The following is a 65,645-nucleotide window of genomic DNA, read 5'->3' on the forward strand; positions in this document are numbered from 1 at the left end:
CATGAACCATGAATAATAGATAGATCATTAATCATAGGCCATAGAAAGTAGATGTAAAAATGAGGGAAGAAGGCTTCCTTATATAGAGATCTAGGGCGAGAAAATGAAACGTTTTGAAGCCCGATGTCCTGAAACTCTTGGAAATTAAAAATGGACCTAGAGTTAGGGACAAGGTCAACCCTACTCTAGGTCAAGGTTGAGGTTGACCTTGACCTAAAAGGTCTTCCTTGACCTAGAAATTCAAATTCCTCAGTTAGATAGAGAAGGTTGTCAAAAATAGGCTAGAAATAGATAGAGAGAGAGAGAGAGAAGAAAAATAGGGGGACAACTACTAGATCCATGCAAAAACTCATTCAAGGTGCTTGACATGACCCCAAACCACTTACTTGAAGGGCATAACACTCTTAATGTGGAAGTGCTTCCATTTTAAGATGATAAATTAAGCCCCTACTTTAGCAAGAGTATGAACTCAACACAAACTCTTGGTAAAGGAGAAGAAAGAAGAGATCCAAGTGAACACATTACACTTAGTGATCACATTAATCTTTCACCTTGCAACTCAAATAGCTTTTTGTATGTGCAATATTATGATGACCAAGCATAGCCACATCACCACAAATATGTCTTCTTCACATCCTTAACCTCAATTCTCAAAATAACAATTCTGCTAAGAGATATAAAAAGTTTACCATATCATGCCTTTGTACACTCTATCTCAAAATAGACATCACCAAAAATTACATAACTTCTTCCAAACTTAACATATCTTCACCCAATGTTAACTGCATATACTAGATACTCAAAAGTATCTCCCATAACCTCTCTTAATAAAATTACTCAACTATTCATTTGTACCAACTTGATCTTTCTATTTTTCTTCTATCAGATACAACAGAAGACTGCTATGTTCACATCAATGACAAACTCAGTCATGAATGTAACATATCATCATCTAGAATATTCCCCATAGGAATATCATCAGCATTCATGCTTGAAACAATCTCCCCCTTTGGCATTGATGGAAACATAGATGAAAAATATCTAGTTCCAAGAATACCAATAGTTAAAGATTGTTAATCTTTCTTTTCAAATCCTCTTCATCAATTATTCTCCCCCATTGATATACCTCAATCTTCTTTACATCGAACTATCTTTCCATGTTGTACTTCTCCTTACTTGTTTTTCCAACTTTTTTTCATGGTAAACTTCTCCCTAATTGATATCAATTTCAAAGGTTTTAGCAACCATCAAACTCAGCAACAACTGATTCTTACTAGCTCAAGTGTCCAAAGACACTATTCAAAAAAACATTCAACAAGAGTCCTAGATGACTTTGTCCATCACAGATACTCCCGCATACAGGAAGCATTAGCATTCAGTCTAGACAAAAAATAGTGCTATGTTACACTAGACTAATGCACTCTTGCATCTTTTACTCTAATGTAGGAAGGGCCATAACCCCAAGCATACCTTGCAAATACTCAAAAGTCTCTTTGGGAAGAGGCCTAGTGAAAATATCTGCAATCTTCTCTTTAGTTCTCACATACTCCAATCTAATTTCTTTTTCTACAAATTTCTCTCTCAACATGTGATACTTGATAGAAATTCTCTTGTTCTTAGAATGCAACACTAGATTCTTAGACATATTTACTATGCTTGTGTTGTCACAATGTATGACAACAAGTTCACTGAATTCTATCCTTATATCCTTTAGCATCTACGTCATCCAAAAAACTTGATTACAAATGTTTGCTACTGCAACATATTCTTCTTCAAATGTACTTTAAGAGGTACAATCCTACTTCTTGCTTAGCCAAGAAACCAATCTTTCTCGAAGAAAAAAAGGTCCACCATTGGTGTTCTTTTGGTCATCCATACTACCTACCTAATCAACATCAATATAAGCACATAAAGTAAAATCATTAGATCTATCATACCATAATATGAACTTAGGTGTTCCTTTTAGGTATCTAAATATCCTTTTAACTACTGCATAATGTGCTTCTCTAGGACTAGCTTGAAATCTTGCAACAATTCCAACTACATTTGCTATATTCGGCCTTGTGTGAATCAGATATTGCAATCCCTTGATCATAGATCTGTACTTCTTCTGCTCAATAGTAGCTATGTCATCCTCTGTAGATAACTTATGTCTAGTTACCATAGTTGTTCCAACAAGTTTACATGTTTCCAAACCAAACCTTTTTAGTAAATCTTTCAAATACTTAGTCTAAGAAATAAAGATTCCTTCTTTATTTTGTACAATTTGTAATCCTAGAAAATATTTCATTTCTCCTATCATACTCATTTCAAATTATTGTTTTCCATTTCTTCTACAAATTTTTCACTTTCATCATCATTTCCTCCAAATATGATATCATCAACAAATATTTCCAAAATCATTAGTCTATCATACATTTCTTTCCAATAGAGATTACTATCTATCATACCTTCGCTATATCCAAGCTTTGTCAAATGTTTGTCTAACCTTGCATACCAAGTTCTAGGTGCTTGCTTCAAGCCATAAAATGATTTCTTCAATTTGCATACTATATCCTTGTCATATGTTAAAGGACAACCTTTAGTTGTTCAATGTATATCTCTTCTTCAAGTTCTCCATTCAAAAATGCTAACTTGACGTCCATATGATATACTTTGAATTTCTTATATGTTGCATATTCTAAGAATAACCTCACTACTTCTATTCTTTCCACAAGAGCATAGGTCTCATCATAGTCTATTCCTTCTTGCTAAGAGAAACCTTTACATACCAATCTTGTCTTGTTCCTTACAACTTCTCCTTGTTCATTCATCTTGTTCCTAAATAGCCATTTAGTTCCTATTACATTCTTGTTTCTTGGTCTCGGGACCAATACCCATCTCTCATTCTTTACTATCTAATCCAATTCTTCTTTCATATCTTGCTTCCAATAGTCATATTTACATGCTTCATCTACATTCTTAGATTCAACTTGAGATATCAAGCATAGTTCTTCATTGACTCTGCTTCTTGTCAGCACACCTTTATCTCTACTTTTGATGATCTTCTTGAGTAGATGATTCTTTGTCATATTCTTTCCCAAAGTAGGATTTTTTATCTCAAATCTTGGCTCTATTGAAGGTTCCAAACTTTTTTCCTATATTAACTTTCCTTCATTCTACAAATAATTGTTAGTCTCAAAGAATACTTCATCATTCCTTAGTTTAGTAACAACATCATCATTCAAATTATAATCAACTATTCTTTCTTGTATCCTAAATTTCTCATCAACTCTCACATTTTAAATTTTCATAATAGTCACCAAAGTTATCTCTTCTATTACTTCCTCTTCATTAACCAATCTAGGTTCATTATCACAGTCATTCAAGAAACTTTCCATACTTGCTTTAAATTCTTCAACTTGATTAGAAATTAAACTCTTTCTAGCTTTCCTTAATCTTTTAGGACATCTAGATGAAAAATGACCAAACTCTTTACATGTCCAACAAAGAAAAATTTTCATACCTTTTGTAGATGCTCAAAAATGGTTCACATCTATGGTTTCATCACTTCTTCATACTAATTTTTTGTCCCATTTTTTCATTCTACTAACTTTGATCTTTTGGCCAAATTAATCATACTTTATCATTTGTATCCTCTTTCACATCAATTTTGTGTCATTTCAAAATCATTTCATATCAACTCAAAATCACCCCAAATCAACTTGGAATCACATAGAATAAGTCCTAATCAACCCAAAACATATCAAACATCCCAAATCAATCATCATTTATCCGATCCTAGGTATTGTTGTGGCTTTTAGTGCCTTCGAAACCTATCAACCTATCAATCCTATCAATCTGACCTTAGTATTATCATGGCTCTCTGAGCTAGGTCAAAGTATCATTCATGTCATCCAATCTTTGAAATTGTTGAGGCTTTCAATGTCTGATCATGGCATTGTCAACCTTTTTAATAATATTGACAGTGTTCGTCGATGTTATTATGATCAAACCTTTTCAATCAATTTCAATCCTATAGCATTTACAATGTTATTTAAATGTTACATATCAATCAATTCATGTCATGTTTCCTTGGCATGTTATCAATTTCAATCAATAAATCAATTTGACCATAGCTTTGGTCTACCTATCATTATCCTAGTCAATTTCCATTATCATCATCACATTTTTATCAAAGGATACTATCACACTTATTTAATCAATTTTGGCCAATCATCTACTAATTTTCTCTATAGGATTAAATAACTCATAATTTAATAATATTATTATTTCTAATTATTCTTCCTAATTATCATCCTCAATTGATTAATTGATTCATCATCCGCAAACTATGGAAATTCACAATTTCCTAAGTCACATTTTCCATCATAAATTCCATTTTTTACTAATTCTTATTTTGTGGAATAAAAGGATTTTTAATTCAAATATTCCATAGAATATTGACATCATCATGACAATTGGATATGACACCTCATGGATTCTCCTTTGACACTTGGATAAGATATGTTATAATCCAATATTCTTATTCCCTTACACATGTCCATATTTGGCTTATTTGTCATAGCTTCTTGGCTTTAAGTGGGATTGAGGTGTCTTGTGACACATCATAGATTCTCTTCCACATTTAGCCAAGTTTTACTTTCATGTGTCATAGGATCATACATTTGGCATCTTTTGTCATACGTGTCATGGATTCTCAAAGGAATCTCTTGCTACATCACATGTCTAATGGTGACAAATCCAATGTTCTCATCCTCCATTCCCATTATAAAATGAGCATTCTTCCTCTCATTTCTAGTCCTAATTCTTGAGTTGTTGAGTCCCTAGTTCTCTCATTGTCTACTATTGCTCTTACATCCAAATCACACTTCAAGTATTCTCATAGCATTGTCCCTATCATAGACTTTTGGTTCAGTTTTGTGTGCACTATAGGTAAGTTGGAGCTACATTATTTGGAGAAGAAAGAAGGACATGGGAGCTACAAATGAAAGAGGGGGTTTCTATTGCTTTCTTTATTAGTTTGGCTTTCATGGTAGACTAGTGGGTGCTAATGTATGTTTATTCTGTATGTGATTTCTCATAATATGTTATGCATTTGTTATTTTTTGGAATAAAAGGATTTTTAATTCAAATATACCATAGAATATTGACATCATCATGACACTTGGATATGACACCTCGTGGATTATCCTTTGACACTTGGATAAGATATTTCATAATCCAATATTCTTATTCCCTTATGCATGTCCATATTTGGCTTATTTTTCATAGATTCAATTTGCAGTTTCTAGATCTTATTCAGACACCATTTCCCCATAGTTTGCACCTGACCTCCCAACTACATCCTAAAACTACTAACTGCACCCAATTGGGCCCCAACTGCATCATGCACATAGTTAGCACTATTTGGGTGCACTTGGGGGTGTTCTGAGCCATTTTGGCTTTTTGGGGTGCAATCTGATCTGTCATAGCACACTTGGTTCATAGAAAACACACACATCAATCAGAATCTGCATGCAAGGTTTCCATTTGCTTCTAGAACATAGATTAGGTGATTTTGTGTTACTAATGGTCTACTTGCAACATGTGGCAATCATGGGATGAAGACATAATCATAACAGACTACTAATGCTTGCTTTGCAAGACTTTGTCGAGGACATTGTGTGTTTGTCAAAACCATGTGTGTGGATTTCCTAGATTAGATAACACTTTATTTGGTTCTTAAAATGAACTTTTTATTTTCTACCTGGTGTGTCTATAGTGTTTAAATCCCTAGGAGTTACATTGGACCTATCCTCTCCCTTCACCATTCGTGGATCTTGGGTGTAAGAGAAATCCATGTAACTTCTATAGGAGGCCTACCTTGGACTAAGATACTCGATATTGGGTATGTTAGGGGATGACCTCAGAGTGGTAATGGGCCAAAAGCCAAGTCAATGTTCCAGCCACTATATAAAATTTGATTACAATGAAAGTTGTGTCTGCATTATTTATGTGTGATAGCTCTCCTCCAATGGTGCATCAAACCCCTGTTCTTGAGGCTGGGAGACCTTCTGCAAAAGTTTATCATTCACTTGTTGAACGAAATGCCCTTACTAAAAACTATGTTTTAGTGGCCAAAATCCTTTCTATCCACTAGCTCAAGGGATCACCAATGCCCATGAAGACATCCTACATTCTCATAGTCCTTAGTAGAGGCAACAGTCCCTAGGGAAGTCATGCCCCTTGGGAAGTGGATCTTGGTAGCCCTGAGAAGTGAGTGCACTACAAGGGGGAGCCTATGGTGCCAAGATCCTAGGTTGTATGCTCTATATAAGTGTGGCTAAACTTTGGTTCAAGTAGGAATTCAGTGGATATATTCCTAAAAGCCTAGGTTGTGGTGTGTTTGTTCACTTTTAACAATAGTTATTCTTGTCTTAATGTGTCTTGCATATGTGTAAAACATAATCAAGATAATAGCCAACATTCAAATTTACACCTTGGAAACATGCAAACACTTGTAAAAACATTACACATTGTCAAAACATTTGAACCTTTGCCTAAACTTTTCAAACTTTGGTTCAACACATTCAAACCTTAGAAAACATGGTAACTTGTGATCCTAAATGTACGTGGAAAAACATAGATTTTATTCTTGCATAAACTCCACTTGCATTCACCCTAGTCTAAGCCTCATTCTTTCATTATATAGACTTCATATTGCACATTTTAGTACTTATTTTGTATCCATTACCTTTCATATTTCATCCATTTGTGTTTAGTTTACCTCCCTTAGTTTTTGCATTCCAATCCCAAAATTTGCATGTTGCATTGTCCATTTTGCATCTTTGCATACCCAACCTTCATCTTGACCATTTAAACCATCATTATAGGTGTCATAAGTATCATTTTGAACCTTCATAATATTCTTAACATGTTCCCCTATTTTCTACCTCTACGTAACATCAAGCTAGAAAACATAGCTCCCAAAATTGCCTTAGTTTCAACCTAGTTCACCAACTGCATCCTGAAATTACCAACTACATCTAGAAATTACAAACTATTTCATTTATGTATTATACACTATCTAATTGTATTTTTTTGTCCTTAGACCAATTTGGGATTCCATATAACATTTTGGGGCTTCAATTGTGTCTTTAGGTACTTGGTTAGCTCCCCTTGCATTAGCTTGCCCAAATCTACATTCTACATTACCTAGTCTTCATTACCTTCACTTAGGGAATCATTCCATAGTTCATAACCTATATTATACATTTCCCAACCCATCATAACAACAACCTTAGCATCTTAGCTGCCTGGCATATTAACTTGGCAACCATACCCTTCAGAATTAGCAAACATTCTTCCTAGCTTACCAACTACGTCCTGAAACTACCAACTGCACCCAAACTAGTCCCAACTATGTCATGGGTGTATTTGGTATTTTTTGAGTACACTTGGCACTATCAAGGTGCACTTGGGCACTTGCATGACCATTTTGGGCCTCCAAACTGCACTTTAGAACCCTAAAACTGCATCTAGGAGCCCTTGTACCTCCCCATTCTGCACTTGACCTAAAACTGCATCTTGCACCCAAAATCTTATTTTTCATCATAGGACTTGTCCATATCACATATCCAATCAAAATCATCACCATTTTGAGTCTCCTAACCATCATTTTGAACCGCAAAACCTTTGAACTTAGTCAAAAATCTGAACAAAGTATGAGTCTTAGAGTATCTCCTAGTGTTGATGGATAATGGATCTTGACTAGTCCTTTTACCTTTTCTTGTCATTTTCTTTGGTCAAACTCTATCTATTTCTTGATATATTTTACCTTTTCATCTTTTATCAATTCTATCTTTTTGTCTTTTATCACTTTTTGGTCAAGATCCAAAGTCCTTTATCACAAGGTTAAACTCCTAGACAAAATACTTTCTAAAGGTTTTACCTAAGTTCAAAACTTTCCATATACCCTTGTCATTGCATTTTAATATTCTTAGTGTCCCTAAATTTCATTTTTTCTTACCCTAGTGGCATATCCCCTTCATCTTGCATTGTTCAAACCTTAGCATCATTTTCACTACCAAACCCTATCAAAGTGTCCATCAACCAAATTGCCTTCTTGATCATTTACCCTCATTTTGCATATCCCAAATGTTGTTATCAACCCTTGAACACCATCCCTTTCATATCTTACCTTGCATATGTCAACCTTTAGCATCCTTACCAAGTCCACAACATAACCCTAATCTTCATTTTGCATACCATAATCTTCAATTTGCATCCCTTCAAAATGTCACCTTACATTTGCATTTGCATAACATCCCTAGTACATTTTCACTTTGCATGTAAAAACCATAATTCACTTAGCATTTCTTCACATTTCATAACATCCCTAAACACTTTAGAATCCCAAAAACACTCATATCTTGCATACCCACATCTTAGTTATCAAGTGTTGATCTCTTTTACCAACTGCAACCCTGTTTTACCAACTGCACACTTCAAGTGCACAGCTTGTGTTTTCAGGATGCACTTGGTAATTAGGTGTTTCATTCTAGGTTCTAGAACCCTAATTTTAACTTCCACACCTTTCATTTCATCTCAAGACCTTAGGAAACACTCTAAATCACTTGAAACACTCAAAATTTTCATTTTAGGCACGCTAGCATTGATGTTAACCCATTGCATACCTCCTACTTACCAACTGCTTACCTTCAAACCCCCAACTATGTCATGGGCACACTTGGTACTATTTGATTGTAGTTGTTAGTTTAGGTGCACACTTGGGAGGTAGAAAGTCCATTCAAGTTTCCCTCCATTGCATCTACATTCTTAGGTATCATGCCAACACTTACTAGGACACAATCAGCTCAGACACCTGAGGAACTTTATCAACCTTTATTTTTTGAGACACAAGCACAACCAAAACCTCATCCAAGATAGAAGAAGAGAAAGAAAACCCAACAGACATTTGATGAAGACCAAATTAAGGCATCACAACCATTACTAGCAGACCCCTTAAACATGTATCTGCAAGATCACCATAATCAAGCTATGACACAACAAACCTCAAACAATACACCTGCTATGAGGTTTCCATTAAATGCTTCCCCTACACATGGGATGGTTCAATAGAGTCTAAAATTTGAACCTATATTTGTGCCAATACCACCAGGAAGAGGAAGTGTACCAACCACACTCGAAGATGACCAATCACATTCCTTCGAATTCAGCCAACCTAACACAAGTACCTTCAGCCCTAACACATCAAACATACAAGGTACTATACACCTTAGTGATGACTTTGACACTGATTATGGAAGCACTAATGAAGAAATGGCTAGGGCATGTCAAGACAAAAATTTCTACAAGAACTTTAAACTTTTGGCAACCCATGAAATTGTCAAATTCAACCCAAATGTGGAGGGACCTAAGTCCAAACATCAAACCAACACAACAATTGAAAACATAAAACCCATGATCAATTTGGACTTAGACAAGGGAAAACAACCTTTGGAGTTTTCAAACACAATAATGGCACCTATAAGGTCTCATCAAGAACCATCAATCAAAATCCTACAAAGTACATTTGAACACATCAACATTAATCCCTTGTTTGATGAACCACAACTAATGAAGGTAAACAAGACTCTCCCTAAATATCACAAGAGGACATTAAGACTTGATTTTAGTCACATGATGCAACATCAATATGCACCTAAAGGGACTTGTGCTCTATGGATGCTAGACATACCTTCTTTGGAGATAGATCAACAAAGTACACCTTTGCTCCTAACTCTACCAAGTGCTATGACATCAAATGTTATGGAACCTCCCATAGGTACAACATGTGATACATCAACTACAATAGTCCCTATTGACATACAAAGGAAAAGTCTTATTGACATTACACCTATTCCCAAATGGAATGCACCTCATTGTCAAGTCAATATGATGTCCCAAGGAGAAACCTCTAACATACAAAGGTGTCAAAGAAACAATATCAACATGGTGGTCAATTCACAAGGACTTAGTCAACTCCCACAACAACATCAACCTATGGTGGTGCAAGGACTTAACACTTCCAACCCTCAACCAAGTCTACATCCACTTAATGCACATCCCACATATCAACAACAACATGAACCACAACAGAAACAACCTAAGGTGCTACAAGCATCTAATTTCCCTAACACACAACCCAACGTAAATCTACTTGACTTCTATATAATGTATCCACAACAACAAGCCATGTTTTCTAAATAGAAAGAGAAACTCAAACAATAGCTGGAATATCAAAGATGGCTTGAGCAAAAAATTGCATACTAGCAATAATCGCATACATGGTCTCATATACAACCAATAGAGGTATCCCAACAACAACTGGCACACATGACACAAGAACAACACATGGTACAACAATCACAGCCAATCCCACAACAAGTGCCACATCAAATGCCACAACAAGTACCCCAATAGGTATCACAACATAAACCATTTTATCTTTGAGGTACCAACATACCTCCACCACCAAGTGACACATCATTAGACTCATCAAAGACAAAAATGTCAAAACCTAGTAGGCATAGCTCCCACTACAACAAACAGTCTACTCATAGGCACAAAAGACTTGAAGGGAAAACTATCATGCAAAACCCTAATGAAGAACTATTAGAACAATTTAAACAATTTTCCAAACAAGTCGAGGCATTGGGAGTCTAGAAGAAATAGGCTCTATATACAAAAAGGGACCTATGTCCTAATCCATTTGACAAAAGTCTATATATGCCTCCATTCCCAAAACACTTTGAGGCTCCAAGGTTTAAAAAATATTGAGGAAAGGGAAACCCTATTGATCATATCAAAGAATTTTGTGCCTCATGTACCGAACTCAATGATGAGCCCACTTAGCTCATGAGGTTGTTCCCTCATTCTTTAGGTGGGCCCACACTTGAATGGTACTCCAAAATTCTTGGTAATATCAATTCTTGGTCAGAACTCACAGACAAGTTCATCTCCCACTTTGCCTTTAACATTATAAATGAGGTGACAATTTCCAATTTGTACTCAACTAAATAAAAGGCAGGAGAACCATTCATCACATTCTTACTTCATTGGAGAAGCTTAGTTAGTCAATGCTCACTAGACATTCCTAAAGAACAACTTAACTTGTGCATTGAAAACTTAGTCCCAAACTTAATGTATGAACTCAAAATCAAGAGTCCAACCACCATTTCTAAATTGATGAAAAAAGGGGCTAGTATTGAAGATGCTCTCATCTGTAAGGGAATCCTCAAGATAAACAAGGAAAACACAAGCACCAACTCATCTAATGACAAGCCAAAATATTTCTCCAAAAAACAAGAATGTGACTAATGATGGCATTTTGGATACCCACATGATTAGCACAACACAACCTCAATTGACTTTAATAGGCACAAACCCCACAAATTCACAAACTCCTAATCAAACAACACCTCAACAATAGAAAACTGAGACTTCCATGCAAGGAAAACCTCAAAGACATCCTAGAACCAAGGACAAAAAATTCACACCATTAGGGATTCCTCTTGAGACTGCATTACAATAGTTACTGAGTAATAACTTCCTATAGTTGCCCTTGATCAAAGATGAACCATTGACTAAAGCAGATTGGTGGGATGAGAAAAAGTATTGTGATTACCATCGCACTAAAGGACATAAAACCTCATCATTCTTCCAATTGAAACATGCAATACAAGACCTTATTTATCATGATGTAATCACTGTTGATCCATCACTATTAGCATCCAACTCTGATCACACTATTTTCAAATATCCTTTAGGTAATCATGACAAAGAGAAGCCTTCTAGTTCAAACTCAAATTCACAAGGTAATGGGAATTACACTCGCACTAGATATGACTACACTATCAATTGTTTCAATGAGTCTAATTCCCACATATCCACATTCACATTGAAGGTTGAAGACCCTCATTGCACTATCACTACGTGTCATACCAAGATCACCCTACTTGGAGCTCCATCTAGAACTACTGCTTCTACTAGACCTATACACCCTAGTAGACCTAATGCTCCTACTTCATCTTATTATAGCCTCATTGAATAGCTTGGCAAGGCCCCTATGAAAATATCCATTTTAGACTTACTGTGTGCATCTCCCCAACATTAGAAGATCTTGGATCAAGCCCTTAAAGAGTCAGTAGTCCCAGATAACATTGATGTTGCCTAGTTCCAAACCATGGTTGGGAACCTATCCGCATCACAACATATCACCTTTTCCCCTTGAGATATCCCTAAAGACAAACCCAACCATAATGATTCCCTTCACCTTAAAGTCTTTTTCCATAATGTTAAAGTTAGATGTGTCTTAATAGATGGAGGAGAAAGGCTAAATATTTGTACACTTAAAGTAGTCAAAGCTCTAGGTTGTTCTAAAAATGATGTGAATCCCTCTTCAAGGATCACAATCAAAGCCTATGATGATGGTGAACATTTTTCTACAAGGGTCATCATCTTACCTATCAGAGTTGGTCTAGCTACTAAGAACACTTTATTCCAGGTCCTAGATATAGAAATAAACTGTAATATGATACTAGGCCACCCATGGATCCATGCTATGAAAGCAATTCCTTATACATATCACTAGTGCCTAAAGTTCTCCTATAATAATGTAGAGGTAACCATCCCAAGTGATCCAAATCCCTTCCAATTATGTGTTACTCTTACAAGAACCACTGCATACTAGGTCTAAAAAACCATGCAACAAATCCCCTAGAGTCCTCCAAGTATGTTGATCCTTCCACACTCACACCCACATCCAAAGGAAAGCTCAAAATCTAAGACCAAGGTTGCAGTGAGTACTCCATGTCTCATGCCTTTCACATTGGGAAACTTCCTTTATCCTCCAGATCATATGGTAAACCTTAGCTTATACATAACAAGCCTAAGTTCACATTTCAAAAGAAACCTTCTATGGTTTTCAGTAGTGGGGGCAGACTACATGAAGAACATGTCTATGAAGATACCTCTACATGGATTGAAAAGGCTAAAGTAGAACAAGAAATTACTCCTATATCCTCTGACAGGTATGGACCAAGATTCACCATCATGTAAAAAAAGGGATATGACAGATATAGTGGCTTGGGACTCCAAAAGCAAGGCATTGTTCAACCCATCACTACATTAGGACGACCTCGTAACTTGGGACTTGGATTCAAACCATGTGTTTTGGGTCTTCCTAATACTGAGTCATCCTCATCTGAGGAGGTGAATGCTTCAAATGATGATAGGGCATCTGAGAACAACCAACCCGAACCCACCCAATCTATATCTAACATTGACAATCCTGATACCTCCCTTGGTCTTGATCAGATGTTTGCTGACCCCGATAGCCTACCTATCGAAGATAAACATGTCAATCCACCTATTATTCAAACCAATTATTCACCTTGGATCAAAACATTCTAGGATCCAAGCCCTCCTCCTTCTAAACATGATCCCAATAACATCACTAAAGCAGATATCCATATATATATGTGTGTGTGTGTGTGTGTGTGTGTGTGTGTGTGTGTGTGTGTGTGTGTGTGTGTGTGTGTGTGTGTGCCTTTGACCAAAGCTTATTCAACACCAATGATGGCATTTCCTTAGTTTTCCCTAAACTTATTGATTGGGACCAACAAGGACCACTAATGTTTGACCAGTTTAAAAATGATGATTCCATTGCAAAATTCTTTGAGCTCCATGAAGATGTATCAAAAGGTGATCACATGTCTAGATTTTCCATTGATTTCAACATCATGGCATATTTTGGGCAGTCAACTCCAACTTCTAGTCACAAAATTGAGAAAATAACAAAAAAAGATAATAGTAGGTCTCTTGGTGAAAACCAAAAGGCACCATTAGACCATGAAAAAGTAAAAATAAAGGACGTATTTGAGGGTGAAAACCTCTCTGAGGCACCTGAGGATGGAAGATTGGACACATCCCTATTAAAGGAAAGATCAGCATTACTAATGGAAATGATAGAATAAATTAATCTGGGCACTCCTAACAACCCCAAGGTCATGCATTTTGCGGCCTCATTATCACCAAAAGAAAAGGATGAATTTGTTAGGTTCTTTCTAGAGAGGTAGATCAACTTTGCATGGTCTTATGTAGACATGCCTAGATTAGATTCTGAACTAGTTTTTCATCACTTACCCCTCAAACTAGGAATGAAACCAATAAAGAAAGAGTTGAGAAAAATGCATCCTCAAGTTGCTCTCCTTGTCAAAGCTGAATTGAAAAAAAATTTGGATGTTGGCTTCATAAGATTCATTGATTATGAAGAGTGGATATCTAATCTAGTACCAGTAAGATAACACTCTGGGGGCATCTGGATATGCATTGAATTTCATGATCTTTACAAGGCATGTCCCAAGGATGATTTTCCTTTACCAAACATAGATATCATTGTAGACATGTTAGCTGGGTATGAGATGTTATCACTAATGGATGGCTTTTTCAGCTATAATCAAATAAGAATAGCCCCTGAATATCAACACAAGATAGCTTTTACATGCCCTTGGGGAACATACTATTGGAATGTCAAGCCATTTGGTCTTAAAAATGTTGAGGCAACATATCAAAGAGCAATGACTACTATCTTCCATGATTTCATGAACATCCTCATGGAAGACTATGTTGATGACTTACTTTGCAAATCCTATAAATGAAAAGATCATTTGGGCATCCTAGATCAGATATTCACCAAAATGGAAAGCTATAAGGTTTGTCTAAATCTAAAAAAGTGTGTATTTGGAGTTGTCTCTAGAAAGCTCCTAGGCTACATTGTTTCTCAATGAGGCATTGAAGTGGATCCTGAGAAAGTAAAAGAAATACTTGACATGCCTCCAACAAATCTAAAAGCCTTAAGAGGACTATAAGGAAGATTATAATCTATCTGTAGATTCATTACACAATTGGAAAATAAGTGTCACTCCTTTCAGCATCTCTTATGCAAAGGAGTATCCTTTCAATGGAATAAGCAGTGCCAAGAATCTTTACAATAGCTCAAGGATTATCTTCTACATCCATCGATTTTAATGGCTCCCATTCCAGGCAAGCCATTCATCCTATACATATTTGATATAGATATAGCATTAAGATCTCTCTTAGCACAAAATGATGACCAAGGAAGAGAGCGAGCCATATATTACATTAGTAGAACACTTGTAGGCTATGAGCTAAATTATTCACTGATTGAGTGAGCATGCCTTGTTGTTGTCTTTGCAGCCCAAAAGCTCAGACATTACATGCTCCATTAGAAAACAATGCTCATCTCTTAGATAGACCCACCAAATTATCTTCTAAGTAGGGCTTCTCTCACAAGATGAGTAACCAAATGGGTCATGATCCTTAGTGAATTTGACATAGAATATGCAGACAGAAAAGAAATCAAAGGGCAAGTGATAACATATCAATTAGTAGAAGCATGTATGTCAAATGATCATCCCATGCTAATAGAATTTCTAGATGAAGCCATATTTCACATGGATGTAGCTAATGAATTGAAGCTTTATTTTGATGGATCACATACACAAAACGGTTCAGGAGCTTGCATTGTGTTTATCACTCCTCAAGGAGACATAATCCCCAAGTCATACATGATAGAATTTCATTGTACAAACAACATAGTAGAATATGACGCACTGATCACAAGACTCAAGATAACCATCCAATGAAACATTCAACATTTACAAGTCTTTGGGGATTCCTAGTTGGTTATCCACCAAGTCAATGATGACTATGAAACCAAAGATGATAAACTAATGCCCTACAAGTAGATGGAAGACTTCCTTAAGTCTAAATTTGTCACTATCTCTTTTCGTCAACTACCAAGAATACACAAAAAGCAAGTTGATGCTATGCCCACCATTGCTTCTATGAATTGTATGCCTCAAAAGGTGGAACACTATGAATTCCTTGTTGAGAAACTTTTGATTCTAGCATTCTAACTTCCTCAAACTAAGTTTGTGTGCAAACTTGTTGGTCCCAATTCTCCCTGGTATCAAGAAATTTAAAATTACCTACATGCCCAAATATTACCACCCAACTTATCCAATAATGACCATCAATCCTTTATCCATCAAGCTACTAGATATGTCATCATTGGCGAAACCCTTTACAAGAGATCCTTTGACAAAACTCTTCTTAGATGCCTTGACTCGTAAGAAGCTAAAACTACCTTGCATGAGGTTCACGAAGGTATATGTGGAGGCCATTTCAATGGTCTGAGTCTAGCCCAAAAACTTGTCAGAGTTGGGTATTATTGGCCTACCATGGAATAGGATGCCCATGACTTTGCCAAAACATATCATAAGTTTCAGATACATAGCAATCTAATCCATGCACCAGTACAAGAATTGCAGCTAGTCATATCACCATGGCCCTTTTCCCAATGGGCATTTGATCTTATTGGAGCTATTTCTCCTCCATCCTCTGATGGTCATAAGTTCATCATCACAGCAACAGAATATTTTACCAAGTGGGTTGAAGTTGTCCCTTTGACCTTCACCAATGGCAAGCAGATCTCAAGGTTTATTCTAAACTACATCATATGTCGGTATGGAGTCCCCTTGGCTATTATTACTAACCATGGTAGTCCATTTCAAAATAAAGATGTAGACAAGCTCTATGAGAAGTACAACATATACCATGGATATTCTAGTATTTACCATCCATAGGGCAACGGCCAAGTAGAAGCATCTAACAAGGCCATTGTTAAGATTCTTTAAAAGATTGTTGATGATTCAGGTCAAGACTGCCACCTACAACTCAATTTGGCTCTTTGGGCATATCAAACAAGTGTGTGTGCTCCTACTAGAGCAATACCATACTCTCTTGTCTATGGCACTGAGGCCATACTTCCCATTGAAGTTGAAATTCCATCATTGAGAGTATCCCTACAAGATGTTGTTGATGATGAAAACTACCAAATATATAGATTCCATGAGCTGGAAATGTTTGATAAATGGAGATGAGCTACCTTGACACATTTGCAAGCTTACCAAAACCAACTTAAATGGAGCTATAACAAGAAATTTTGAGGTTGTCATTTTGAGGTTGGTGATCTGGTCCTAAAGATGAACTACAAGACTCAGCAGCACAGAGAAAAACAAGGCAAATTTGAACCAAATTGGGAAGGACCTTATGTAGTTACTACATCATTTGGGTCTGGAGTATATCAGCTTGCGATGCCAAAGGGTGAACCATTTCCCATGTCCATCAATAGCATGCATCTTTGCAAGTACTACACTTGATTATGTCTAAAAGTCCTAAAAAAATATCAAAAAAATAAAATGAAAAAATTCCTTTAAAAAAATTGAAAAAAATCATGAAAAATTTGGATGTCTTGATGAAAACCTAGCAAATAGGCATCTTGGCATGAAAATATGAGTCGAGAAAAATCACATCCAAAAGTGAAAACTTGGAAAACAAGCATTTTGGGCAAGTACCATGGTGAAAACTTGGCAAACAAGCACCATGTTTAATCAGTTGTTACTCCTCCATCTATTGAGATTCCATTCGGTTTTTCCCCCTCAATCATTCCTTGATCATATCTTTCATGTTGTAAGACATTCCTAGTCCCTTATCATGGCTCACAAACTGGTTAATGTCCTTTGTTATCTTACCTAAGCATCACCAATCTGCACATACTCTGTCATTGGTCTTTGTACATAATGTGCATCTTGTCTAGGGGCATATCATCTACATAATGCATGAGTTTGAATTTGAACTGGGGGCATATCCCTAGGCACTTTTTATCCATTGGATTTATTGCATAACGGATTGGAGCTACCAGTTGTATATGCTTTTATGATCCTGAAAAAATCCTAAACATTCAAATATAGTCCTAAAAAAAGCACTAAAAAATCATAAATGATCTTGAAAAAATCCCCAAAAATCATAAAATGATCCTGAATAAACCCTAAAAATCGTAAAATGTCTTGAAGAAACCAGTTAACAAAAAAAATCAAGTATCCCCAAAAACCTTAAAAATCACAAAACCCATCAAAAATTTGCAATAAACCTTGTACATATTCACTATGGATAACCACCCCTTTTGTGTACACACTTGCACTTTGCCGACTGAAACTCAAAGCACTACACTTTCAAGACAATCACACTATCTAAGCAATGTGAATCAATGTCAATCCAATCTATAACCAAAACTATCACATTGTCAACATGTCAAACACTATCTAAACACTTCAAAAACTAAAAAGCAAGTAATAATGGACAAGAATAGCTATTGGCTCATGCTATTTAGTGAGTGATTTATTTTTGGCTTTATTTTTCTTTGATCATGTTCCTATGCCACTTGATGATATAAACTGATCTATGAGAGTGGTCGAGATGGTTCATGGTCATCTTTTTCTATTTCTATCTATTAAAATGTACCTTTGAGGGTCTGGGGCATCTACATATGCCTCAGGAAGGACAAGGTCATTCTCTATCTGCATCGTGCTTGTTTATGCAAAAGGTTTGCATTTTCACTCTGGCCCTTTTTTCCATGATGCATTGCATTCCATTTTCCATATCAAAATAAAGCTCTATTTGACATATAGTGCACTTTGCAAAAGCAAAAGTCTTCCCATCATACTAACTGCTCCTTATCTCCTCTTCTCTTTCTTCCATGTCTCCTTCTGCTACCTTGGTCTCGTACTTTGATATACCAAAAGCATTTTCATCCTACATTCCTACATATGTCCAAAGTCCAAAATGATCCAAAGTAATAAACATGGCATTTATATTATATTCACATTTTATTTGTATCCATTTTACATTTCATTTGCATTCATTTCATTTCATTTACATTCATAAAACATGTGGCAAAAATAAAAGATGGCATTTCCTATGCATAACATGTGATAAATCAATGCATGATGTCATAATATAAAAACCAACATAACAAAAGCATAAATGCATCCATATAAAACATATAAAGCATATGCATAACATAACATATAGGCATCATAACATAAGTCATCATCTAGTCCATCTCATATAGTCATCATAACATAAGTACATCTCATAAATGTTGCACAAAAGTATCAAAGTACATGACCATGGTTTACATCAATACTAATTACCCATAGGTGTGAACTATGAAAGAGCATAACCGAAACCCAAGAGCAAAATAGAAAAGCCCTTCTGTACATGAGTATGCCAATGTCATATCATGTTGTCTCTCGCCTTGTAGCCTCTGTCTAGCCTCGAGGAGGATCCCTCCACTCTCTGTGGTGGCCTCATAGGCCCCATCACCCTTGCACTACTCTATGACCTTTGTATCATGAGGGAATGAGATCTTGATGCATGGAAACTCTCTACTTTTTTCCTTGGTGGCACCACTCTTTCATATTGATCTCATCAATATTGTGCCTCCATGTGAGCCCTACTCATCATCATCACCAAATCTTGAAAGTTCACATCTTAGATGCTACTGATAAACTCTTTAGACTCCTACGCTACCATCTCTACCCTGTGCATAGCTGCGTCTCTCTCAACCCTAGCCTGGTCTCTCACAGTCGTCGCCTAATCTCTCTCTACTATAACTACATCCCTCTCTCCTATCATGGCACCCCTCTCTACTAAAACCTGATCCAACTAAATCTATAGCCCTCTTATCACCTCTAAGAGAGGCCCTACCTATACTGGTACTAGTGCCCTATCGGCATAATCCACCAGATCCCCCTCCATATCCATCATAGCTACATCCCTATCCTCCCAATAGTCATCCCTATCCTCACCCCCACTCCCTCCACCCTCCTCATCATCATCTCCCTCATCCTCTCCCTCAGCATCCTCCTCAGCATCACCCTCATCCTCTCCCTCATTATCACTTGCATCATCCTCATCATCCTCATCTCCCCCCTCATCATCCCCCCTCTCATCATCCTCAGTATCATCTCCCTCCTCATCCTTCCCCTCCTCATCATCATCATCATCAAATCCCTCCTCATCCTCTCCCCCATCCTCCTCCTCTTCATCATCCTCCTCATCTTGTGGCTTCCCTCAGGGTACTAGTACTGTTGGATTTGTCAAACATCTTGGCTGATGTTGTACAAACCACCTATCATACGTTACTATCATGCCTGCATCCACTATATCTATTGTTACCCTCCATAGTATCAATTGTAACTTTGCTAACTATGCATATGCTACCTATGTCCTAATGGGTGGTCCCCACTCTTGCACCTCTACTCTAGATCGGGCAAACAATGCTAACCCTGTAAGTACATCCTATATCTCCCCAAACTATCTTTGTACCTACTCTGGTAGGTACATCTCTATAACCAGGTGACTAATCATTGTGTGTCCTATGAGGTAGTGCTCCTACCTGTAGTATGGTAACTGGATGTCATCATCATCCCATCTAGGGCAATCTTTGTATGGTCTCCATATGAACTATGTCATCGTGTCTATCTGATGGCAAAAGTATCTTGCATATCTAATGGAAAAAGTACCTCTGTAGTTGTAACCATATGGCATATCATCCACCAACTCTTTCTCTACCAGAGGCTTAAATATAGCAATGTGCTCATAGGCCCAGATCTATAGCAATGTCCCACCAGTGCTGAAGGATAGTCCATCTCTATATTCTACCTAATGCAGATAATAATATAACATCCCCAACATGCATGGGCCCCAGGAAAACATGGTACCCTCCATGATCATCTGCTCAAGTACTTAACCCCATCCAACCAAGAATCCATGTCCCCATCTATCTAGTATTAACAATCCGCTAATCACCCAAAAAATCACAACTGTCAGCCGCTCATGACATGCCACCAATAGGTCCCATCCAATCTCATAGTCTCGGATCCTTAGTTCTACATCTCTACATCCAAATAGCTAGTGTAGAGCCTCTTGTCCTATAGTTGGGTCATACACTACTAACTCTCTATGGATAGGGATCCTAAGGATGTGCCATACATCCTCTAGTGTCACAGTCACCTCCCTAGTCAATAGGTGGAATATACTAGTCTCTGAATGCCACCTCTCTGTCAAAGTTGTCAGCAAAGCCCTATTCCCCCTCACCTCTAGCATAAAAGTAACATGATATAATCCCAACCCAGCCAATATCCCCCATTCACCTAGTGTCATCCGATGGTGTAATGCAAGGCTTTGTGGCCTATGTCCCCATATCCATAATAGGGGCAGCTCCTCCTACATAATCATATAGCCTATGTTAACCTCCTATTGTTTTACATCCAGTTTACACTACTTTTGACCCAAGTTTGACTTAGTTTGACTTTGGTTTGACTAAGTTTGATTTTTTTGGATCATTTTAAACTAATTTGACTTATGTTTTGCACTCTTCCTAGGATTTTCAACTTGTTTTCCAAGTTTTGAGTCATTTTGAGCGCATTTGCATCATTTTGACCCTATCCCTACCCATCTATTAGTATTTTTCCTCCATCAAAGCTAAGTTTGACCAAGTTTGACTTTTTTCCCACTATACTAATCTTATTTTACCTATTTTTTCAACTCTTAATAGGTTTTTGAATATGTCCTCCAAATTTTGAGTCATTCCAAGTCTGTTTGCACCCTTTCGAGCCCTTTGCACTATTTGCTATCAGCATTTACCCAAGTTTCACCTTCATCTGCCCTAAGTTTGACCAAATTCTAAGAATTTTGACCAAATTTGATTGCATTTTATCACATTTCTAATGTCCCCCTAGGGTTATACTAGCCTCTGCCAAGTTTCAACTCAATTCGGGACCATCTGGACCCCGATCGAAGCCCTAGAGCATCTTAGGGCACAGTTGGGGTTCCCAACTACATCATGGATGCACTTGGTCATGCCAACTACATCTACGATGCACTTGGGAATTCCAACTACATCATGGATGCACTTAGATGCATTTTGGGCATAGTTGGTGTGTTTAGATGCCCTACTTGGCCCTAAGACCCCTGTTTGACCTCGTTTGATCCCCGTTTCCCCCCAACAGACTCCTAGGTACCTAAAAAGTAGTAAAAAAGCATTGAAAATTAGTAACAAGCATTAAAAACTATAAAAGGTATAAACATGGGCTTGATGTACTCATAGGAGGTCCAACATCTACCTGCCATCAGAAGGTTCACATCTGTTCACCATGGTGTTGCTCCCTAGGTAGTCGATCCATTATCCTTGCTCCAAAGCTCTTTTCTTCCAAATGAGAGAGTGAAAATGACCTTCAAAACCCTCTCAAAGCCCTTGTATAACTTTCTTCTACCTAGATGGATGTGCATGAGGTCCTTTATGTGTTGATCGTGATGCCCTTTTTCACTCCAGAACCCATAACTTTCACGTTTTAACTCCAATTTTCAATCCATCAGTTGCTATGACTTTGTTTTCTCATTGTTGATGAAATCAACCTATCATATGCTTATGTTGGTCAATTTTTTGAGGGGGCATAAATATATACCACATTGTTGGGGCATGCTTTTATGGCTTTTTCATTAGCATTCTTTGACACAACGCTCTAAATCACATTGTATCAAAGAGGGGGGAAATGTAGACACTCAAAAATGGTTCACATCTATGGTTTCATCACTTCTTCATACTAATTTTTCCCATTTTTTCATTCTACTAACTTTGATCTTTTGGCCAAATTGATCATACTTTATCATTTGTATCCTCTTTCACATCAATTTCATGTCATTTCAAAATCATTTCATATCAACTCAAAACCATTTCATATCAACTCAAAATCACCCCAAATCAACTCAAAATCACTCAAAATTAGTCCTAATCAACCTAGAACATATCAAACATCTCAAATCAATCATCATTTATCTGATCCTAGGTATTATTGTGGCTTTTAGTGCCTTGGAAACCTATCAACCTATCAATCTTATCAATCTGACCTTAATACTATCGTGACTCTCGGTGCTAGGTCAAACTATCATTCATGTCCTCCAATCTTTGACATTTTTGAGGCTTTCAGTGTCAGATCATGGCATTATCAACCATTATAATAATATTAACAGTGTTCGTCAATGTTATTATGATCAAACATTTTCAATCAATTTCAATCCTGTAGCATTTAGAATGTTGGTTAAATGTTACATATCAATCAATTCATGTCATGTGTCCTTAGCATGTTATCAATTTCAATCAATCAATCAATTTGACCATAGCTGTGGTCTACTTATCATTATCCTATTCAATTTCCATTATCATCATAACATTTTTATCAAAGGATACTATCACACTTATTTAATCAATTTTGGCCAATCATCTACTAATTTTCTCTATAGGATTAAATAACCCATAATTTAATCCTATTATTCTTTCTAATCATTCTTCCTAATTATCATCCTCAATTAATTAATTATATTAATTAATTGATTCATCATCCACAAACCATGGAAATTCACAATTTCCTAAGTCACATTTTCCATCATAAATTCCATTTTTTACTAATTCTTATTTTGTGGAATAAAAGGATTTTTAATTCAAATATTCCATAGAATATTGACATCATCATGACACTTGGATATGACACCTCATGGATTCTCCTTTGACACTTCGATAAGATATGTCATAATCCAATATTCTTATTCCCTTTCACATGTCCATATTTGGCTTATTTGTCATAGATTCTTAGCTTTAAGTGGGATTGAGGTGTCTTATGACGCATCATAGATTCTCTTCCACATTTAACCAAGTTTGAATTTCATGCATCATAGGATCGTACATTTGGCATCTTTTTTCATATGTGTCATCGATTCTTAATGGAATCTCTTGCCACATCGCATATCTAAGGGTGACAAATCCAATGCTCTCATCCTCCATGCCCATTATAAAATGAGCATTCTTCCTCTCATTTCCGATCCTAATTCTTGATTCTTTGAGTCTCTAGTTCTCTCATTTTTTACTATTGCTCTTGCATCCAAATCACACTTCAAGTATTCTCATAGCATTATCCCTATCATAGACTTTTGCTTCAATTTTGTGTGCACTATAGGCAAGTTGGAGCTACATCATTTGGAGAAGAAAGATGGACATGGGAGCTACAAATGAAAGAGGGGGTTTCTATTGCTTTCTTTATTAGTTTGGCTTTCATGGTAGACTAGTGGGTGCTAACGTATGTTGATTGAGTTTATGATTTCTCATTGTATGTTATGCATTTAGCCCATTTTCTAGGTACTACACCTTCTCGCTCTCATTTTGTAAGTAGATCAATACCTTCCTTTATCTTTATGTCTTCTTCAAATCTCAATCTATCTTTGCTTGTGCTTCTATCCTTTTGTATACAATAGAAGGATTCTGGATTAGAAAACTCAATGCTTTTTTTTTTACACAAATATGATAACTCACCAAGAATTTCCACCATCAAGGTGTCAAAATTTCCTCTGCCAAACTTAGGACTATCTTTCCCAAACATGTTTTCCATGGATCACCCAAAGTTGTTAAACTTTATCTTCAAGGACCCAATGCTTTGATACCAATTATTAGAAACAATAGTCCACCAAGCTAACTAGGAGGATGGGGGGTGGTGAATTAGTTGTCCAATAATTAAAACATTCATCAACCTTAAACAATCTTATCCATTCAACCAAAGTAAATAGCAACCATAACAAGATGCACATAGACAATTACACTAGATATGTTAACTAGTGAAACCCTTGATCAGAGGATAAACCCTAGTGGGAATGATGCCCACAAGATTATGTACTAATATAAATATTCCTTGTCAGAGGATGGACCTTGTTAGGAGTCTATTACAACATTTAGTACAAAAAGTCCCTATTAGGAGACTTTGTATCCTTGTTAGAAGATTCCAACCCTATTAGAAGTTGTAGAAGATAGAAGGACCCACTATCCAAACAATTTCTAGGGAAAGACCATTGAAGTCATTGTACAAATGATCTCTCAACTATTCCTTATAAAGTAATTGTGTGTATTGAACTTTATCTTCTTTCTTCTATCCTGTCGATTGGACCAATGATTGTCAGACATTGTAGACCAGGTTATGAACCTCAAATCCAATTATAAAAACCTCAATTCACAAAATAAAGCTTAGAAATGAAGTGTCCTTCACTTCTACTCTTCTTTTCTTATCTTCTTATTCTATTCTTCATGCTTCTTACAATCCCTTCTCATGCTTACTCATGATAAAGAAAAATTTCCTTCCTTTATACTAAATCCATAAAACAATTCCCTAAGTTAGTTGTTACACCTTCTTAATTAATTATTATAGGACCACATTAAGAACATGTTACACTTAGCAATAACATCAATATTTTTCTTTGCAACTTGAATAACTTTTTGTACATGCAATATTATGACAAGCAAGCATAGCCACATCACCACCAATATGTCTTCTTCACATCCTTAACCTTGATTCTTAGAATAACAATTCTACAAAGAGATATAACAAGTTTACTAGATCATGTCTCTATGAACTCCATCTCAAAATAAACATCACCAAAACTTACATAACTTCTTCCAAACTACACATTTCTTCACCCAACGTTAATTGCATATACTAGATACTCAAAAGTATCTCCCATAACCTCGCTTAGTGAAAATACTCAACGAGCCATCTACACCAACTTGATCTTCCACTTTTCTTTTGTCAGATGCCATAGAAAATTTTTATGTTGACATCAATGAAAAACTTAGTCATGAATGTAACATATCATCATCTACAATATTCCCCATAGGAATATCATCAACATTCATGCTTGCAATAGGAAACTAAAATTGAAAGAATTGTTATGTTATCATTGATGTCAAACCTTATTGGTGAGATAGTTGCAACCTAAGTAGAATGCCATATCAAGATGATTGATGAAGAGGATTTGGGAATAAGAGATAACAATAAGACCTAGTGGAATGGTTGATTTGTGTGGAACTACAATGGGCATTCGATTATTTGGACCTTGACAAGATAATGTGTTTTTTAATCATAAGACTAAGTAAAGAAGTTAGATAAGTGGAAGCCTAGAAGAGATGATAAATGGACCAAACACATAGGCTTAACTGAGCTTTAAAGAAGAAGATTAAGGAACTTATAGTTGAATCCAAGCTATGCTAGTGTTCACTAAGTAAAAAAATAGAACCTAAGAAAATATAGTGTGGAACGAGCACCAGTAAAGATATAGTATCAAAAAAGTTGGACTGAGTGAAGATAGTAGAACCCAAACAAGAAAGTTATATTTGATTGAGTTCTCTAGTTATGATTGAGACTAAGGAACACAATATTAACCGAGCATTAGAAATTTTTTTCTGAAGGAATTGAGAATCTCATCCAAATTACTTGAATTCTTGATATATGTAAAGCATGTTGAAGTTAAGGATTGATGAGCTGGATCATTTATTGAAAGAAAAATTATGTTTGATCACTTTTAGCCATGGATTCAAAGAGAAGTTTTGAGAAGTTTCTAGAAGGAGGAGGAGGAACTAAAATGATGGAAGGATTTGATGAATCTAACCTAAACCTAAGATCAATAGTGGTTTTTAAGAGATAAAAGATAAAAGCTACCTATTTAAGAAGGCATAAGGATTAACTGAATAGAGGTTAGCAATTGGTAATTTTGTTGAGTAGAAAGCTTAAGTAGAAGGATGAGAAGAAGGAGAAGAGAAGAGGTAAAGAGTGATTTCTTGAAGAATTTTCCAAGTAGATAAGAAATAGTGACAGAGGCATGAATTAAGTTCAGTTAGTGAGTTAGCAAATGAGCTACATTGTGATCTATATTTGCAAAGTGAATTGTATTTATCAAATCAACCTGAAGTTAGTTTTTAACCATTGTATCAATTAAAATCTTTTAATCAAGGTTGACCTAACAGTCATTTGTAAATCCTTTAATCAAGCTGACATTCTAATAGAATGTTCTTAAGTCCTCTAACAAATTCATTCCCAAGAGGGTGATTAAATCCTTTAATAGGGTCATAGCTAACAATGTGTATTCTAACCTTTAACAGGGTTGGCTCCTAACAGGCTCACTTTAGAAGAGTGAAAAATTGGTGACATGTTACTGGCGGTTTTTCCCAAAATACATTTCCACATTAAATATTTGTGTCTTACTTGTGTGGATGTTATTTGAAATGGTTTATTATTTAATGTTCTATATTCTACAAGTTGATTATTATTAGAATAGTGGACTAAAAGTTTATGCTAATAATACATTGCTATAGAGACCAAGATAATTAATGATTAGATCTAAGTTGTTTGAAGAGATAAAAAGTTTAATTGGTACACCTAGACCTAAGGATAATAGATTCACAACCCCCACCACCCCCCCCCCCCCCCCCCCCCCCAACCCCCAAAGTTATTCTATATCATTCTAACAACTTATTAGTATCTAACAGGTAAGTTAAGGGTCATTCCTCTACCTGAAGAAAACTAAGCAAAGATGTTGCATTGCATCAAATGCTTTAACTAGAATATCATAAACATTGATGTAAGAGGTCACACATTACAAGTTGCCTATATTTTTGAAAAGTAAGTTATTAAACTAGAGTAGATGAAGCCACAATAAGTTACTGTTGAGATGACATTTCTATATCAGTCAAAGTAGTCACATAAAGATGTATGGGTATGGTATGTCATTGTCATTGTTGTCAAAGAGGGAGAGAATGCATGAGTTACCATACAAGTATACATAAAGAGGGAGAGATTAGCATGATTTATTTACCATACAACATTAATCAGTTAAAGAGGTATTAAATTCATGAAAAGAGAATGATTATTTTCAAAAGGGATACATATATTGCTACATATGTTAGCATGAGTTGAGTGTTGCTACAAAGAAACAATATGTACTGAATTGGTAGAGGGAGCATCCTAAGACTACATGGATAAGAATAAGAGTGAAACTAAGAAAGAGAGAGAAAAAAAAATAGAGGGAGATGGAGATATTGAAGTTTTTTGGATTGCATGGTAACTAGTGAAGTATGAGTGGTGTTTCCATCGATGCCAAAGAGGGAGATTGTTGAAAACTACAATTGGAACAATTATTATGTTGTCATTGATGTCAAACCTATTGGTAAGATAGAGTGTCAAACCTACTAGAGGGATATTTTACTAACAGTGTAGAGTGCCATATCATTTTATTGATAAAGAGGATTTGAAAAGAAGAGATCATGAGATGATCTAGTCACAGGTTGAGTTGAGATGTGTTAAGTATCATGGAATTACAATGAGAACTTGATAAGTTATTCCTTGACAAGATAGTGTGTTGTTCAATTAGTACATGAAGTGAAGAAGAATATTGGATGAAGCTAAGAGTTGAAATAATTTAAAAGGATAAGCTTGTATTAATGTTGCACAATCAATGAAGAAGCCCAAGTAGAAGACTAAGGAACTTAAGTAGAAGTTGAACAAAATAGTTCAAGCTGAGTGTTAGTAATTTGTGAGAAAATGTATGAAGAATTGTTAATAGTGACCAAGTGAAGTAATGGCCAAGTGAACTTGATGATGCTGAGTGAGAAAGTATAGTGTGTGCCAAGCAACATAGTGATGACTGAGCATAAGAACACAATGAATTGTGAGTGACAAAAAAAGTTACATTTTGAAAAATATTTAAATTTGAGGCTAGCACAATTAGAATTTAGAATTATTCATAGTACTTGAAAGATAAGGATTGATGATTTGGAATATTTAATGCACAAGGAGATTTTTTTAGTGATCAAAAGAAAGGATTTGATCATAAGTTTCTAGAAGAAGAACAAGAATAAAAATATGGAAGGATTTAATGAATTTGACCTAACCCTAAGATCAATAGTGATATTTAAGAAACAAAAGATTGAAATTACATATTTAAGGAGGTATAAGGAATGAATTTGAAGGTTAGTTTTTTGTTGATTGGAAATCTTAAGGAGGAGCTATGAAGATGAGAACAATAGAGGTGAAGTGTGAAGAGTTTGGTGAAGAGTGATTGCTTAAGGAGATGCCAAGAAGATCAGTGATGAAGATTTCTATGGAGGCTAGTTAATGAGCCAAAAAATGAGCAAATAAAGATCTAAATTTTCAAAGTGATTTGTACTTTACAGCTTAAACATATTGTTACATTCAAATCATTGTATCAGTCAAAACGTTCTAAGCAAGGTTGACCTAATAGTCATTTTGTAAATTCTTTAATCAAGGTCACATTCTAATAGAATGTTCTAAAGTCCTCTAATAAGGCCACCCCTAATAGGGTGATTAATTCCTTTGATAGTGTCACATTTAATAGTGTGTTGTATAACCTTCAATAGGGTTGGTTTTAACTAAGCTTACTTCAAAAGAGTGAAAAATTGGTAGCATGTTACTTGGTGTTTTTTTCCCAAATTGGGTTTTCACATTAAATCCTGGTGTCAAAATGTCATGTGTGGATGTTATTGTTGTAGATTATGGTAAAAGTGAGTTTTTAGGGTACCTACAACCCCTTACAACAATAAAAAGGGTAAAACATTAAAAGTCCCCTACATTTTACAAGGACCTGGATCTTGAAGTGTCAACACAACTACAAAAGATGAGGTTTTACAAGGACCTAGAACCTAATAGTATATCAAAATAAATGAAAGATAGAAAAAGGAAACAAACATATAGATAACCAAGACCGACAACCAATCCAGCAACCAAAACCAACAATTAAGCTTGCTCTTTGATCTCCTTAGCCATCTCATTACCAATCATTAAAGTCCTTTGAAGGATGTCTTCCACCACCAATCTAGGAGCAACTTCATTAACGTTCATTATACTTTGTCTAGTTATCTTACTAGGACCACCAATTAGTTGAGATGCAATAGGGGAAATAATTTCCTCCTATTGATGCTTGCAAAAGAAAATCTTAAACTTGAGGTAACCATATCCATCCATTGACCACTTCCCTTTACTAGTTGACACAACCCCACTTCGTAGGCATCTAGCTTCTGAGGGATATTTCCCACCTGATTCTCCAACTGAATTCTTTTTTCTCTCTCATCATCTAAGATATTCTTAAGCTCACCCATCTTCTTCTTTAGGATAATAATATCATTGTAGAGCCAAGAATGAACCTAGAGAGAAGCATCAACTTTCAGTTTAGCTTTGTGGAGGAAAGTTACCTTCCCATTATTTTTTCATTCTTCATTGGCCTCTTCTTCAACCAAATTCTCAAGATTGAAGGTAGCATCCTAGATATCATCTAGATTATCTAATTTTCCTTGTTTAAACCCCCCTAGCCAACTTCTTCCTCTGGGTTATCCTTATTTAGATTTTGATTATTAATCACAAGGGCATTTTTATTGTTAGACTTTACCTTTTCAGAGTCAACCAAGAGCTTCACCTCTAGAGCCTCCATTTGAGTAGGCCCTCGACCTTGAGTAGTGATATTTTTATCTGTAGAAGGTCTAGAAGGATAAGTATGAGTCTTGATTACCATTTTCAAGAACTCATCATTGCTACTTTCCCCATAATCTTTAGCCAAAGAAGCTCCCCAACTAACAAAATACCCATCAAAGTTGGACCAGAGATCACCAGTCTCTATCTCACCCTCTTCTTCTTTTCTCTTAGCTTCTAGGACATCCTTGTTAACCTTTAGAATATCTTCAAGCTTGGTGTCCTTCTTTTTACCCTTTGCATTAGTTTTCTTTTTAGCTTTCTTCTCAATCTCCTATGAATTTGACATCAACCTAGTGTTGATATTCTCACTATGAACCTCAACAATGTTCACATTATGGATTTTTATTTTTTTGGCACTCATTTTATCCAAAGGCTCTTTCCCAAAATATTTCCTCTTCTTACCCAACACAGGTGAAAGTTTCTCTACATTCTTTCTATAATAATCCTCAATGAAAAATATAAGACCTTCATGTAGTACATGCCTACTACCTTTCTTTCTATGGGCATTGGGGCTATTAAGCAATGAATAATTCAAATAAAAGGGAAAGGATAATCTATCCTTATACCTGAAATGGTTTAGAAAAAAAAAGTGAAAATTATGAACCCTTTTTGACCTTCCATCCAAAATAAAGTACTCACAAACACAACATAAAAACATCTTGCCAAATTTCTTTGATCTTATCCAGCTCATAAAAATCCCCTTCCTTTACTAGTTTCTTTTCCTCCTCATCATTTTTGGGAAACTTCTTGATGGCTACAATAGATATACTAGTTTCCTTTTTGAATTTCATACCCTCCATGGGAAGACTGGTGATTTCAGAAATAAAATCCTCTGTCAAGTCCACAATAACCCCATGAAGAGAAACCCTCTCCCCAAACCAAATCTTTAAAAAAAAATCAGTACTATGTGGTTTAAAACCATGTAGCTTCTCAATATATGCAGTCACCTTACCCTTTTGAAGAATTTCCCACACCATGTGTTTTTCCTTCCATTCTTTACATTTGGATGGCTCTTTCTTCCTTGACTCACCACCCATGATACACCGATCTTTGATAGCTCTGTAACAAATGGTAACAAGCACTAAAGAATAATTTTCTTTAAACTCAAAGAAATTTTTTGCCCATAATATCCCATTAGAAATAATGAAGATGTTAATGAACTAATTGCAATGGTAGCACAAAGGGGAAAAATAAATATAAAAAACTAAATTGTGGTAAAAGAACATGTTCATCAAGATATATTTGGTGTCTAATAATTTTTTGAATTTAATGCAAAATGCTAATTATTGAAGAATTGGTCAATTAGTCATCAATTTTTATATAATTAAAAACTTAAAAGAATATATAGAGAAACTAGAGCTTTGCTTGGAAGAAATTAATTTTTTAACACAACCATATTCCATAATCCATGTAATTTTATCATGGATTGTAATTTATGAAATAAATACTATACAAATTATGTAAATGTCTTCAAGAAAGCATATATTTTAGCTTACTAGATAATTCAACATAGAAAATTAAAAGGATAAGTTTAAGAATACACTTTATAAGTTCTTAAAAACAAACCTTGTAGATTCTTGGGAAAATGCAACTTAGTTGATTTACAAGTGCAACTTTCATCGCTTGATTTTGTCATAATTAGATATTTAAAAGAATGTGCCAAGAAACTAGATCATTTTTAGTATTTGCCGAGAGGCTAAATACTATTGTAATTGTTTCTCTTTAATTCATTAAAAATATTATATCCAATAATTCTATTATCTAAATTTTTCTAACAAGACGAGATTCTAATTTCTACATGTTATTTTTTTAACTTATAAAATTATGAATATTATTTATCTTATCACTAATTGGCTAATGCAATTAAATCTTATAAACTAATTTTTAGGAATAAACCAATATTTTAGAAATCACTACCTAGGTTTATAGAATCTGTTATTCTTATTGCTTTAATAATTAATTAGACCATTCATATTCATTTGATCTAAACATTATAATTTTTTATTTACTTATTATTAACAAAAATTTTTTCATGAATTTAATATAAAAAATAAATGCATGCATCTAAATATTCTAACTTATTCATTCTCAAAAATATCAAAAAAAAAATAGTACCATTAAATACCTTTATTTCTTTTATATATCTTTGTCCTTTCATAACAAAATTATACACTATTTAAAAATTAATAAATATTTTTAATTCTTATTATATTTTTTAAATATATATATATATAGTAAATTTTATAAATACAAATATATATATATATATATATATATATATATATATATATATATATATATATATATATATATATATATATATATATATATATATATATATATATATATATATATATATATATATTCTTTATCTTTTTAGTCTTGTTAATCTATTTTAATTTTATTTGTGTAAAAACAATATGAAGGAAAGAGATTTACACTTGATGTAAAGTTGATGTGAAGTAGTTAAGTTCATAAGTGATTCTTAATGAACATATTTAAATTATTTTAACAATTTATTAAATTTATCATTGAAAAATGTAAAATTATTTAATTATTTTTTTATATTAATTATTATGTTATCTACATTTTTTTTAAATATGTATTTGAGTTTTATATTTATTTTTATTTTTATTATATTTTACATACTATTCTTTTTCATCTTATTTAATATTTAAAATTTTAATTCACTTGATTGAATATTCAAAACTCTAAAAATATTTATTATTATATTATTGTGTAATTTAATATTTTTATTTAAATTTAAATTATTAGTTTTTTTTTTAAAGTTATATCATTTTATATTTTTATTTTATTATAAAATTTATAAATATATTTCTTATATAGTTTATATTAAATTATTTTTCACTTATTTCAATTATATTAAATATGAAAATTACATCTAACTATTAGGCAAATACTACCCACTAGGTGGCACTTGTTCAATATAGTTGTGATTAATAGTGTAAAAAAGGTATATATATGATATTTAAAATTTTTTACAAAATTAATGTGAGATCAAATTTAAGTATTTTAATTTTATTTTACCAAACAATCTTCTTATATAGTTACTTCTATTTTTCAACACTTTTTTTTGAGAATAAAATGAGATAAAATAATTTTAATATCTATTAGATCACATATACTTTATGAAATAATAAATTGATCAAAAAATTTAAAAATAAATAGATTTTGTCAATTAGAAATAGGTTGAAATATGTTTTTAAATATGACTAGATATTTTTTACCAATCTTATTTAAATTTCATCTTTTTTATTGAAAATTACATCTAATATGTGAAAATGTATTATGAATACTCATTATTTTTAAACACATATTATTGAATTATTTTAATTCATGTGTGACATCAATAGAGATCTTAAAGATTTCTTCCTTTTAAATATGTCAAAATTTGCCAATTTTTTGGTGAACCTTAGTAGATGAGTGAAGAGCTTAATGCTAACCTTTTGACTTTCCTGTATTTACGAGCTCTTTGTAGAATTCATAGAGTGTGAGGTGGTCTAAAAGTGTCATTTTACAATGTTCACCCAAAACCCACCACTAAGACCCTCCAATAGCTGTTATAGTACTTTTAGGACAAATGGGCAAACATTGGAGTTTTTTTGGGTGATAATTGGAGGGAAGTTAATGATTAACATGGTTGTGTGTTTCCTCTAAATAGAATAAATAAACTCTTAAATCACTCTCATTGAGAAGTTTAATCCAAATGAAGAGAGCATTATCATCACATTCCTTTGTGACTTATAAATTCTTACTCTACATCTTTAACCCATTTAAAATTAAAATAAAGATATAAATGCTATGAAGGTGGAACTAATAAAGTTTATTCAGACTTGTTTAGAAATCTATTAAATTTATGTGGCAAGTCTTTTGTTAAAATCATATCATTTGTGATCTTTTGACATATATAGGGTTTTTATTCACCGGAGTCTATTCCGCAATCCACAAACACTTACTAGCATAGACCGTTTTGGAGAGAACATGTTGTGATATTGCTATCAAGATTTAACTGTGTGATTTTGAGTCAAACTCATTGACCCATGTTTCATGAGTAGTGATCTAACATGAGTCAATGAGTTTGACTCAAAATCACATAGTTATATCCTAATAGCAATATCACAACTTGACTTATTGTGGAAATTATCTCCTACTTATTAGAGAAAATGTTGCCAAAGTCATTTTGGCTATGAAGACATTAAGTAGAGAGTACCAGTTGTTTAAAATTTACATGTGGATTGACCAAATAGAAATGAATCAGTGTTGGTATGAGACACAACTAGTATGGTAAGTGATAAAATGTTAGCATTATAGAGTGGCATTAGGGGTTCCAAATAGAGTAAAAGAATAAAAAATGTATTGCAACCTAAGCTTGATCTCTCTTGCTAGCAGGAGGTACAACCACTGATGAATCAATGCTAGTATGAGGCACAACCTGTATGGTAAGTGATAAAATGTTAGAATTGTAGAGTAGACATTAGGGATTTCTATCTCTCTCTCTCTCTCTCACACACACACACACACACACAAAATCCAAATTGAGATCACAAGAGGGCTTCAACTAAGACTTTACATACATACCTCTGGCCTAACCTCTATTGTGTTTAACCCCATCTTTGACACTTGGGACCACTAACAAAATGAAATGTGAAAGGATTTGTACAAAGTCTCAAAAAGTGTTGTAATAGGTAAAAGATAAATAATACATATTAATCAGACAAAGTATTGATAATTATTATAAAATTGAAAAAAAAAAACATGTACTCATTTGTACATGCAACTATTTAGTATGTATATAGAACAAATGCATATTATAACCTAAAATTTATGAGAAGTAAAATATGAAATTTTACATCTTCCATTGCCTCAACATCAACAGTCTCAGGTGCATTCATCAACTCTACAAAACTAAATTGTTTCTACATATATTCAACAAACAAATGAACGTGTATTCATCAATATTGAGTACATGTGTATACATCCATTCATAATAAATTTCAAAATATAAACTTGACTTGTATTTAATACCTTTTTTTGTTTTGGTGTTCTTGATGATTTCTTTCCCTTTCCTCCAAGCCTCGAGCTATGTGGAGTACCCTAAAGAAGAAACAAATATAACATAAAGAGGAATCAATAAGACATATCATGAGTTAAACTCAAATCGTAAACTTGATAAGTGTTAGAGCTATGATACCACATAGCTCTCAAGGCCAAAGTTAATGGAAGAAAGTGTGGCATCGTCAATTTGAGAAATTTCAGCCCCTAACGAGCCCAATAAAATAGTAAAGAGTATTGTTATAAATATGAGATAATGTTGTAAATGGCAAGAAGGCACAATAACAACAAGAAGATCATAGAAGGGAAAGAAGACAAAAGTACTTAAAGGATGATATTGGAAAGATAGTATAAGGCCTAAATTCAAAACAAAGAAATCGAGAAGGAAACAAGAGATGAAAATGAACTTTTGGCACCTTGATAAGAAATAAAAGTGGAGATTCATGATCTCCATACTCTTGCAAGACACCATATATGATATGGAGGTTCTTTGATGCAAATGGGTATATGGAGGATGAACTCATGAGGTTCATTAAATGGAGTTCAGGTATGCTAGGAGAGGGATATATGGATGGGACTTGGACGGATTTGATGAATTTGAGAGGGTTTCAATGATGGTAGGAGATGGAAAGGTATTATTGTACTTTTAAGAATACTAATAAAGAAACAACATTTCAAAGCCAATATATTATTGTACTTTTAAGAATATTTTTAAAACTTTACCTCAGGTGTTCTTGCTCCTAGCCTTGCACCTCTAGTAGAAAGACTAATATGTGGTGTTCTCATACTGCTTGTTCCCCTGCATTGTATATTGTTTGAACATATCAACATAAAGTGTTGTATAAAATAAATGAAAAAAAAAATATTTTATGATATTTAGGTGATTAAATAATATCATGTCAAAACTCATGAGGCTCATTAGATGGGTTTTGGGTAATGCTAGGAGCAAAAGATGTGGATGGGAATTGGATGGATTTGATGAATGGGAGGGTTACAATGATGGTAGGAGATGGAAGAGGATCTATAAGTGGGTTGTTAGTGTCATACCAATTAAGAAATAATATTTTTAAGCTAATCTATTATTGTACTTTTAAGAATATTTTAAAAACTTTACCTCAGGTGTTCTTGCTCTAGCCTCACACCTCTAGCAAAACAAGTACTCTGTGGTGTTCTTGTACTGCTTGCTACACCCTACATTGCATATTATTCACATATCAATCTAGAGTGATCTATAAAAAAAAAAAAATTTACTTTTACGATATTTAGGTGATTAAATAATATCATGTCAAAACTCAAACAAACAAACATGTGTCCCCTGTCCACCAAAGACCATCACGATCAAATCACTTGTGAGTGTGAAATCCCCACCTCTGTATGAATAACAAGTATTCCCAAAATCTACACATGGATGAGATGAAACTCCATCTCGAGACACTTCCATATCTATCCCATCACACATGTATTGACAACTAAAACAAAAAAGTTGATTGGGCCTTGAAGACTATAATGATGTACATGATGATGATGCAGTGGCACAAGTGAGGATGAAACTGGTGGTGTAGGTGGCACAAGTGGGTATGACACTAGTGGTGCAAGCGACACAAGCAGAGATGATAGTGGTGGTGTAGGTGATGTTGATGGAGCTATCATAGGCTTTGATGACCGAGGTGCCATAGGTGATGATGATGGAGTTTTCACATGTTGTGATGACCCTAGTGCCATAGGTGATGATGATGGAGCTATCACATGATGTGATGAACCTAAAGGTGCATATGATGATGGTCAAGGTGCCATAGGTGAAGGAAAACCACCTAACTATGAGTCATGTTGAATCATAATAGTTGTCAATGATGTAGCCACACAAAGAGACTGTAAATCAATAGACTACTTTACAATTGATGGGAGCACAACATGAGGCATAGTTTTTCAGGATATACATCTCCTCTCATGTTGTGGTACCACCCTATGAGCCCCAAATCTATCCTACACAAAGCCTCTCCCTCTACCCTGGAACTAACGAATCTCAAAGTAATTTGGCTCCTTGTCAAGGATTAACTCACAATATAGCTTTCTCAAAAAATATAGAGACACCTCATAATTAGTACATGGTGGTAGGTCAAATACCATATATCACCTATCCCAAAAACACAATCTCATCCTAATATAAGTGCACCAATGAATAGGAAAAGTTTTGGTTATATGTAATAGGGAATTGCCAAACATGGGATCAGTGAAAAGAGAACATATAGTACCTTTCTTTATGTCTTTATCTTTCACTTGCTGATATGACAACCCATTGGCATAAAATGCATGGCACCTATCCCTCCATGTACCACAGTTTCTAACCTCCCTAGACACCTCATTTGCATTTTGGGCCATTTTTTCAAGTGTATTCGAGGAGAAAGTGTAGATGACCACAACTTATTTACCATTTGGGTAATGTTAGCACTATTTCATGAGAGGTATTTTATGAGGTCCTCTTTTGTAGTAGTTAAATGATGTAATTGTAAGCACGAAGGGTTTATAGGAGGTGGTGGTTGTTGAATGAGAACATTGAGTGGAGGGTTTTGTGGTTGTGTCACAATGGGTGGAGCATTTTGTGGTTGTGTCATGATGGGTGGAGGGTTTCATTGTGTAGGAGGTGGTCTTTCATCTCTCCCTCATTTTCTTGGATTCCTTGATGCATCTATATTAAAATTAAAATTAAAACAATTACAAAACTTATAAATTAAAAAACTACGTTACAAAATTTGATAGAAAAAGTACATAAATGACTAATAGAATGAAAACCTACCTTGTTTGTTGGGCACCATGGATGCAACAAAAAAAAATTATGATAAACTCGATCAAGTTTTGATGTTCTCCTCTACACTCCACATTGTTGTTGTCATTTGAGGGTATAAATATACCCTCAAACATGGACAGTAGAAAAAATATATAATTTACAAAACCTAATTGAGTTTTGTAAAATCGGATCAGGTTATTAAATAATATAATTCAAAAAACTTGATCGGCTTTTGTGAAAATTGATTAGGTTTTTTCAATTATATTATTTAATAACCCGATTGGGTTTTATAAAGTATAATGGCCAAGCTTGGATACCAAGCCTGGCCGACATTTCACTTTTAAATAACCCAATCGGGTTATTGAAATTTTTGCTTTTTTTTTTGGGTGTCCACTTTATTGTACACCAACTTGGTGCACACAACCTTAATTGACCATGACCTAATTTATCCATCCTAGATCCCTCCCAAATCACAATTTTAGGTTAACCTTTGAAATAGGGTTGTTGTTTATCAAATCTAGATTTTGAAAGTTCCTCTTGAGATCAGAAATGGTGATCTTGATGTTTTCCCAATTTTCTATTTCACATTTTAACAACCTAAAAAAAGAGAGAACATACATTTGTTGAATAAAGAAGTTATCTAATGCAAGCAAATTCTCTGCATGTGGGTGCTTCTTGGATGGCAAATAAATATCTTGATTCATTGAAGCAAAGTAATAGTTGGATGTTCCTTCTAGATGGTCTAGCTAATTAATTAGGACAATCTAAAGAAATGACATATATGGTTTTGTGTAAGTATGTCAAAACCTCTACTATGATTAGTGTTTCTACAAACATTGAGTCCAAACTTGTGTTATCTGCCATGAAAACCAAGATAGTTGAAGTATGCTACTTAACTTCCCTTTTTGTTTCAATGTTAGAATGAGGAAAAGTAGTAAAAGTGAAATGGATGACATCAGGTAAAGTGGGTTTGGTTTTTTATTGTCTTTGTTCACAAGGGAAGTCTTAACTAGAGCTCTTCTAGACTAATTCAACAAGTCATAAATAGGTTGTGGTTAACAAGGGAAGTCTTAACCAACACTCTTCTATTCAGATGATGGATCAGAGAGTGATCCAAAATGTTGAATAAAATAAGTTTGAAGTCAAATCTAGTAAGTCTTAGATAGGTTGTTGTATAATAGGGAAGCCTCAACTAGCACTCTATTCCAATGAATGATCAAATTGAGATGCAAAATGTGGAGGAAAAAAATGTCAGAGTCTAATCTAGCAAGTCTTAAATAGGTTGAATTATACTTGTAGTTCTATAAAATATATAATCTAGATTCTATATAGCTCACTATTTCCTAAGGTTGACCATGATAGTAGATATTAGTTAGTCAGAAATAAATTGCACCAAGGCTTAAAATATTAAAATACCGAATCATATGGATGGGATGAATGACAACGGATGCGATGCACATTAATGTCACTCAAGGACCAATAATTCAATTAAGATTTCCGCATCATGAGACAAATTAGGAATTGGAATATATAATCAGTCATTATCTATTATCTGCCATATTGGTTTAACTTCTATTAGATTAGAAGTGTAACTGAAAGCAAAAACAATAGAGATTAGATCATGTATAGCAATAGTAACTCTTAGAATAAGTCGTATTCTTTAAAGGCTATAAACACATTATCTTAACATCATGTGCTCTTCAATGCAAATATGGAAATGCAAAACAAGATTTCAAAATGTAGTATTGATCAATAAAAATTCCCATTGCTCAAAGCGCAACTAAATTGCACCTAGTGCTCACACGCTACAAATATGTTACATGCAAAGCAAGGAATTTATCAAATCAATATCTTTATAAATTTATACCTAGTATTGATCATGGCAAAACTTATCATCTAATTAGTGGGAATGCATTTACAACTAGTTGTATGGAACTCATGAATGAACTATAGGTATCTTTTCTATATGTCAAACAAAAACAATATGAATAAAAAACATTTCACATGCGAGAACGGCGTAACCCAAATCTAAAGTACCATAACTTTGAAAGAGAGAACATGGAGTTTTCTTCCGAAAGACCAAAAAGACTGAGCAGTTCACTGGTGTAAGTCCCTCCTCTACTCCTTCTACAACCTATCGTTAAGTCTCTCAACTCCGTAGTTACTTTAGCACAGACCTCCTTTTGTTATCTTAAAATCAGTTCGGTGGAGAGAAGAAAAATGAAAATGGTTATCATCCCCTTTTTAATAGGGGAGTGGTCGTTTCTTAAATGGTATCACACGTTCCTTGAATTAAGTAGCCACTTCATTGATTAAAATAAATTTTCAGTATATAACAGTTTTCTGACTATCTGATACATTTCCTGCATTTCCCGCGTCTGACAGTTTTTGAGTCATTGTGTTCCACAATTAAAAAAAGCCCATCGGCATAATAAAGATAGAAATGCTATGAAGGTGAAACTTATAAAATGTACTCAATCTTGTTTAGAAATCTATTAATTTATGTGACGAGTATTTTGGTAAAATCATATTCAATTTAGGATCTTTTGACAAATAGGGATTTTATTCACCGGAGTCTCTTCTACGATCCAAGAAACGTGACGAGTGACTGTTGTTTCACGTTGCAACCAACAAAACCCTTTTCAATGGATGAAATGGTTGTTTCGGAGAGAAAATGTTGCCAAGTCATTTTGGCATGAAAAAGTAAAGAGTACTAGTTTTTTAAAATTTACATCTGGATTGACAAAATAGAATTAGTTCTTTAGCATTTAGTTTGTTCGGATTGACTGATTGAAGGAGGAGAATTAGCCACGATTGAGGGAGGAATATTAGTTGTTTTATATGCATTATTATCTATGTGATTTGCATGAAATATGTTATTAAATAATTTTTTTAACTATTAAGATTGTCTAGTTTTTGAGTATTTTTATTAGATAAAATTTTTATTATTATATTTAGATGTGTAATTAATCATTAATGTATTTTCTTTTTTTTAACTATATATAAATTTTTATTTTTTTTTAATTTCTCTCTCTTTCTTTCTAAAATATGCGTGTTTCTCGTAACATAGCTTACTAGCCAGAAATCCTCAGCGGGCTTTTCGGAATTCTCTTCCTCAGTTTGGATAATGTTTACCCGAGGTAAAAACACGGTTCATTCTTTTTTCAATCACACGTTTTGTCCGTGTTTTTTAAAAAATTGAATCCATTTTAATCTATCCGTTAATAAAACATCTTTTTCAATTAAAAATAGAGACGTTTTTGTTTTTTTGCTTTTTAATTTCAAAGCGATCCTGCGAAGTATTGATCATCGTCAAACCATAAATATGGCACTGGATGGAAGCAGAAGGCAGTACTAGTACTTTATTCAATCATCTCTTCCAGATAGAGATCAACAGAAACAGTCCAGACTCCAGATTATGAAGATGCAGCAAGATGCAGCCGATTAAGTACACTTTTGGAAATCTCAACAAGTACCAGATATAGATTTGAAATTGTTGCCCAATCCCGATCTTAAAGTTTACCTTGTATTATTAAATTTGCTTGATCAAGTTCAGGGACAGTTGCGTCCCATACATACACAAGTAGAAGTCATATTTTGAAGAAATTTCTATTGTTACTTTTAAATGGCGGTTTTGTTTCGCTTTAAGTATTTCATCTTTTCTAACAGCGAAATTATTATTTCTTTTACAATCAGGTAACAAGGATTCGAGTCATAGCCAATGCAAAAATGCAGGAATTTGAGAAATTGCAAATGATATATCGGGATGCGGAAAAAGAAAGCAGAAAAATGTGCATACAAGGATGGGAAGAATCGCAAATGGTAATTAAGAAAGGCTATGAAGAATATGAAAAATTAGGCAAAGAAGAATCTAAAAAATTGGCTAGAAAAGATCTGAAACTCAAAGAGGTATATGAAAAATCACCTATGGCAAATCTGAACGGGAAAGAAGAATATATAGAGAATATCCTGTTGCGATATATCTGATTGACCAAGAAAAAAGTGGAAAATTGCCTATGATATATGTGAAAGACATAGAAGAACATGAAAAATTGCAAATGATATTTCACAAAGATGAAAAAGAATACAACAAAGTGCAAATGGTAATTGACAAATGTGAAAAAACGTATATAAAATATCTGAAAGCCATTGCGCTTAGCTCAATGGCTGCCATGATTGAGAAGGTTAGAAAGCTTTGCATGCATTGTGTTCTTTCTATTTTTAGTGATTTTTTCCTTTTCTATTTTGCGACTAACGTTGTAACTTGAATCTGCTTGCCAGGTAACAAGGGTTGAGGTTATAGTCAATGAAAAATTACAAATGGTATATGAAAAAGTCAAAGAAGAAATTTTAAAAACAGGGGAAAGTATGGCAGAGATATGGGTGTTCCATGGAACAGACGAAGATGCGGTAACAAAGATTAGAAAGGAAGGGTTCAAAATAGGGGGTCAAGCAGCGAAGATAAAACATGGAAAGACATATGGGAGCGGTGTATATACTGCCGTAGATGCAAGTATAGCAATCCACTATAGCAAATATGTGATGCTGCTATGCTTTGCTTTAATTGGTAAGGAAGGCATCGATTTCAAACAAGGACGTTCTAAGGATGTATTTGTGCTTCAGAAACCAGAATATTTGCTACCAGTGTACATAATCTATTTTGTATAGTACTAAGTTTGAGGTAAAATGAAATACAACCTTGAATCTGTTCTATGACTATCATATGAAAATGTCTTCCTATAAATTTTCAATAATATTCCAGTCTGCCATTTTGTAATCTTCAAGTCTTTTCAGGCAATGTTGAGGGGACTATCTATCTCTTTCATGTGATTTTACAAACTAAATAATACAATGGTACAATGTAATAACTACACTAGTGATGAATCATAATTATCAACCATGGGTATCTTCTTGTACAATCTATTTGTTGGAGAAACCCTGAATCAATCGGTGACATCTATACAACAAAAAATTTGCACCCGATTTGACAGTTTATGCAATTTATTAATTAATTTTAAAACCACAAAACCACTGATCTGTGATTTTAAAATTAATTAATAAATTGTATAAACTATCAAATAAGGTGTTGTAGATATTCAACTATTTAGCCAAGGGGGAACCAATCTGTTTAACTAAACTCAACGATCGAGGATCCCTCTATTTCCGTCGTTTTCTTTTACTTAAAGGATTCCACTAACAAATGAAATAGAGCAAATGCAAGCCTAAATGTTTGCAAATACGGAGGTCAATTGTTCTTTCAAGAGTAGTTGCAACTGCAGTAGAGGAAGAACTATTATTATCACAGGTGGGGCATTATGCCTATCGAAAGCAGAGAATGTCAATGGCCAGTAGCAAAAATGTCCCTAGTCCGGATAGAGAATCTTCAAGTTGCCTATTTCTTAAAGTCCTAGAAATCCTAAAACCCTGGCAACCCGAAGGTTGGCCCTACTCCTCCACCCCTTTTGTGCAGGGGAACTTTGTTTCAATCTCAATTAGGGTTGAAGAAGTAAAAGCACTTGATAAAGGGATCAACCTTTATTCATGTGCTAATAATGCTTTTTCAGACCACTCTCATTTGTCTTATTTACTTCTACTACAAATTCATATTATATTTGGATTTTTTTTGGTTTTATGAGGTGGCCAAATTATTTGGATACATTTTTTGAAGCTACCAAGTTCAAGGTTTTAGTCCTGGGAACTCATGAGCGGAACTCATGAGTATTTTTCAAGAATAAGAAGGCTCTCAGCTGAGCCTTGGAGATACTCTACTTTCTAGTAAATCATGCAATGGGAGGTTCCAAAGATGAGATGAAAAAATGCAAATGTCCACAATGAGTTCCTCAAGGATGCAATGCAAGTATGAAGATTACGCTACATGAATATGAAAAATGCAACTATTCTAAGCAATGATGAGAGTGTTACAATCCCACTATATTATGCTATGTGATTTAAGCTATTGTAAAGAAACTACATTAACATGCAACTATGCTAAAATGCTATATGATACTCAGCTAATATGTGATGGATGAGAGAATGAGACAAGATATGAGAAGTTCTCCACAAAAGGCTCTCAAGAATTCAAATAGTAAACTTGTAGCATAACAATACTCAAGAGTGTGGATCCTTTGACAAGGGGAGAGCTCTCTCTCTCTCTCTCTCTTTAAGCCATACAAATAGTAAAGATTAAGGTCAAGATGATGGATGATCAATGGTGGAGTTCAAAAAGAGGAGTGATCCATGTGCACACACAAGTCAACCAATAAATACAAGTTCACTTCCCACAGAAGACAAAAGTCACAAAACTTTTTCTTTTAATTTGAAAAATAGAAAAAGGGTTTTATGTGTGCACTTTAAGTGGGTTAGAAGAATGGGTTTTTTTATTTAATTAAAAGGGGGCATGTTCTTTTAATCAAATAATGAACTTAGGATAACATAGTCAAACTATAGGTTATAATCAAATTAATTGATTATTAGCAATTTGGTCTAAGTAAATAATTAATTAAATTAGCCAAAATGTTGAGAAGGGGGCTAATAGTCTAGATGACCATTTTTAGGTGATTACAACAACTACTACGGTACTATAGTCTATAGTATTACCCAATAAAATTCGCAAACCTATCTTAGCATGTGAGATGTCAAGTCACCAACGGACACTAGAGAATAAAAAATAATCGGTACCAACACCACCATCCACATAAAAAATAAATTAAAAATCACTTACCGTTTACAGAAACCATAATCCACAGTCAATGGGCAATGCACTCAACACTCTAAAACTTTGGAAACAATAAGAAATTTCAATCTCCAAACCAAAAAAGAGCAAATTGTGTAGAATAATAATATATTATAGCCCAATCTAGGTTGGTGAATTACGTGGGATTAACAAGCGAGAATGTGAAATGTAGGCAAAACACAACTTCCTATACAAGCCCACAATAGGAAATAGTTGGCTAAACAGGGTTGCTAGTTACACATGTCAAAAAAATGGTAGGCGACACCCAACCCAAGGGAAAATTAATTGGTTTTAGTAATGGTGAAAGAATGTTGTCCAATAAGAAACACCATGCAAAGGATAGTGAAAATTTTAAAATAAATGTATCCAAAATGTATATTACATTGGCGATTGGACCGAGATTTTTGACCAATCATGTGATATCTAATGGGTGACTACCATGGGTATTGGACCCAAAATAGTGTGTTTGAATCTCAAACATATTTCAAGGCTAAAAGAATTCCAATGTGGGAACATGACATGCCATCTAAACACCAAAGCTTGTTGAAGAATAACACCTGAGTCCTTTCTGATCTTCCACTAGGGAAGAAACCCATTGGCTGCAAATGGGTTTACGAAATCAAATACAAATCTGATGGTACTTTGAGTAAGTACAAAACTCATCTAGTTGCAAAGGGCTTTTCTCAATGTTAGGGCCTTGATTATGAGGAGACCTTTGCTCCTACTACAAAGATGGGCACAATCATATTAGTCTTAGCCATAATAGCACAATTTGGCTGGAAGGTCCACCAGATCCACATCAAGAGTGCTTTTCTAAATGGTCATCTCCTTGAAGAAGTCTACATGACACAACCTCCTAGTTCAAAGGTTTCCGGTAGAGAAAATTAGGTTCTTAGATTAATGAAATCTTTCCATGGCTTGAAGCAGGCCCCTAAGACTTGGCACATAAAAATTGATAAGTACCTCAGTGATCAAGGCTTCAAGAGGAGTTCTTCTGACCCAAATTTGTACATCAAGACTATTGATATTGACATCATCCTTTTGGTTACTTATGTGGATGATTTGATCATCACTGACAGTTTGACATCTTTGATATAGGGAATCAAGCAAAATTTATGCCAGCCTTTTGATATGACTGACCTTGGGCTCATGCATTATTGCCGAGGTGTTGAGGTTTGGCAACAATCTTCTAGTATATTCATCTCTCAATCCAAATATGTCAAGGCTTTATTAGACAAATTTTTTATGCAAGATTGCAACCCTACATCTACACACATGGAGAAAGGTCTTAAGTTATCAAAAAAGTATGATTCTCCTCCCATTGATGATACTACATACAGGAAACTAGTAGGCAACTTCACTTACCTCTCTATTACTAGGCCTAATATCAGCTTCACAGTCAACTATATATCACGCTTTATAACAACTCCTAAAGCTAATCATTAGATACCAGCAAAGCATGTGCTTCGTTATATGAAGGGAACTTCTGATTATGAGCTTCTTTACTCCTGAAGTTCTAATCCTAGACTCGATGGGTTTATAGATTCAGATTAGGTAGACTTTGCTGATGATAAAAAGTCAACTTTTGGATATGTTTTTATTTTTGGATCTAGTGTCGTCACATAGACTAGTAAGAAGTAGTGGGAATTTTATCTCTCTTGTACATAGGTTGAATACAGAGGTACAGCCAAGGTAGGTTGTGAAGTTGTTTGGCTTCATCAGGTGCTTGGGATATATAGATGTTACTAGCAAGACCGACCACTTTGTTTGTTGATAACCAAGGTGTTATCAAGTTAGCACAAAATCAAGTCTTCCATGAATGAACCAAGCATGTGGATGTTCATTGTCACTGCATATGACAACTGGTTGAAGATGAGACAATAGACTTGTAGTATGTTCCTACCATGGATCAGACTGCAGACATTCTCAACAAGCCTCTTGGTCTTGATAAGTTTGTCAAATTCAAAGGACAACTTGGTGTTGTAGATAGATTAACCATTAAGGGAGGGTATGACAGTAATAGATAAGCTTCTATTATTAGTTAATGGTTATCTATTTGTAATATATTGTAAATATTAAAATGTTTCTAATATATAGTTAGTTGTAGTTATTTGCTAGCTTTATTTAGCTTCCTTTTAGCTTGAATAGAATATTTCTATTTATTATGATCATTTCCTAAGGAAACATCACTTTATTCTTTTTAATAAATAGACCACTCGGTCTCTATTAATAACAAGCAAGTATTTTACCAATTACTTCATAATAGTTCTTTGGTTGTTAAACAATTTTGTTTTTGAGAATGACAATTCAAAATTCATTATATTTCTATAATTTAAAGAATTGTTCCTTTTTTGTGCTTCCAATTGTGTAGATTAGGTTTTCAGAATCAATATTCTAACTTTTAGGATAATTGTAAATAGTAATGATTAATAGAAACAAAAAAATAAAACATGTTTTCCTAATCATGGACTTTGTACAGTCTATAATAGTTGGAGATTGTCCAAAAAAGTATGTATGTTTTTTTTGGTCATAGCAATTTTACCAGGTCATCAGTGCCAGGGAAGAAATGATGGACCACATGTTTATTGAAAAAAAAATTGCATGCTTATTGAAAAAACATACACAATTTTTCATGATACACTTGCTATCATTCTTTGAAATGATTACTTTAAAAAAATAAAAAATTGGATATGTTATTAGAATACTAATGAGTGAAACCTAATTAGAATTATGTTACTACTTGAATCACAAACATAGTCATTGCCTAGTATGTAACCTAGTTTTCTTAAACAAAATACACAAATATTTTTTAAACAAATATTTACATGATTAAAAGCCTCTTTCTTAACCTTGATCATGAGTTTTGGAGAAAGACCTAAAACTCAGATACTATGCATGTCATTCCAGAAGACTAGAAAAAAATCATTACACAAATATGACAAAAATAATGTTTGGTTTTCAAAGAGTCTATGTGCATAATTTTTAGGCTAGTTCAAAACTTAGCTTGTCAAGTATTCTGGCAAGTCTCTTTTAACTTTTCTTGGATCATGGTGAAACCTCAGGGTCACCACTTTCCTTATGATCGGTTTGTTGTTTTATTTTATGATGAAATGAAATACTATTTCTCGTTTGCATTAGGGTTCACAATAGCTTATGTCTTTACAAAGAAATAGAATGGTGATGTGAAACCCCAACTTTTCCAAGTAGGTTAACAATTTCTTGTTGGTTGAGAAAAGCCCTAGAGCCTTTATGAGCAATGATGATGAATTAAGGTCATGCGAAGAAATACTTTGTCTTTTTGGCAATTTTGTACTCATTTTGTAACATATTTTGGGACTCTTTGATTTTCTTCTTCATTTATGGTCTCAAATTTACAATTTTGAAATTATGCTATTCAACCTTTCCCCCTCTATGCATAAAAATTTTGGAGGTTGATTTAGATATGAATTTGAGATTGTAAGACCACACTCAAGCAAATCTTAACACTTCACCCATTATGTTATAAAAAACAATATCATGATCTACAAGTTCTAACCTCTTGAGTGATATTTGAAACAAGAGTCTCAAGCTTTTACAATAATGAAATGGTAAAAAATATTGCCTTTGTGTTGTCTTCTTTTCTTGCAAGTTTATGAGCCACCATATTCTCCTTCTCCTTTGAACAAATGGAATTAGAAGTCATTCCAAAAAAATTCCAACCTATTTGTGATGGTAATCAAATAATAATTGTTGAAGTATTCTAGATTTTCATATTTTGCTTTAAAATTCGCATCGATAAACAAAATCTATATATACCAAAACCATAAATAGAAAATCACAACTATTGTTACAACAGATTGACGAAGAGCAAATATTTTATTATCAACGTGCTATAGATAAAACATATTACATTGCCTCTATATATAGATAATTGTTTGTAACAAAACTAAGTCATAAATAAAAGCAATTTTGTAATTGCATTCTACTCAAGCTATGGAAAAAACATTTAATGTCAAATACAATAGAGGGTGAACTTAGGAAGAAATATACTATTTCAAGTACATGTCTTTTAAAAAGAGAGCTCATTGTTTACTATAGAAAATTACATTGACAAGTATAGATAGTTTACACAGTAGCAATATAGAATCCTCTGTAGTTACATCAAACAATCTTTATAAAAAAATTTAGGTAGGTTACACAATGACTAGGTATAAAAGATGATGACAAACTTTGAGATAAAATTGTATCCACATGAATTATGGAAGAGGTCACATTATCTGTATGGTCTTGATCATAGTAGACCTCTCAAATGAAAGTGCATATCCCCTCTAAATTAATAAAATTGTCTTGGAATGTTGACAATATATCCTAAATCTTCTTAACATCCATTTCTTTCATATGAGGCACTGATTAACATAAAAGTTTGAATTTATGTTCAATAACATGAAAATAGGATGAAATTGGCATTGGACATTAGATGTTCTAGGGATTCCTAGTTAATTAATAGAGGAACATGATTTTGGTAGTATAGTTGTGGCATCCATTACATTAAGAGGCTACAAATGTTTATTTTCCTTGTATCTCCACTAGAGACAAATGACTTCATGACTTTGTGTATGTGTTGCCATTTTTTATTGGGGAATGTATTAAAGAATTTATAAGTAGTAAGTAAAGGGAGAATCATGGTGGGTGTAACACTATTTGTCTTGTTACTTGGAACATAAAGAAATGTCAAAGCACTATACATTGTAATAACAATAAGTAAATAAATCATCAATAAATGATTGAATAAAAAAATTTGAAAGCTTAGATACAATTCAATTGGGTTAGGTTGAAAAATCAAATGTAATTAGTTTGGAAATATATAATTGAGCTATATCAAGGTGCGGGATACCAATATACAGTCTTCTAGGAGACATTTAATAGTTTGAACAAATTCATAGCCAAATGTGATTATGATTACCTTGAATGAGTAAAATAATAACAATTATTGATATACCCTTCTACTCATTTGCTTAGGTAGTGTTTTTATCTATTATAATCACCAAATGTGGAGGTTTTTTTCTTAGTAATTATTTTTAAGTTTTATTAATAATATAAAGAGATTTACAAAAAAAAAAAAAATCAAAATTGTAACCTTAGCTCCTCAACACCCCCCCAAGTCCAATAACCAAACCATCCATTACAACTTCAACTTTGCAAACATAATTCATAAAACCCTAATCCCACACTCACATTGACAAAATTAATAGATATTGCAATTTTTTCTCCATAACAAATTGGCAAACCAAAATCCCAAACCCCACAAACCACCCATATTGCAATTACATTACATAATAGCAATAGTAATTTCATAAAAATTATCAATCATAAAACATGAATGTCATCCAAATCTACACCAAGTTTATCTAGACATGTTCTAATAGAACCAGACCACCGCCCATGAAATTGCACCACCCATGGGATTGTACCAATGGTAGCCAAAATGGAATTTCTAAGTTCACATTACATAAAACTTGGCACTTTCCATGCTAAAGTGTTTTAGAAACATGTACCTAGAAACATCAAAATGACCAAAAACCCCAAATTAGAAGAATAGAAACAAGGTATCATTGGACATTGTTGACCATCATTGGTGTCGACCCTATCCTACCACTTTATCAACTCATTTCCAAAGCAAAGCATTGATTTTTACCTTTGGAAAGTACTTGTATAAGTTACTAGCCTCCTTCCTTTGTTTGAGTTTCCCTTGGAGTTTAGCTTCATCCTCTTGTGTCCATCTAGCATTATGTTTCATTCTTTTAATGTTAGCACCAAGAAAATGGAAAAAAAATTATAACCTTAATTTATTGATCTCCCATAAAAAGGGTTTTGTGTTCTTTATGTTGATTAAAGTGAAAGAGGTATTCATCTCTTACACCTATAGAGGAGTTCAACAAAGAGAATGGAATTTTGAAAAGGAAAAATCATTGAATTTGCACTTGCAAAAAGACAAACTAAGCCTTTCCAATCATAATCAATCTGCTTGAAAGTGATTACATGACACTCACAAAAAATATCACCTTGTAATGGTTGTAGTTATTTCTACCAAATACGAGGTTTTAGTTATTGTAGGTGATTTCCACATCCATATTAATATCTTGGAAATATTCAAGAGCAATTTCATGCTTGCTAAGTGTTTCCCAATTTGACAGTGTTGGCTTCTTTATTTCCTAGCCTTCTTAAATGTTTCAATTTAAAGTCCTCAAATGAAGTTAATTATATAATTATTTGGTTAATGTAATTCTATAAGTTCCAAGCATTAATGTGACATTTGATAATTATTTGTGAGTCAAATTCCACATGTGGTTTCTTAACACCTAAATTATTTGCTACTCAGATAGCTTATATGGAAACCTTTGTTCAATAACATTGTTAGTTCTATTCAATAAGCATTTCTTTCCATAAGCAATACGACCATCATTTTAATCTCACATGATAAAACCTGCTCTTGAAGGTCTAGAGTTACCTTTCAAAGCACCACTGAAATTACATTTCCACCACCCTTTAGAAGGTTTTTCCCAAACAACATCAATAATAAAATAGATAGAAGGATAAACCTAGTAGCTTCACCGATTCATGAGCCTCATCTTGATACTCGACCATTCTTCTTGAATTTGTTTATCTTTCAATGTGATAGGAGTTTTTGGATCAAAGAATCTAGAAGCTGTAACACTTGTGGCTTCCTAGATTGTATTGTGATTCTCAACTTAAGCCTTCAATAGAATCACCTTTTTCCTAGAATATTCTTCAATTCCTTCCACTCCAAACTTCCTAGATGATTAATGAAGGACTTAAAGTCTAGATACTTGACAATGTCGATTTGTCTAAGCATTTTGGCCATTCTTGGAAGATTGATTTTAATTTATTCTGAAGAGGGCTTTGTCAACTAAGCTTACTTTAAACCACAATCCAACATTTTTGAGTGAATTTATATAAGACAAGGAGATGATCTATATATTCCTCTTCCTCTTCACATAGAACACACTTAGTTGGGCCATGAAAATCCATACATTTCTTTCTCTCTCTTGTAAGAATGTTTCATTTATTTTCAAGCCACACAAAGGAGCCTTCCTTGGGTAAACATTCCTGACCTAAGAATAAATTAATCTACCATTTTCATCCACCTATAACCTTTCTAGGAATTGATAGCTTAATTTGATTGAATACTTACCATTTTAGCCCCACACCAAATCACTTTGTCTCTTTTGTCATTCCAAATGATCCTTTTAGATGCAAAGATTTCTTGTAATTGGGCTTTGTGTTCTATAGTAGGATACAATATTCTACATTTCTCCAATGATGAGTCCCTTTCAAAGAATCCTTAGACACCTCAATATAGTCTTTGACCTTTTCCTCATAGTGTTATTTGCACCAATTATATATTTATGTCAAACTCCATTTTCATCTAAAGTTTCATGCCCATTCCATGAGTCATCCGAGAAATTTATATTGTCTTAATTTCTAATTTTCCAAGTAAGATTGTCTATAACAACTTGTCTACTATAGAGGAACTATAGAGAAACAAACCAAGTTGTTGACTAGGCTGCAAATGTGGCATGCAATAGTCATGCAAAGATGATTTGGAATCATGGTGACAACATCCCTACCGATGGGCTATCCTTGATAGAGTACGAAAAGGTTGATATGAAATTATCATGAAATTATATCTCTTAGTCAATTGGATCAAGCTCAATGCATTATAATATATTATTGTTTTCACAAGGGAGGTTGGTCAAGCTACATACAACATATAGAAAAATGTTGGCCAAGCTTATCTCCATAGAATCAATGTGGATACCTCACTTGGAGGTTATGCAACAACAGTTGGCTTCAACAAAGAATCTAGTTCAAAGAGATCATAATCTTTCTATTGTTGATAGCTTAATTCACTTAGCAACCAATTTGGATATAAAGATTCAAGTTTTGGAATTAGTAGATCCACATGGGATCATGCTCTTGTCATGATCATTCAAACCGATAAACCATTCATTGATAAATATGTTGATTCTACCTACTTAGCCCTAGCAGTAGACATAAGTGTCAAAAACAAGGGGGATAGATAGGGAAGACATGAAGAAACATAAAGAGGGGTAGATGAGCAAGAAATACTCAAGCAAGATCATATAAAAATTTGAAAAAAGCATAGCTTAGAAGTCTAAACAAAGGTGTGGCAAGCTATATCAAACTATTTTGAGTTATGTAAAATATGTATTGTGTTGTAGAAAGTTTTGAAGAACCAAGTCATAGGCATAGAGGGGAGTACTTTTATTTTTGTAATGTAAAGATGTAATCATGACAAAGTGGTTTTTCCACTAATGTTGAAGGGGGATATTGTTGGTCTCTTTGAGTTTTGTTTTCTATTAGAGTCAAACACTTAGACATTAATAAGGCAGAGTTAGTCAATCATCACTGTGACCGAGTTACTCTATATAGGTCAAGTCATGTAAAAACTTGTAAATAATCATGCATATGACGATCTCTATAAGGGTTGAAAAAGTCTCTAGTCACTGAATACTTCCATATAATCTGAGTTCAATTAATGTCGAACAAATAGAGCACATAGATGTGGAGTCATACAGAAGGAGTTGAGCCAGTTAAGGTTGACTAACAACAGAAAGAATAGTTACGACTAAGTATCCGAGAAAGTATGTGTCGAGTAACACAAATTGAACAAAAATGTTTGAAATGGTACAAACTTTGAGGTAAACCATTTCTGTGCCGACATGTGAACAACATTTGAACAAAAATGTCTAAAATGGTACAAACTTTGAGGTAAACCATTTCTGAGTCAACATGTAAACAACATTTAATGATCGTAGAGTTTTTTATAGTAATTGTTACGTGTTTTGATGTGGATCATTGATCCCTATAAAGGGAGGACAACCAATCAGATGAAGAGGCAAAAAGGAAAACATCTAGAAGAATCTACAAATGTCTTTAAAAGGGCATATCCAAACCCTATTTCAAGAGATGAAATGCGAGATGCGAAGTGTGTGCACAGAAAGAACAAGGAAGCGAAGTATTTATACAAAGGAGTTAGGTTTTGGAGGCTACAAGTGAAAGTTGTGAAGCAATAATTTTAGTGACCTAATGAAGCAGTGAAGGACAAAATAATGATATATCATATAAGAGATCAGATTAGAGATTGGAAGGAGGAGATTTGTAATCATCATTGTAAGTGTAGACTGAAGGAACATGTACTGAATCAATTTTGCTAGATTGAGTTAGGATAAATCTCATAGTGGTCCTAATAGGTCTTTTATAAATCTCTTAATAGATTCCTTACTTATTTGTAAGTGTTAAATCATTTAATCAAGGTAGACCTAACAGTCTTGTCTAGCTCCTAATAGGGAAAGCCCCTCAAAGGATAGATCATCATAAGTGGTCAAATTTGTATTCCTAATAGGCTAACTTTGTTACTGTAGTAGTGAAGATTTGTAGGTGTCATCCCCACCCCAGTTTTACCTTCACTTAAGAGGGTTTTTGGGTTACCGAAATCTTTTGAGTTATGTGTTTACATTTCATGGATGTGATGCATACTTAGATTTATTTCAGCAATTGATATTTCAAGTTATGTTATGCAAAATATAGATATGAGATGGTTGATATGGTGAATACAATCAAGTTGTTTTGAAGGATAATTTTTTAATAGATCGTGATTCACCCTCCTCCCACCCCCCACCCTCTCAATATCACAATTTCCCAATAAACTTCCAACATAACTATTCTTATGAAAAATGGCTATATCATGCGTACATTTTAATTAAGATAAATTTTTTTTAATCAAACAAGACTTCAAATGAACAATACATAAAGGAAAATGAGATTGAAATTATGTGTCAACACTACCCATCTAAAATTGTCAAGGTGGTGTGAATTCGTAAGCCCCTTTCTTGAACATGGTTTTACAGTTTTTCAATTTAATTGGTTTTCTTTCTCTTTGTATGTTATGTGGATTGTTTTGGATTGTGACATTTATGGGATATTGTATTATACCTTGTACTACGATTATTATTGTTAACTACTATGTGGCTTGTGCAATGGATGTTATACCATTAAGTATATGTTTTTTACTAGTTGTATTTGTGTATTCATTAATGAGATGATGTATCTAATATTCATTTATGAATGTGAGACTTTGTACTTATGGTTAATCTAAATAATAAATTAAAACATATGTGATTCAACATTATGGAACCCTTGATAAATGTAATGTGTTAGTGTTGCATTTATATGTATGAAATCTGTTTTCATTGTATTGCTTCCACATTGTTATCGTTGATGTTGTATATAATAAGGGAAAACAATCTTTTGTAAACTTAGTAGCGTGCTTAGGTTAATTTCTCTTAGGTTTCCTTGCAGGGCACTACAAGGATAGTGAATTTCATTCTCAACACTTGGTACTATGTTAGAATGAATTGTAGATATTGTTAGGATTGATGCAACATAAATAACAAATACATGCAAATGTACCCAATATCAGAAAATAAGAAATCGTACAAAAGAGAGCACAAGACACAAAGATTTAACATGGTTCAGCCAATCCCTGGGCTATGTCCACTAGCAACAAGTCCAATATTATATATTATTATCTAGTTATTATAATCTGCAATCCCTTATAGCTCAATATTGCCGCACGAAGCTACAATCTTATCATACATTATAAGATCCCTAACCCTAAGCCATTTTACATAAGTTTTTTGTTGCTTACAATAGAAAAATAGCAGTCTACATCTTTTACAATAGTAAATTCATTAAAGCTCTTTGCCCTAGGACCTTGTAAGGGGCACTGCCCCCAAACCCCTGTAGTAATAATATGGGGGAGAGAGATTAACCTTCAAGTCCGATTAGGCTCTACATCACAACGTATATTTGATTATGATCCTTCAATCCCCCATTTGCTACTTATGATTAAATCCTCAAGTACAAACATAAGCAAGGTCATTTTTGTAATGGTACATCTAAACTCTGTGTATTCAAATATAAATTTCAAAGAATAGGCCCATGTTTCCCAAACATACTAGTTATTGCGAATCAATCTAGTCCACATTTACAATTATTTGAGTTTTATGCCGCTAAATTTAAAGAAATTCACTCATTTGTGTGAAGATCAAGTACAAATTCATCAAGAACATCTAAAGTTCACTTTTTGAAAGAGATACTAAATTTAGTAGTATTATTAGAGTCTTTAATCAAAACACAACATCCAAAGGTCATTCCATGCTTGTTGTCCTTGGTTTTTCATTCAAAGTCACAAACTAGGAAACTATGAGCGGCTCCCCAAAAGCATTTGAAAACACTTTCAATCCTTAAATGGATTAAGAGAAAAAAAAAATGGTTAGTAATTTTAATATACCTATTTGGTAAGTTAGATCCACTAGTCTCAAAAATGATCCAAAGCAATGATAAGCAACAATTTTCTTGTCACAACAAATGAAAGGAAAAATTGATTGTACAAGCATATTGAATTGAAACTCCCAAGAATTAAATGCATATCTAGACTTCACATATATTTCTATTTTATTTAAGACATGGCTTCTTTAAAAGAATAACTTGATATGGAAAACTAAAGACAAATCTAGACTTTGCATATATTTCTTTCTTTATTAAGGACATGGCATGAGTAGAAGAATAACTCGATTACAAAGTATTATTGACATTCAAGTGCAAGTGCTATCAAATGTTTGACCTGTTTGACTAGTTGGGTCAAGCCCTCTTTATTCACATATAAATAGAACAATTTTGACGTTCACGAGTCCAAAAAACATAGCCTATGTGGGATACATGTGAAGGCCACTACGGCTATGGCAATCAATGATCCATTTGCACATATAAATTAAAGGGCAAATGCTCAAAGTCTTGTCTAAACTCTCTAAGGGATCAAATTAAACAAGAGCAATCAGGGAACTGAAACAATGACAAACATGTAGGATATGGAACGACTTATATGCAAAGCTCTACCGGGAAAATCCTTTATTGTATTATCTATCAAACCTAGACTGTATGACACAAAAGCACAAGTCATAGATTGAACTATTCCAATTAAGAAGTGAGGATTGAAGTATGAACCTTTTCGAGCCATGGCCTGAAGTATAACTTTCGATCAAGAGGAGGACTCAAACATAAAACATAGAGTCTATCTTTTTGACAAGAGGCAAAGAGTAAAAGGTGAACCAAGATATGAAGGGAACATTTTGAATTTATCTAGAGCTAGAGAGCCGAGAAGTGAAAGGCGGGCCAACCGACCCAAGGGAACATTTTGAAGGCTTGAACTTTTTAAAGAAATGGTCAGTCGCGCTCTGTGAAAGTGGGGTCCGGGCCACGCTCTCTGGGCAAGCTATGAATGGTATCTGACCATCTGGCAGGGGAGTGATCGCTGGCAGATGCGCTGCTGTTGGAGGATTCTCTGGCCTCCGTGATCATTCTCACACCATCTCCCATGGAAGGTCTCAGCTCAGGAGAGGGCGACACGCACGCCATGGCTACGTTCAACAGCATCCGCAGCTTATCCTCCGACCCCTCGCTCGCACTCCCACTCTCTTCCCCCTCTCTCACACTAACCACCCAATTCGGGAGGTCCGGCATGCCCATCAGTGCCTGTGAGGGCGTTTTTCCGCTCAAAATCTCCAGGAGAATCACTCCAAAGCTGTAGACATCGGCGCTCTGAGTCATCTTTAATGGGCACTTGCATTCCGGTGCTCTGTAAGCGAAAAATGAATCAGCAGGGGCAGATTCAGAGGTCTCTGCCTCCGCCGATTCACAGCCCAAGCCGAGGACAGTCAGACCGTAATCTGTTATGCACGCCTCAAAATCTGAACCGATCAGAATGTTGGATGATTTGAGATCTCCGTGTACGACTCCCTGTGAATGCAAATATGCCAATCCTTGCCCTATGTCTTCCGCAATCTTTAGACATGATGTCCAATGCAGAGGCTTCGCTTTCCCTTCCATTGATGCTGTGCCTGCAAAGAGAAACTGAATCCGTTTACCAATGGCAAAAGAAATGCGTTGAATGTAAAAAGCCCAAGTAAATAAACTACAAATGCCCAAAAGAAACTGGTGTTTCAGTATCAGAATGACCGGCAGATGAACAGAGTAGAGAAGCAAAAGAGGTTCAGAGAATAAGGAATGCCTAACTACCATTCTAAGCAGCGTTGAAAAGAAGTCAATTAGGGGAAGAATTTGTTTGGTTTGGTTTGGTTTAGCTTTTACTGACCGTGAATGAGAGAGAAGAGGTTGCCATTGGGGCAGTAGTCATAAACGAGGAGGCTTTCATCTTTGGCACGGAAGTAGGCTCTGAGAGAAACCAGATTAGGGTGCCTCAGATTTCCAAGCATAAACAGATGCTTCTCCTGTTCGCTTCTGTTCATGGTGTTACACTTCTTCACCCTCTTCACCGCCACCGTCAATCTGGCGTCCATTGAAACCTTGTAAGTGCTCCCTAAACACCCTCTTCCCAAAATCACAGCAGTCGCCTTCAGCAAATCCTCCAAGCTGTAGATTTGCGTCTCTCCTCCGCAGAACACAAGGTTTCCACTCACATTTCCACTAGGCGATGGTGTTCTCCCGCTTTTGCTCGTGCTCTTGCTCTTGCTTGATTGCTGTGCATCGGATTCCCCTGTAATTTCCCCTTCTTCTCTCTTCACGGTCTGCTTTGCGGCCGTCGGCTCGTCGCCGGATCCATGGCGGCGGCATCCCCTGTAAAGAAACAGAACCAGTATGCACAAAATGGCGGAAAAGCCCAGAGAACTTCCCACCACAATCACAACAATCTTGCCCCTTCTGCTGAGCTTTCTAAGTTTGTTATTCACAGAGATTTGACTCTGAGGACTGCTGATTGGGCTTGAATCGGGTGCCATAACAGGACACGGCCTCTCGACAACTCGTCCGCATAGTCCCGGATTTCCACTAAAGGAAGATCGATTGAACTCACCAAGCACTCCCGGAACAGGACCCGATAGAAGATTGTAAGACACATTGAAAAAGCTCAATGACGACTGGTTAAACCCCGGGATCGACCCACTCAACCGATTGATCTCCACGCTGAAAACGAGCAATCTCGGGAGCAGAGCAAGACCTTGAGGAATTCCCCCTTCCAATGAATTGTGCGACATGACAACGACCTTAAGGCGATGAAGAGTGGCGATTGAAGCGGGGAAAGAGCCGGTGAAATTGTTGTAATTGAGGAACAAACTCTTGAGATTGCGCATGGGAGAGAGATCGGGAATGGGACCTCGGAGTGCATTTCCTTTGAGGCTAAGAACACGGAGTTGATCCAGCCGATTCAAGGTATTGTCCTCAAAAGTTCCATTCAGCCCAAAATTTTCAAGAACCAGCTTTGTGACACGCCCTTTTAGGCATTCTCTGACTCCCTCCCATTCACAGTAATCAGATCGAGTCCACACGGGCTGTAGCTGCCCGACATGAGCATTTGCCCCTGCCCTGAAAGCAATCAGCCCGCCCAAGTCACCATCAGACTCTGCCTCTGACACGCCTATTCCTGTTGCCACCAAAAGGGCTACAATCAAACACCATGCTTTCGCCATGGCCGCCTACCCCCGGAAGGAAAAAAACACCATGGATTGACTGATTGATTGCTTTCCCCTGTTCGATTCGAGTTGGGGAATTGAGCTTTTTCTTCGCTGGAGATCACGTGCTCACATGACCTCCGGCCTTCGTTCTGCAGATTGTTCTTGAGATTCCAGAGATTAATTGATTAATTAACAATTTCTTGCACGCATTTTCAAGCTCTGGCTTCTCCACAGTCCAGCTCATAATAAGCATAAAATGTTGGTGGGGAGTTTGAGGCTTTGGCCCACTCCACAGCTGTAGATTTGCCTCATCCTTTGTACGGGAGCTCCCATTAAATAATTCTTCTTCTAAACTTCCATGCACGATCGGGGTAGTTTTTAACATGCAGAAAGGGTAGTCTCGATGATCAGTAGAATCTGCTGCTTGTCGACCTTTTAGGACAAGTCCAGGTCGAGTCTTCTGCCGGGATGGAAATTAACTTTACAGTCGTTGTAAGTCAAAATGTCGTGTGAACTTTCTCTAGGGAGTTTTTTTAAGTGCATTGAATTCTGCACCGGCACTTAAAGAAACGTAAGCGCGAGGATGACAATTGATTTATTTGGAGAGCATGAAAAGCTTTCTTCCTCTCCTTTGTGTGGCCACCAATCTATGCTGATTTTGCTTTAGACTGTTGGTCATTAAAATTCATTTATTCATTCATTTCAAGACTCTGCCATGATTATATAATGCTTATAATTTGTACAAACTTAACAGTGTAGAATCTATTTAATAAAATATTGTACTTCAAATGATGTACATTTTCCCTTTTTATAATAGATTATGTAGTATGATTGTGGAAGTTGGTGTTAAAAACTGTTATACAATCTATTTTGAAACAAAAAAAAAAGACATTAATATGAATTGTGGAAATCTGATGAACTTAATGTACATTTTGTTTTTAAGCTTATTAAAATTATTCTTATTTTTCAATGATTCAATATAGTTTGTGTTGTAGTTAAAGATCTGGCAACATATATCATTAAGGAATTGTTTAGTTTTGTTTCTCATAACTATTGTAGCTTCTTCTAAATAGCAATCATTCTATAATTTTCTTTAAGGAACAAACAACTTAATATAGAATCTATTTAATAGAATAATGAACAATTTGTTTGCAAGCTTATAAATACTATTACTATTTTGCAATGATTTGGTATAGTTTGTCATGTAGTAAACTTAGTAACATATATCGTTAGGAAATGATTGCTTGATTTTATTTTCAATATCTTTATTTATTCATTAATTATTTTTATGGTAATGGCACAATTTACATAGACATGTCAATTCTCATTTAGCTTTGTGTTCATTTTGGTGAGAACATCTTAATACATTTACATATTGAGAAATTATGTTTATTAGTGCAAAGTTGGTCACTTCTTATGTCATTTTAACTATCCACTTATAGAGTGAACCTTTTATTTTCTATAGCAAAGGGATGGTTGAAACTACATGAGACAAGTTATCCTTGATTGTCCAGTGTACGAAGATATTTATACTCAGTTTGATAATTTTGTAAGTAGACATGTTGAATGAGACTTTAAAGGAGACAAGGTGTCACAGAATAGCAATTTCTTAATCAAGATACATAATATAAGAGACATTAAAACAAAGTTGAAAATGTTAACATAGAACTTTTCTTCTCAAGGATGTTACCAAAATTCATGCATCCACACATTCTTATGCACTAATGGTTGATCTAATACATATGTATTCATATCATGATATATTCACTTTATCTATGGATTTTTGATGTACAGGTATACCTATGCATGCCCATATGTTTTTTATCTACTATAACTTGACCCAATATCTTATGCATCAAATCATTTTTTGTAGTTGTAGGATTGATTATAATGTTGGGGACTTGAAAGTTTGAAATTTGAAACTCAAATTAATGTTTTCTTGCTTTTTCCTACCCATTGATTTTCCACCAAGGGCCAACAAAGTATAAATTTGTATGATTTATTAATATGTCCAAATATAATCAATGGCATTATTTTCATACTCATTCTATCAAATACATTCGATATTGTACATAATTATTTACTCATTTTGATATTTTATAATATCATCTTTATGTTCATAGTTTTATAAATAATATATTTTTTTAAAAAGTTTGAAGGTAGTTATTTCAATGATTTAATATATTCTAGAATGTCATTAACATTTAGCAAGGCATGTTGTTATGGAATGATCATATTGTTTAATTTATTATGTACTTATGAGCTTAATAAGTCAATCATAAGATTGAGCTAATCATCATGACAACATTAATTTTCTTAGCATCAATGTAATTTTCTTGCAAATCATTTACCATTTAGTTTTTAATGTTTTTAAAGAATACCATAACATATTTACATATTTAAGTAATAATTTATCTAAATTAAATCATTTCTCGTGTTATTTCAACTGTCTACTTATAAGATTCTTAAATGTACTTATAATGTAGCTCATGCCCCCACACACACATATATGTATGCATATATTTATGTATACATGTGTGTGTATATATATATGTGTTTGTGTGTGTGTGTGTGTGTGTGTGTGTGTGTGTGTGTTACTCTTCCTCTTACCTTTGCATATGCTTTCATAGGCTTGTTCTCTAATATAATTTGGCCCCCTTTTTAAATGTCATGTCATTTCTAAAGTTTTGGGATTGATTTCTATGGTTGTGGACTTGACTCTCCTAAATTCAAAAACTAAATTGAAATCTTCTTGATTTTGATCCATTAATTTCTCATTGAATGTCAACTAAACATTGGTTGAGCTCAAAAACAACTATGAAAACTAAGATAGGGATCTAATGCTTAATTAAAAAATTTATTTGCAAGCTCCATTGAAACTTAGAGAAATATTTTTATGAAGATGACACCTCAACCTTGCAATGATTAAAATTTATTGTTGATAAAAGGGTTGTAATTTTTGGGTGGTTTTAGCCTATGATTTTTTTAATTCCATTTTATGGTTTTATGGTTTGTCTCTCTTTTATATCAAGTTTGTGAGATGAATTGTGATGTATTATGAGTGTTTGATAGTTGTCAAGTTACATCTGTCTCGATATTGGTGATACTCCTATATGACCATTCTCTACATGTATATTATAATTTTTTATTTATTTTTAGATAATATATTAGATGAGGTTTGGAGTGTAGGGTTTTTGTCTCAACAAATATTTCTTTGTGCGAATCATTATACTTTTTTCACAAAATATTATATTTATATTAATAATAAATGGTTCAATAATACTCCTAAAGAAAAGAACCAAAAAAGAAAAATATTGGTCATTGCTTGATACAAAAAGGATGCAAAAGAAGAAAGACTGTGTCGAGAGAGAGTATCTAACAACACTAATGAATCTTGTACTTGTGATTCCCCAATCAAGAATATTATGATTACAAAGAACCCAAATTCATATAAATACAATTCATTGTTTTGTGTTAGAGGCAAAGCCAAGAGCCAAGACAAAAAGTATTATAAAAGTTTACAACATTAATCTACATCCAAAACTACAATTGAGACCATGATATTAGAAAGCCATCTGATGCAAGTGCAATCCAAGACCCTAAACTGCATACAATATCTCAAAAGAACAAGTGAGATCCATAAAATAAAAACATGTGAAATCACAAAGAAGAAATTATTTACCATCAAATAATATATGAGAAGGGCTCAACATTATTCTAAACATGTTCTTTTGTCATAATATTAACCAAGTTGGGGAAATCAAGGAGGTTAAGTGGGGAAAGTAAAGAGTTAATATAAACCCCATCAGTACCCAAATTAGCTAGACAATTAGCTAAAAGGTCGTCTTCTCTATAAGTATGCATGATTTAACATTCAAAGAACGAATCAAGCAGAGACCATACTTGATGCAATATATATTATATGGACCAATTATATACATGATGTTTAATACACACATTAATAATAATGATTGAATCCCCTTCAACATGTAACATAGATATAGATACTAACTTTGCAAGTTCTAGACCAAAAAGCAAGGCCGAAACCTCAGCTTTGTTATTAGTACACAGAGGGAGAGGAGATGATTTTATTGCAATCACATGACCTTTAAAGTCTCTAATGACTATGCTATAGCCAGAGTTTCCTGGATTTCCTCTAGAGGCCCCATCAAAATTGAGTTTGAAATAACACCCACTTAGAGGAATCCACTCTATTTGTGCTCAAATAAGAGGAATCTTGGATGGACACAATGGAGCAGGAAGATAAAGAAAAAGTAAAACCTTCCATCAATAAATAACATAGCCATCCTAAGGAGAAAAAACATGTTTACCCTTATATTTACTTACTAAAGCATTAACAAGTTCAACAATTGATCTCTCTAATCCTTCCAGAAATTGAGGGATTGGAGATGATGTCTGCCTAAAAATTCTCTTGTTTCTTTCCCACCGAATTTCCCATACTATAGAGGCAGGGATGTACTTCCAAAGACATGAAAATATTGATTCAAAATATAAGATTGGCCATGCCTGGAATAAATCCCACAAAGAGTTAGGTAATGGAATATGGAAATTAAGCTTGTTAAGAACAAAATTCCAACAGTCTTGGGCAAAAGGGTAGTTTAAGAGGAGGTGATTTTTTGTTTCTATAACTTGAAAACGTAGCACAAGGGGTCAGAAATGTTCAATCTATGAAACTGATCACTAGTTAAAATTTGGTTCCTTAATGCAAGCCATGTAAAGCATTCTGCATTCGGCAGAACTGAGTTATTCCAACAAAATTTAAAAGCATGATATGTGGTCTGATTAAATTGGTTTTGTTGGAAAGATAAGTATCCTTGTTTAACAGAGTATTTACTATCTTTAACCAAAACCCAGAAGAGGCAATCCAGTTTATTAGACATAAAAACATCCCTTTCAACAAATACTTGTTTAAAAGAAGCAACCTGATTGTGGGATATATGAAAAATTGAGGGGTCTTAAAGAATGACTAGCCATGTAAATCTATGTATAGCTGAGACATAATTAGAAAAAGATGTCCCCCAATATTGAATCAATATATTTGAGAAATCCTTTAAAGAATTAATAGTGGCAAGGTGGGGGAGGGAGGACCCATTCCATGAATCAAACCAAAAATTGACACTATCCCCATTGTTCACTTCCCATGCTATGAATGAAGCAATAACTTCTCGAGAAGCCATCATGAAATCTCAAATGACAGAGCATATGTCTTGTATAAGTTATTTATGTTTATTTCTATTAACTTTTTATAATTGATGTAAATCTTTGAGAATTGTTTTGCATAACCCTCCTCTCAAACTTCATGTAGGAAGTTGTTCTACTACCTTAACTTCCTTACAAGAGTCAGACTAATGTATGTACCTAAAAATAGTATTTTCTTATTAATACATATAAGAACTCACACCAAGGTATTATTTACTTTCATACAAACACCCAAATTTTGGACATGAAAGGAAGCTTGTAAGAGCACTTTGGAGTTAAATCAAATTAGTCAAAATTCTTGACCAATGATTTACGATAGCTAATTGATTCCACTTTATTCATGTATCATACATCAACAACAATAAATCATGTCAAGTTCATGTGTTCCATGTCAAGTAGACTATGGAGCTCAACAAAATTATACATTTTGTAGCCTTTAACAAAATCACATGATGTACCAATATGTTTAAAATTAGTAAGCACAATTGAACTCAAGCTCATGAATTTGAAATATGTTTATAATGCAACCTTCCTCCCAACAAATATGCTAATAGAACTTTACTATATATGAACTTCTAAAAGATAAAATAAGTACTTTTATCTCATAATTTTTTAGATCAGAATTTCATTTTAATAAAACTAAACTAATTTTATGTCTCAATTAATTAATCCATTAGCTTATCAATCTAAAACTTGTTTATACCTATTTATTATTTAAATGATAATGAGATTTTTTTCTCATTTAAAATTAATGACGAATCTAACTATGATGTCATAAAACTAATAAAGGTAGCCAATTCCCTAGTTTAGAAGTTGAAAATGGTGATGGAAATAGTTATTAAGGCATTCAATGTGAATGAGGATAAGTTCTTGGAACATATAAACCCATGTATAGAAAATCAAACAACTTCAATATGCATATATCATGTGAAAATAAAATGAATGCAATG

The 65,645-nt window shown here is 34.3% G+C and overlaps 2 protein-coding genes across 2 annotated transcripts; one reads left to right on the forward strand and one right to left on the reverse strand.

Annotated features, from left to right (window-relative positions):
- Positions 1–42,290: 42,290 nt before the first annotated feature.
- LOC149567748 (uncharacterized) lies at positions 42,291–42,858 on the forward strand. Its single transcript, XM_089816668.1, has 2 exons — positions 42,291–42,374; positions 42,472–42,858. Exons 1-2 carry the CDS (start codon positions 42,291–42,293, stop codon positions 42,856–42,858), a joined length of 471 nt encoding a protein of 156 aa, XP_089672794.1.
- A 13,645-nt stretch (positions 42,859–56,503) lies between these two features.
- LOC149567749 (inactive leucine-rich repeat receptor-like serine/threonine-protein kinase At1g60630) lies at positions 56,504–60,277 on the reverse strand. Its single transcript, XM_089821009.1, has 2 exons — positions 58,161–60,277; positions 56,504–57,906 (listed from the first exon to the last, which is right to left on the reverse strand). Exons 1-2 carry the CDS (start codon positions 59,488–59,490, stop codon positions 57,233–57,235), a joined length of 2,004 nt encoding a protein of 667 aa, XP_089677135.1. The 5' UTR covers positions 59,491–60,277; the 3' UTR covers positions 56,504–57,232.
- Between the last annotated feature and the right edge of the window lie 5,368 nt (positions 60,278–65,645).

Source organism: Cupressus sempervirens, chromosome 3 (assembly GCF_028749045.1).
Source record: "Cupressus sempervirens isolate cs-2001-9-10 chromosome 3, ASM2874904v1, whole genome shotgun sequence".
In the NCBI taxonomy this organism is placed as follows: Eukaryota; Viridiplantae; Streptophyta; class Pinopsida; order Cupressales; family Cupressaceae; genus Cupressus; species Cupressus sempervirens.

Excerpts from the sequence above, each read along its gene's own strand:
- LOC149567749 (XM_089821009.1), bottom strand. The coding sequence starts at position 59,490 with ATGGCGAAAGCATGGTGTTTGATTGTAGCCCTTTTGGTGGCAACAGGA. Across the intron at positions 57,907-58,160 it reads CCTCTTCTCTCTCATTCACG|GCACAGCATCAATGGAAGGG; the intron begins GTCAGTAAAAGC and ends TTCTCTTTGCAG.
- LOC149567748 (XM_089816668.1), top strand. The coding sequence starts at position 42,291 with ATGGTAATTGACAAATGTGAAAAAACGTATATAAAATATCTGAAAGCC. Across the intron at positions 42,375-42,471 it reads TGGCTGCCATGATTGAGAAG|GTAACAAGGGTTGAGGTTAT; the intron begins GTTAGAAAGCTT and ends TCTGCTTGCCAG.